Genomic DNA, 72,089 nt, shown 5'->3' on the forward strand with positions numbered 1-72,089 from the left:
ATACCCATGTGTCAACTTGATATCTCTATTTCCATGACTTGTGAGATCAAGTCATTGAGTTGACCTACATGCTAGTCTTATTGCATTAACATTGTCCCTGAATGTTAATACTCGACTAGGAATGATTAAGAGTAGTGTTCCCTATATCATCTCACTATCGGTTCAGCTAACCGATTGATATAGGTAAGAACCTTCTACTCAAGGATGTTATTATACTTAGTTTATTTGGCACCAATACAAGTAAGTATAATAACCAAAAACCAAATGCCTTTATTTATATAGAATATGATACAATAGTCAGTATAAAAAGATACTACCTCAATTGGTCCTGCTCAATACACTCATAGTGTACTAGTGTAATTTATTAGTCAAGATAAACTAATACATAATTACACTATAACCACTCCAATGGTTTGTCCCATTCTATCTTGGTTGTGAGCAACTGTTTATAATTTATAAGGAACTGATAACATGAACTTCTGTGTTTCTCGTCACACCATATTATCTACAATATAAATTAAATGGACAACTACACTTAGTATAAATGTAGACATTTGACCAATGTGATTCTTATTTCAAAATAAATATTTATAAAAAAATAGACTTTTAGTATACACTCTAACAAAATGAACCTAAACTGGTCTGACGTCAACTGTCCCTCTACCGGGACGCGTCCTTACAAGGTCACTCTCCTCTAGTGACTTACCTTAACTTACCAATTTGTCAAACATCCGATCAGCTCGTCGACCTGTCTGAACTTCGCACCAACTATCCGGTCGGCCCGTTAACCTAGCTGGATTTCTTGTCAAATATCCAGTCAGCCCGTCGACTCATTTGGACTTCATACCAGCTATCCGGTTGACCCGTTGACCTAGTTGGATTTCTTGTCAGGTATCTGGTCAGCCCGTTGACCTATCTGGAGTTCTACACACTTAATCAAGTGATTAGATCACAACAAAATCTAACTTAACTTACTTATCATTAATCAAAATCTGAGTTAGACCGTTAGTGCAAACTACACCAACACTTTTAAGAGTCAATCCACACAACCAGAGGTAGAGGAGAAATTGATACTAGAAGTATGGAAATAGAAGGAGCACATCAAATGTTTCAAGTGAAAACAGATGGGTCATTATAAAAGTCAATGCCCAGAAAAAAGACCTAAGGATCCGAGGGAGCAATCAAGGTTAGTAAGTTTACAATATATGAAAATCCTATTTTTTTTCTACACATGTCAATAACTTAGCTAATCACTATTGCTCAAGTTTAGATTCTCCTCAATTAGATATGTATGCTCACTCAAACAAATCAATTAATTAAAATAGTTTAATTAATCAAGTTAATATAAATCCAAATAAGAATAATTCAAAATTATTTAATAATTTTTCAAATTTTAAAAATTCATTTTCAAGTTTTAGAAAATTATAAAAATAAAATAAGCTTTTGAAAGATAAAATTAATTAACTAGAAAAGATTATTAATAATTTTATCAACGTATGAAATCTTGGATTACAAGTCTAAGTTAAATTTAAAATTTAAACTCTACAAACCAAGTTATAATCAATTATATTTCAATTATAAAACTAATTAATAAAAATAATAACAAATCTAAATTAAATCAAAAACTTAAAATTCAAAACAGAGATTTTATGATTTAGGGAGAAGCACAAATTAATTGGTACTTTAAAAACATAATTTACCCATTTGGGTAATTATGACTAGATTAAAAAAAATAAGTTAATTCTTGTCCAATATAGTACCAGTTTGGGTCAAGATAATAGTACATTCGAGAAGCTTGGTGTAGGAAGTCAAGTAAGGTAAGGTGTACACTAATTGGTTTACCTAGCTAAGTAGAACTAACCGAAGCTACCTCGCCACATCCTAAACTAGTTAGACCAAGATTTTTCAATAGAAAGGTTAAGTGTCTAATTTATTAAAAAGGCTTTGTCTAGAAGTGGTCGTTACTCTGATATCCAAGAAGATCTCTATGCTCACCACAGCTTGGAAGCTAATTTTTAAAATAGGCATTTAATTAACTGATGGTTAAACTTGAATCTTACACAAGGTCAAATTATCTTCAAAATAAAATTTTAACTAACTCATCTCACAAAACTATAGGAATACCTTGGTTGAACAATTAGACCGAGTGAGTTGATTAAATTATATTAAAATTAAAATTAAAATTAAATTCAATTAAAATTAAAATTAAAATTAAATTAAAATTCAATTCAAATTAAATTAAATTCAAATTAAATTACATTAAATTACAATAAAATTAAAATTAAAATTAACTTAAAATAAAATAAATTAAATTAAATTAAAATTAAGTCAATTTAAAAATGTAATTTCAATTAATTAATTACACTGAATTAAAAAGTTAATTAAACACGTAATTTAAAACTTAATTAAAATTAATTAAAAATTTAACTAAACATTAAACATAACTAAAACTTAATTAAAACCTTAAATAAAAATTAAATTAAAACTTAAATTAAATCCAAAATTAAATATTTGTTAATATTAATTTAAATTAATTGATTATTTCAAAATTTACTTATCCCAAATAACTTAATTAAATCTAAATTAATTAATTTAATTTAATTCAAGTAATAATTCAAAATTAATAATCAATTAACTTAAAATTTTTTAATTAATAACAAATTAATTAATCCTAAATTTAATAATTAATTTAATAATATGAATTTAATTATTCTAAAATTAACAATTAATTAATCAAATTAATTCTTAATTAAGTCAATCAATTGCATAAAGTTAATAATAATTAATCCAATAATTATTTTACTCCAAAAATTAATTTAATTTTAAGTTAACTATTAATCCAAAAATAATTGTAACTTATTTATTAATCCAAATTTAATTATGTTCACTTAATTAAAATCAAATTATTTCCATCTTAGACAAAACATGTTGCATCTCTTTAAACATATTAGGTTACCATGTTTGAAAATCTAGAATTGTTGAGATGCTAGGAAAAGTAAATTTTTAAGATTAATCCATGATTGATTACAAATTACTTGTATAGCTTTCAAAAGTATACACTTTTGAAAATGATTATTGACCAACACTTAGTGTCTAGATTCTTTGGGTCAACCATAAACTTACAGACCCATAAACACATCGGCATGTAATCCTTATGGTTAATAAGAGTTTCCTAAGGAAGTATCAGGTTAAGGGAGAGATTTATGCATTAGTAAACATTTTGAATTATAGAATCATGTTTGAAAAATACTTTTGAAAACTTCTAAAAATATTTTTTTAAAAAAATTGTTTTTAAAAATATTTTTAGTTGTTCTTTTAGTTTGGATCAACCCCTAAGACACATAGGAAGTTTTTCCTTGTAGTTAATAAGAATTCCTAAGAATGTATCAAGTTGAGGGGATGTCCTGATTGAAAGATCAAATATAATTTTTAAAATTTTTTCAGCATTAGTTTTATAATTATGAAAACCTTGAAAACTCTTTGGAAAATCTTGCAAAACTGTTTGAAAAATATTTAAAAAATTATCTTGCCAAAACTTTGAAATAATTTTTCAAAATCCTTTCATAAACACATGTTTTGAAAAATCTTTGAAAATTCTTGAAAAATCTTTTAGAAATTCTTTATGAAAACTATTTACTTAACAATTGTTTTTAAGTACTTTAAAGATTTTTTAAAAATGTTTTATCTAAAATACTAAGCAAAATTTTGTTTCTTAAAATTTATTCAAGTGCTTAATTTTTTTTTAAAAAAAGATGGGTGAAAACAATGCTTTATCTTAAATATTCTTAAGTGTTTTCAAAAATGTGTCTTGAATATGTTTTTCTAAAGTTATTGTTGGTGCAAAACCTAATGGACCTTAAGTGGTTTGTATTTTTTTTGATGTGTGTCAAAAGGGGAGAGTAACATTAAGTTAGATATTTTCGAGTCCCTTAAATTTTTATATAAAACCCTTAAGACTCAAGTCTAACTTAAGAGAAATATCAAATATTAAAAAGGGAGAAATTATTGGTGCAATTGACCTCTAGGGTTTAATATATCAATGTCGGGTTGGTTGACTAAGGGTTAATCCAAACATAACTTAATGTTTGGAAGAGAAGTCTAGCCAAGACTACATGACTAGTAAGGGTAAGTCCTAACTAGAGGTTAGATAGGTGAGAAGTTTACTGAGTGACTAGTCCTAACTAAAGGTTAGACAGGTGAAAGTCCTGGTGAGTGAAGTCGAGCCCTAGTGAATGAAACTAGGTGATGAAAATCTTGGTGAGTGAAGCCAGACCCAAGTGAGTGAAGCTAGGTGATGGAAGTCCTGGTGAGAGAAGTCAGAAAATGGAAGTCCTAGCGAGTGAAGCAAGGCCCTAGTGAGTGAAGCTAGATGATAGAAGTCCTAGTGAGTAAAGCTAGGCAATGGAAGTCCCAGTGAGTGAAACTCTGCCCTCGTGAGTGAAAGTAGGTGGTGGAATTCCTAGTAAGTCAAACCATACAATGGAAGTCCCAGTGAGTGAAGCTAAACAGCCCTAGGGGGAGGTAACCGTAGGTAATGAGAAGTCTCAAAGGAGTAAACTCTAAACATGTGTGACCGACTGGTTTCCGGTCGACTGTGCGAGGTTGATCGGACCAACAAATTCTTAATACTACTAACACTATTTTACTTTACTATTTTGTATCTATTATGTTAGCTCAGTGTTACAAGTAAGTTTTAGTAGATTAGATTGATTAAACACTAAGCAAAACTAGATAAAGTATAAATAGGTCTTAAGAATTAGATGTTTAGCAGATAAGTGAATGTAAGCATAGGAGGAGAGAGATCCATTGAGGACGAGTCCCGGTGGGGCTATAGGTGATAGTCTAGCTTAGAGTCATTTTAGAAGTCTAAATTAAGACCATAATTATATCCTGGTCTTGGAAAGACATAATCTAATTAATAATCATTTTATTTTAATTATGCTAACTATGTTTTGCAGGTTATTTTTTTGTTATTGGACTAATATGAACTTACAGGATTAAATTATAAAATTTAACTTGGATGAACAGTGTCTGAGGAGCTTCGAAGCTGCGCTAAGGTGGCTCAGAGCTGAATGGAGGTGCCCTTGCGGTGATAAAGTTTACGGATAAACTTTCATGGCGTGGAGGTGCCCTGGAGCTACGTGGAGGTGCCTCGGAGTGCATTGGAGGTGCCTTAGATGGTTTGGAGGTGCCCTTATGTGAATAGAAACCATAAGCATTGGATATGATAAGAGGCTGAAGTTTACGAGATCAAATTTAAGGTTGGAGGCACCCTCAATAGTCTTTAAAAGTCCTGTTCTGCCAGCACAAAGGATCAACTAAATACAACTTGTTTACATGCTTCCTTGATCATTCGACTACTCCAATCGTACACTTATACTCTGCCTCATTCAAGCTTCAACGATGTAAGAACGCGCGACATGACGCCACTACATGCTGAAACTAGCATAGACTTGGGTAACATGTAGTTGTTATTTTCTTTATTGCTCTTGCTTTCTTTCTATACATCATATTCTAAAGTTGGTACTCTTGTTACCAACTTATTTTGTAAAGAAATGATTGATTAGTAGATTACCCATCAGAAAGGTCAAAAGGACCTCGGTCTTGGAATATGAGTCATCGAAAACTCTGAATCAAGTAAAAACTAAATGTGTTTTGTTTTCTTTTACTTTTATTTATTCTGCTGCGTACTTGAATTTTATAAAATCGAAAATGATAAGTTTTTAAAATACACGTGATTCCTCCCTCTCATATGCCAATGGTCTTACAAGAAGTGCTCCGTTGGTGTACTCTTTCACAGTTCTCGTCCCTCGAATATACTAAGTCTGTCGACTCGCTTCCCGTGTCATCATTCTCACTCGCTGCGTCTTCCGCTCGTCTTCTTGTGTTCCTAAGTTTCTGCATACTTAGACACAAGATATTAAATCACAGAGTCTAACTTAATTCGGTTAATCACATCAAAACTCAATTGATGCATTTATTCAATTAGTTGTCATTGACTTGTTGTAATCATGAGACTCACCTTTTAGGATGTTAACATAAAGTAAATAATATAGTTGAAATAAGTTAAGCCATTTCTCTTTAAAAAAAGATTACTTCACTTAGGTATCTATGGTTTATCAGTAACTATCTTCTATGATATAATGGAGCACACCAAATTTTAAGTTCTCATAAACTTTTAACATCTCAACATTTTAGAAGAGATAAAAAGTTAGAACCAAGTAAAGTATTAGTAATGAAAGGTGCGAAAGAGCATAAAACTAAGAGTGTCACTAATCAACTATTTCATTAGACTACATTAATAAATTTTTTAACTTTCATTGGGCTCCAACCAATCCCAATTAGGTCTTGGTCTGCAGCCCAGACTGAGACCTGATGATGCCCAATTTAATGGAAAAATGAGGGCAGCCAAGTTGGTCAGACCAAAAAACTAAGGTCCGGCCCATTGGGCCAAAGCGTAGAATTGTCACAACAATTTTAGTTTTTCTATTTATTTTTGTTTTATATAATTTAAAATTTCGCATTAATATATCCCTATCATAATTTCCTTTTAAAAAATTAAAGAGATAAGAGGATAAGAGACATTATTATTGTATACCCTTGACTCTAAAATTTGCTCCATAAGACACATGGGCCTTAAAGGTTTGCAACTACAGAGACAATGTGCTCTGTTCCCTGTGTCTCTGCTCACATGATCACTATAAAGAAATGGGAGTTGATGGGAATGAGTTGGTCGTCTTTTGCTTTCTTGGCTTCTGTAGATGAATCAATTGATAGATACGAAGGCAGTGAGATCATTAATTGCCTGCAATATGATAGCTAAGTTCCAAAGCAGAGCTAAAGCAAAGCTGCTGATAAAGGAGGAGGCTTTTTGGTAACACTAGACACAAAAGTTGGACAGTGTTTGTTGTTTTGCTCACATCTTTCTTTTGCTTGTCATGGCATTGCATATATTTATATTGCCAGTCCCACCAATCCAAAGTTCTAGTACTGCAAAATTTTAAAAAATCCTTTTTTTTTATTTTACGTGATCTCATAATTTATTAACATTTAAAATATATATATAATGAATAATGAATTTTGAAAATATCAAAAAGCTGGTTTTCTGTTTTCTGAATCTGGGAAGGAAGTGATGAATTTTGAGTTTTTCCATTCAGGAAAGCAGTAGATCGTGGAACACTGAGTCCCAAAGCTTTCCCGAAGCCCAATGCCCATCACTTTCGCAAGCAAACCATGCTGATTGTCTCAAAAATCCTTTCTTTTTTTTTTTTCCTTCTCTTCCACTAGGCAGGAGGATGGATGATCGGAAATCTTATCCATGAATCATGATCTCCTCTGTTCTCTTTCTCCATGTGAGATTGTTTCTCTTGCCATGGCCACTGGTTTCTCTCATTAAATAAACATGCCCACCCCCATTATTGACTGAAAGAATCCAATTTCTTTTTGCACCACCTCCTGCTGCAAACATGCAGATTGTGGTCCCATGGACTGTACGTGACTGATTCGTTCGTAATTTAATGAAAAAAAAGGGTTCAAAAATCACTCACCGGCTGCAAATTTGGCCTCCTTCAGTAAAAAAAAACGTTGGAATACCAGCACTACTTGCATGAAGGCTTATGGATTTCTTGCTCTCTCATCTCTTCCTCGTTAATCTTGGGAATTGAAAGTGAAAGCCTAGTGCAAACCACTCAAATCCTTATCCAGTTATCCTCGAGCATGCACGCATTTGGAGATCAGTGCAGTGTGTTTGAAGGGGAGCATTTGGAGCATATTCTGTCGTTTGAAAGCTCGGAAATAGAGGAGTGGGGCTTTGATTGATGCCTTGTCGGTACAGTACACAAGCTCGGAGAGAGAGAGAGGAAAAAAAAAAAAGGTAAAGGGAGGAGAGAGAGAGGAGTCGATGGCTTTCTTAGGGTTTGAAGTAGATTGGAGGCAAAAGAAGCGACTTTCTTAGCTGGTAACGCTAAAGATCTCGTCTTTTTACCACTGAACTGGAGAGAAATGATTTTTGCTATCTTTCATCATGGCAATGGCCAAATAAGGGACACGAGATGTGTAGAAGAAGGATGAAGCTGTTTGCGGAAGGTGGCAAGGCCAGAGATGAGTAAGTGAATCTTTTTCATCTCTTATCTGATATTTCTTTCTTTTAAAGTTTCCTTTGGTTTCTCTTAGGGTTCACTTCCCAGTTACTGAAAAAAAAAATCGATTTTTTCCTCTTATAATCTGAGAGAAGCTATAAATAGGAAGTCCGAATTCGTTGGGCTTTGGAGTTCTTGTTTGTGTTGAACCACAAGCATAACCTAATAATTTCCCCCTTTGGATTTTGCTTGCAGCTTCATATAGGGTTCCATTTTTCTAGCAAAATTTGTTGTTGCCCTAATAAATCAAGGTTCGGGTGTTATAGCAGCAAGTGTTTCTTGCGAGGAACCCTACCTTGTTTCTATGCTTTGATCTTTTGGAGATTATTGATCCTCCCTGGAAACCCTAGTTACCAGAAGCCTTGGCCACTTGTTTCCCCTTGGGTAGTGCAAATGGCAGATTTTCGAGTTGGAAGGATTGAGCAAGGGCAGACAAGGATCCGAAATGTTCCGATTGCAGTAACTCCTGAAGGTTTCTGGTGTTGCCCCTCCCCTGCAGTTCTTCAGAAAACCCTAAAAAATCATCACAATCACCAAAGCAAGCACAAAGTATCATCTCCGCTGCCGTCAAAGTCGTCATCATTCCAGCGGACGGCGAATTCCCCATCTGATAGGAAACCACACTCCGGCCCCTTAGGTTCAAAAGTTGTTTCTGATGATCAGAGATTGTCGACACCTGATGTTCCCACTGCAACACCAACAAATGTGGCTGAGAAGGCACCCGAGAGGCAGCCAGAGAGGCCACCAAAACCAACAATTGACAATCCGCAACGCAAGATATCAGTGGGCTATGGTCGACCAGAGACGAGTGATTTGAAAGTTATTTTGTTTGGCAAGGAAGGAATCCATGTGACAATGAATGTCCATTGGAATGTTCTTGCAGAGAACAGCAGTTTCTTTGCAAGTAAACTCTCTAGGCAGTCTCCATTACCAGCTGTCGAAATAGCAGACTGTGAAGATGTGGAGATCTTTGTCGAGACTGTTGGATTGATGTACTGCAAAGAACTGAAAGTTAGATTAATCAAGCAAAGTGTTCCGCGCGTACTGCGTATTCTCAAGGTTAGTTTGCTCATCATGTTATTTGAATTTTCAGCACTATCTTGTGGTCTGAGCATTCTTTTTTCCATGAATGTATTACTATCTTATGGAGACTTACTTTCTGTTAGTTTTATTCAAAAACTCGATGTGGACAGATCCTCTAGTCTGACCTGGAAGTATTTTTACTAGTGCCCACTACAATGGTCTAGAAAGTTAGAAACATCTATAAAATGAATGTAACTGTGAGGAAAGAGTTTTGACTTACGACACCAGGAGTTATACTACTGGACAAAAATAAATTTAGACTCCAAGTCATGAGCAATGGATGCGAACTGTTGAAAATAGTTTCCTCTTGGAGTTCATAGAGCACTCAAAACAAATCAAGTTTTTTTATTCCAGTGTTCTGAATTTTCCCAAATCAACATACAGCGCTAATTCTTCTTGTTTTTGAATGCTCCTAAAGATGGCAAACTTGTGAAGGAAAAATTAGTCTATCGAGTTTAGACAGGTGATTTCAGTAGGAAAATCCACTGTCCTTGTTAGCCAGACATAGGGCAGGGAGCAAACAATTGGAGTCAACTGAAGTTCCATGGTCAAGGAGGCGCTTCTTATTCTGAACCTTTCGTGTAGAAACCTATCTAATAATTTCAACCTTTATCTAGCACAACATTCATAGAGGCTCTTAATTTATTCAAATTGGACCCGGCGGATAGCCACAAACAATAAGTTGAACTATTCTTATTTCACATGGCTTGGTTAATTGCCTTGGTGATTTTGGGTGAGTTTGTTGGTAATCTGCAATGAACTTATGAACTTACCATTGAGAGAGTTTAATTTAGATGTATTAAACAATTGGCATTTGATCTTTATTGGTTTAGAGGTTTATTTTCACATAACATTATGCGACTGTTGTTCTTCTAGTAAGGACTTAAACGTCATGCCACAGGTTTCAGATATTTCAGTCTTTAATGCAAGTATTTGGTTTCTCTCCAATAAATTACGGAACTATGGGAATCATGACATCGATATGGATTGTTTCATGTGATTCAAACAACTTGTTGAAGGCATACCATAGCTATAATAGAGATAAAGAACAGACCGAGTACAATAAAATAGCACTTCAAAATATTGTTGAAGAGTATAGTGCAACATTAACATACTTTGTGGTATGACAAAAAAATTTTGGGTCCATGATAGGTTGATCAAATTGCCTCAATTTTTATCACTTAAGAAAGAGAATGATCATGTGGCCTACAATCACATATAAACATTAAAATGGAAAGACATGATAAAAATAGAAACAAATTGAGGAAAACTGAGAAGAAACGTGAAAAATCATTAAGTGTAAAAGCATATGACCTAAGTGTAAAGGCATATGGGCTCAAGGGATTGGATACACTCATCATCCAGTTGAGTGATATTTGGTAATATTATTTGCTCAGACGACAACATTGCTTAGCCCTATGCCCCCAAGTGAATCTCATAGGGACAAGGAGGTCAAAGGAAAGGCTCATCAAAATGAATTTATACCGAAGCCCAAATTTTTAATCTTGATCCAATTAAATTAATTGAGTCTTAAGTTACCCGATCAATCTCACTCAATAATTAACCTTACTTGGTAGACATGGTAAAGAATTAATTAAGACTTAATGTCACCATAACCCAAAACACGGTCATGATTACCAATGTAATACAGCTTTGTGGATATGATTCTAATTCCAATGTTAACATGACCAAAATCCAGTCCTAATTTAGTTGACATGATTAAGAGCTTCATGGGTTGATCAATATTAGTCTAATTTGAACTTTGACCAAATGGCATGTCGATCAAATATGGCATGATATGCCAACAATGCTAACACAGCGCTATGCCAATGTCAATGGCATCTTGAATGACACCACAATAACTTAGAATGATCAATGACGAGAAAGTTCACTAAAATGGTGAAGGTTCATTATTAATGTGCAAAGATGAAGACTTTCAACTTTCATAAGTGCCACCATAACACCATAACAGCAATGGACTATATAAGATGAACTTACATTTGATAGGAAAAATAAACTAATTCAATGAAAAGGAGCATTTGATTCATGACAATTAGTTTAGATATGACTGTGACAAAATAATATAACAATATGGTTAGCTTACATTAAGTGTGGGCAAGAGCTCATTAATAACAAACCAAAAATGTACCCATTCTTATTTTTAAAGAGGAGAATCAAGTGCACCATAAGCACATCATGGAGGAAGAGAGATGAGAACTTGGCTGCAACCACATTTCTCACAAAACTAGAAGAGCATTGTATCAAAAATAAATAAATAAATTTGCCAGAAATAGGAGAAGCTCTATAGGAAGAAAAAGATGCAGGAAAGGGCATAGATATTAGAAGGTCTTCCAGCTGAAATGAATAAGGACAGGCTGCTGAAAAAGAGCAGCGACATAGGAACACCATCCATATAAAACCAAGGAGGAAGAACACGTTGTTGGAGGTTTACCATATGAAAGCATGGAGCATAATGGCTGCTAAAATGAAGAAGCATTGAAAGCCCTCCACATGAAAACAAAGAAGAGGCTAAAGGTCTTGAGAAAAATGATATTAAAAGAAGAGGTTACTAAGGTTCTTGAACAAACACAAAACAAAGAATTTCAAGTTGATACTTTTTAAGGCAAGGAACAAAGGAACTAGAGAAAAAAAAAGTTTAAGCTAATGTCTAAAGTATAATAAATTCGATTTGTTCCTTCTCCTCTCCTTGGATTAAAGAAAAAGACAACTAGGATTAAGATCTTCTCTCTGAGGCTTGAAAAGAAATCTACAAGAGCATAACAATGATAACCAACACCTCCTCAATGAAACTTCAACTAAAAAACTGCAAGAAAAACTACTCAATAGGTTGATAGATGAACCATGAAGAAATGACAACAAATAGATCATTGATTAAAATATACAGGATTTAAAACATGGAGCATAAAGAACTCTCGATAGAATTCCTCTACAAAATCTATATCTATAAAAGAAGAGCACATATAGAGGGTCAAAACTTGTACTAAGAACTAAAAATGAGAAATCAGATCATCTATTTGAGCTCTTATTTACTAGATATAGATCTCATAGAGTTTGCTTGATTATTCTTCATGCTCTATGATTTTGAACCTTGTATGTTTTAGTCAGTGACCTATTTAGAGACCATTTCTTCTCGGTTCAGGTATTAACCCGTTGATCAATTCTTCTTCTAGTTTTTTGGTTGAAGTTCATTGAGGTGATCTTCATTATCATTGTCATGCTCTCCTCATCCGTCTTTTGTGAAGCCTGAGTAAGGATATCTTGGTTCCCATTATCTTCTCCTTTTCTCCAACAACTAACAAGAGGGGCAAGAATAGAAAGAATTTAGTATACTTCAAGCATTAGCTTGAAGTTCTTTTTCATTCTTTTTCTCTTACTTCAAAGCTTTGACTCAAAGTTCTTTGCTTTAAGTTTGCTCAAGAACTAATGCAAATGAGGAAACCTTGGTAGCCTCAATGGTTTGCTTTCAGTATTGTATGAAGAACCTTGGTAACCTCTTTTTAGCATCATTTTATTCAAGAACCTTTTGCCTTTCATTGCAACTTATTTTCATTTGCCCTCTTCTCCTTATTTTCATGTGGTAAGCCTGCAATAACCTCCTACTTTGATTTTATATTGAAGATCTTCTGATTTTGTTGTTCCTTTCTGGCAACTTGTCCTTATTGATTTTAGGTGGAAGTCCTTTTGATATTTGTACTCCTTTCTTGCTTCTTTTTCTTCTTATAGAGCTTCTCCACTTCGTGGTAAAGTTTTGGTACGATATTCTTTGGTTTTGAAGGAAATGTGGTTGTAGATGAATTCTAGTCTCTCCTCCATGTTAATCTTGATCCTCCTCTTTTAAAAACAAAAGAGGGTATATATTTGGTACAACAATAACAAGAACAACAACCAAATTTTATCCCACTCGGTGGGGTCGGCTATATGGATCTTTTTATGTCATTGAACTCTATCTCCTACTATATTATTGTCTTTACTTAAATAAATTTTATCTTATTTTATTGTTGCTAACAAAGTCCTTTTTGATCTTCCTCGTTTAATATGTGTGTTTGTCATAGTTTCATATTGCCGAGCATTTATTGGCCAGGGTATATATTTGGTAGGTTATTAATAATCTCTTGCCCACACTTGGTGTGATTTAACAATATTGTTAACTTATTCTATCATGGTATTGTCTAGTGGAATTGCCATGAATCAATTATTCACGAGTATTAGTATAGTTTTAAATGCCCTTTTATTTGAGTTAGCTTTTTTTTTTCTTGAAAAATTTCTAAAAACCTTTCTTGTTTCTTAGAATATAGAATTTAAAATAAAAAATATTTAAAATAACCTCTTTTTTTAAACACATTTAAACTTATTAGAGGTGAATAATATGATAAATATTTTTTATTTTTTAATTTTATGAAAATAGAAAATTTTCAATTGCCAAACAAAGCCTTATATTTTCTATTGTATGTAAGCAAAGGTTATGATGCTTAATTGTTGTCACAACAAGATTTTGGAAAGTTTGAAGTCCCTTGAGCATTATTAAATTCCTTGAGCATTAATAAAGAAAACTTACCATTTTAATGAATTTTCTTCAAGTCATTCTAAGATTTCATGGAGTCATTCTTAACGTCATTTGGTGTTGGCATGTATCATGTTGGTATGGACATGTTGCCTTGTGTTCACCTTGTTATGTGTCATTTGGTTATAGTCTAAATGACCATATTGATCAAGTCATATAGCTCTTGATCATGCCAAGCAAGCTAGGATTCAGTTTTGGTAATGTTAACATTGGAATTAGGGTCGTATCTATGAAGCTACATTACATTATTGATTTTCTTGATTACATTAGTGTTTTGGTCACATAAACTAACCTTACTAAGTCTTAACCATGTTCACTAACTAAAAGTTGAATCTTGATTGAGCTTGATCATGTCAAATGTAGGGTTTGATTGGATGAATTAAGACTTGATCAATTTTACTGTAAAGTTAGGCCTTAGGTATAAATTATTTTGCCAAATCTTTCCTTTAACCCCCTTGTCCCTTGGAGTCTACTCGAACAAACATTCGATAAAGCTCGTTTATGTTTATTCAATAATAAAAGAATATATAAAATAAACAAGCTTAAACACCAATAAGTTTAGTTCGTTAACATTCCCGTTCCTAAACAAAGTTCATGAACAATTTATGAATAAACTTATTTATTAATTTAATAATAAATTTATTTCTTAATTTTTGTTTAAATACTAAAAATTTATTATTTTTTATAATATAAAATTATCCATAATATGATAAAAATGAGAAAATAATATAAGTTTCATGTATTAGATAAATGTTTAACTAATTTATAAGGACACAACATTAATAGTTGAGCTCAATAAACTCAAGTATATAAACAAGCTTGAACAAGTTCGATAAGTAAACAAATAAGTTAAGCTCGATTCAACTTGGCTTGTTTACACCCTAAGTCCACTTGAGGCATGTGGTTGAGCTTGGTTTTCGTTTGAGCAGATGTTATTGATGAATATCGCTCAACTGATAATAGTGAGTAGATCCACCCCGCCCCCCAACCCCCAAGCCTATATGCTTAACATTTGGAATTTTTTCACACTTTCAATTTTCCTTAGTTTATTTTCGATTTCATCAAGACTTTCCATTTTGATGTTTGTATATAAATGTAGGTCAAGTGATATTCTCTTTCTTAGATTTAAAAAGGTCAAAATTGAAATGGTTTGATCTGCATGTGGTAAACCCAAGCATTTTTTTCATGACGCAATGTAATGTAGTAACATTCGTAATTGTTGCATATGTACCCTATGTAAAATTTTATGTATTTAAACTGCCAACCTTATCACATTATGATTCAAAAATACAAATGTACACAAAATGAATTAATTGTTTTTGTTCTTGATATATTTACAACTGACAAAATCATTGCCATGTTCTTGAAGTTGCTTGATCGCATCTTTTACAAATGCCTCCCTTATGTGCTAGTCACTATTCCAAAGGCTAGTAGCCGCCCGTGATTTACCTCCTCCGTGTTGGACCTGAGACGGGTTGACGGGGGCGCTGGGGGCGAGCGTATTCGCCTTTTGCCACCATTGATCACATCTTTTACATACAAATTGGTGATTATAAAGTTGTCAAATTTTAATTTCAATAGAGTCTACTTATATGAACAATGAACTTGACCAACTTAGAGAAGAGTCAGATTCAGAAGGAGGATAGTCTATGTCTGAGTATGGGATGACGCTCAAGAATGTATGGTAGACAAAGATCCTCAATTGAGGACTATGGTGCTATAGATCTGGTACGTGCCCTTAACATACTTACGTAAACATATGGAAAAGATAGAGAGGGAATAAAGATGCCTCTTAGGTTTTGAGTCTTCACAAGCTCTAACTCGGGACAAACCATATAAAGCAATATAGATAATCAAATTGATCTTTCTTGACCCTTGTGTTGGTTGCTACTCGGAAAGCCTATAGGTTCCACTGTACAAAAATTTTGTACAAAGGTCTGAACCTTTTCCTAGCTACCATGTGTTCTTTTAAATTAAATTTTGGATCTCCTGCGGAACTTAAGATCAAAACTTAATCTATTTCTTTAGGCTTTTACTGGATCCTTATAAAAGAGATCTTTTAAGTTATTAATTCCATTAAATTATATCTTTCACATAAGAAATTTCAAAATTAGACATTGTCTTAAATTTAATGTGGGCAACCACCACCGACTAGACAAAACCTTTAATAGAAAGCTAATATTTAATTTCCTAAAATAACTTTAGGTTAACCAAAGAGAACAATCAAATCACAAGAAAAAGAAAGAAACAAAAGAACACAACTTCGAAAAACCATATTCGAAATACTAGAACGTAAGCCACTTGATTGGTATTATTTCCATAAATAACTAGCGATGCGGAATAAATTACTAGTTATACCTTGTAGAAAACCTCTCGATCTTCTACCGTATTCCTCTTCTAACCTCGGTGTGAGCAACGATCTTCCAAGACGAGAAACCACCAACCACCTTCTTCTCCTCCAAGCAAGGTTCGGCCACAAAGGAAACTTCACCAAGGAGGAAAACAAAATACTAACCAAGCTCCAAGAGACGCTAGCTTTCTCTCCTTCTTCTTCTTCTCCGAGTAGTATCCGGCCACCACAAGAACTCCAAGGAGAGGGAGAGGTTCGCCACCACAAGAGGAAGAGAAGGAGACGATGGCCAGCCACCAAGGAAAAAAGAGGAGAGGAATAATAGATGTTGTGTCTCATGAGGCACCTCACCCTTATATTCCTGCCTAGTAAATTAGGAAATTTAATTACAACAAATTTTCCTTAATTTCCTTAACATTTAATTGAGAAAATAAAATAATATTTCCAATTAAACAACGATGGCCGGCCAATCAAGAGGAAAATTCGACAAGTTTTAATCAACAATTAAAACTTTCCTTATTGTTTCCGTAAATTTTTAAAAATAAAATTTCTTTAAAATCTCTTCACGGTTAATAAAAGAAATATCTATAATTTTAATTTTATTAATATGTGAATAATTTTAAAGAGAAAATAAAAACTCTCCAATCTACAAATAAGGAAAGAGATCTAATCTCTTTCTTTTTTGTAAAACTTTTACAAGAGAGATATTTTAATTTTAATTCTCTTTAAAATATATCTTCCACATAATAATAAAATCTAAAATTAAATTTCTTTTTATTTAATTACGGTCGCCCTACTAGCTCTGGGTCTGCTAGTAGCCACCTTAAACCCAGCTAGACTCCGCCCTAGTCGTTCCCAAGCTGGGCCACCTTGTGGGTATGTATGTGCAAGATAAGACTTATAAACAAGAGGCTACGATAGGGACCGAGAAATTGGTTTGGTCTCCCGATAAAATTACATCCCATGTTCACTTCGAACACAACTTAATTTTATCAACGATAATTCATTCCACTAGAGAACTATCATCAACTACGCACCAATCCCAAATTACATTTTGGGCCCTTTCTTATTTGAGTGTGTTAGTCTCCCGTGTTTAAGATATCGAACGTCCACTAATTAAGGAGTTACGACAACTCATTTAATTAATATCTAAGTCCAAGAGTAGTACCACTCAACCTTATTATCGCCGACTAAGTCCACCCGCAGGTTTAATACTGACAATCTTTACGAGCCCTCTCGAGGACATTATCAACCCAGTATCACTAGGACACGCTTCCTTCTATAATCAACAACACACACTACGAGTGATACCATTTCCCAATTTATCGAGTTTATCGATTCATCGAACTAAATCTCACCCATCGATAAATTAAAGAAATAAATATCAAACATACGTGCTTATTATATTAGATTAAGAGCACACACTTCCATAATAACCGAGGTCTTTGTTCCTTTATAAAGTCAAGATAAAAGAAACGACCTCAAACGGTCCTACTCAATACACTCGAAGTATACTAATTATATAATCAAGATAAACTATTACCCAATTACACTACGACCTCTCTATCGGTTTGTCCTTTCCATTCGATCATGAAGCTCGCTTATAATTTATAAGGCATCGATAACATCATCTTCGATGACACCACATACCATGTTATCTACAATATAAATTAAACGAACAACTACAAACAAACGTAGATAATTGTAACCAATGTGATTCTTTATTCATAACGAATGTTTACAAAGCTTAGGCCAGATACACTCCAACAATCTCCCATTTATACTAAACGACTGTCGCCATATCTCTACCATACATCCGATTCCCATTCCTCCACACGCCGATCGAAAGCTCACGGAAGGGCCTTTGAAAGGATCCGCCAGTTATCCACGATGCAATCTCAGCGACGACAACTTCTCCTCGCTCACGATATCTCGATCGTGGTACATTTATACGCTTACTCGCCTTTACGAGCTCGTGGTTCCTTCGAGTTCAGAATCGATCGCCATTATCACAATAAATCGCATGATCTCGAGCAAACCAGAATCACATCTAAGTCCATTAGAAAGTTCCCGAGCCATACCGCTTCTTTAGCCGCGTCAGAGGCTACTCAGCTTCCATGGTCGAGTCCGAAACGCATTTCTACTCCTCCATGAAACGGCTCCACCTCCTAAAGTAAACACATAACTGATGTAGACTTACTATCGTCCCTATCCGATCTGAAAATCAACTCAGAACCTGGAGCAAATCATCCGTTGTAAACTAGCATATAATCCCTAGTCCTTCTCGTGTACTTTAATATACGCCATCACCCAACGTCTCGTCTCAGGTTACTCCGATATTCACGACTACGCCACCAGAAAATGATATCGTGTCCTCGATACAAGATCGCATACATTAGGCTTCCCACACCAAGCATAAGAATCGCTTTCACGTCCTCTATCTCTTTCACGCTTGAGACATCTCTGACAGAGCTACTCCACGCCTAAAAGGTAAGAAACCTTTCGAGTCTTGCACGCTAAAACGAGCAAGGATCAGATCTATATACGGCTCGATGACACAACATTTTTTCTCATGATCCCTTATAACTGATCCCAAGAACGCGCACATTCTCCCAAGTCCTTCATATCAAATTGTTGGACAACCATACCCTTACGCCCCGATAATACCTCGACATCGTCGCCAATTAACAAAATATCATCTACGATAGTACAAGAAATACCACCACGCTTCCGCTACACCTTTTTATATACACAAGACTCATCCTGACTTCAATAAATCCATACGACCGATTACTTCATTAAACCTGATGTTCCAAGACTCGTTTCATTTAGTCCATAAACGACCGACGAGCTCAGATACTAGACGCTCTTCGCTTTTTAATAAATCCTTCCGTTGTTTATACGGACGTTCTCTTCAAGACTTCCATTAGGAAAGCTTCTCGACATCCATTCGCCAAATCTCATAATCCATACGAAAGAAAGAATGGATAAGAGTATCCTGACAGACTTAAGCACGCCACGCTGAAAAGGTTTCATAATCGATTCCCCTTCCGAGTGCACTTTTCGCAACAAGCCCAGCTCAAGGTTTCTACCTTCCGTCCGTCTCTCTTTCCTTTCAGATCCACTGCATCCAACGGCTTTTACACCATCGTGGTTCTACAAGCTCCTGCACCTTATTGTAGCATACGACTCTATTTTAATTCATCGCCAAGACGATCTATATCTCGAGTGCTTCATTATACGACTCAGGATCGTTCATACTCCTGGATCAAGTCCAAGACTCTCCCAAAAACACGAATCTTTCAGTTACATTACAACCCTCCCACTACGACGAGGCAATCGCCTACGGTCAGCAGATCACGCGACACGCCATACCTCGCGGTACTTCATTTCAGATCATTGCATCAAGTGTATACGCCTCTCTAAGTTCTTCTAAAACAACTTTACTATCGGGTCATGATCCATTATATACTTCTTCTAAAACCGGCATCGCTAACAACGACCTTCCGGTCTTGTGACTATAAAATAAACCACCTTCGCTCCTTCGGGATATCCTACAAACACGCCGAACTTCAGACGAGATCTAACTTATCAAGATCTGGTTTCAGACATGTGCCGGACTACCCCATATCCGAATACGCCTTAGACCGGGTTTTCGCCATTCCACACTAATGAGTAAGAAACCGATTTAAGGTACTAAGTTCGTAACGAGCATCGCTTCCAGCATATCCCCAAACGACCTGTACTCAATAACTCATCATCGATCTAACCATCTCCATAAGAGTCCTATTCCTTCGCTCGCACACCATTCCGTCAGTGTTCCAGTGCATAATCGATCAATCCCACCGATAAGTAATTCCTAAACCTCCTAAGAGGTATTCGCCACCACGATCCGATCAGAGTGTCTCGATACTTTTACCTGTCGCTTCTCCACATCACCTCATATCTTCAACTTATCAAACTTGACTGCGCATTAGGTAAACGTATCCATATCTCAATAATCGCTCAAAGAGACAAATATTCAAACCTCCTCGCCGGGATGCACATAGACCACACAAACCGTGATTAACCAACCTAACACTTTCGCTCTATACCCCTCGCCTCGAACTACCTCGTCATTTTACATTCTAAGAGATTCACAAGTCGAAAATTTTCCAACTCTAACGAACTTAAAGTCCATCTGCTATAAGCCTCAATCCTATTTGTTAATACGACCAAGCCTTGTACGCCAAAGATACGCCGTTCATTTCTTCTTTTCTTATTGTAATTGTAAGACTAATTATAAATTTCCATGTTTTGCTTTGAAGAAGAAGATTTAAAATATACAAATCGCCAACTAACGTACCGAACGTATAATCACTTTATTTCTTTTAATAACTACATCATTACCGAAAGAAACCGAATATCCATTAGAAACAGAAATTAAATTCTTTCTAAAACTGGGTACATAAAGACAATTTCTTAAACTAAATTTCTATTTCTACTAAAAGATAAGTAGACGCCTCCCATCGCAATACCGCCACCTTAAGAAGATCGCCTACGAGATGTGAATCTCCCTTCAGATAATGCCTGGCTTTCGAACCCCGCAAGAATCACAGACACGATCACCCGGCTGATTCACACACCAGTGCCGGTAGATAACACCGCTAAACACGTTTCAACAACTGAGTACGAGATATACCTTTTGTTCTTACGAGATTTTCCAACGTCTCCGCCTCGTCATAGATTTAAGCACTTCGCCTTTCTGCTTCTTCATTCCAAATTTTAAATCCCAGACCGAGATTTATTCACTTTCACGAACCATTGCTTTTCTTCTTACCTTCGCTTGTAAGGTAACCATTTTCAAGATAGTGAATTCGAGCATCGCGACTAAATAACCTTCTCGCCGAAGTTCCGTCAAGAGTCTCTAACGAATAAATCCTTTTATTCATATTATAGTTCATGACAAACTGGTAGTGTTTGGAGGATCATATCGATCCGGGTTTCCCATCAATTTCTCCTCCAAGGATCCATTGCCCGTGAAGCCATCATGTTTAGGATACGATCCTCATGAGTACCCTCGCACGCTGGTCGCCATTATCTTTCTCATACTTCGCCTGTAAGCCCCATCCCGACTTAAAGAGTTCTTCGAGATCGTCATAATATCATGTCGTGTAAATCTTTACGCCGACGTCAGCAATACATTCGACATCAAGCCAAATGTAACACCGCCATCTCATCTCTTTTACCCATTTCCTATGATATTCAATCTCCTCTCGTAGATTCACCAAGGCATCAGCAACGCCAACAAGATAAATTTATAGCTTTTCAAGTAGAAGAACAATATCCGTGTTTCTTTCCAATCTATGAATTCGTCCAAGAAGTCTATTTTCATCAAGTATGGATGCAAGGTCGAAAGTCATCCTAAGAATCACAAATAACTTTCGGTCGAACTCTAAATTTATAATAATATCGATTCCTCAAACAATACTATTTTAAATTAACCAACACCTTAAACCACCGTGAATTTTGATGCCACGTTAATGTGGACGATACAAATTCAACATTCGTAAAGGAGGGTTTTAACCCATTAATTTTATTATCTCAACCTAACTTTTCGACAAATAAAATTAATAGGTATTATTCGTCACACATAATAAAGAAATGACCATTGGGAGGATACTATTGGACGTGCCTAATGTACACCATTACTCGACACTAAGTCCATTAATAAGATTACGCCCCTTCCGGAAGATCACACGCCTTAATTAACTTTCTATAGTCATCCATAAACGGAAGTCTGCTCTAGTGGTCCGCAAACAAGCTCATCCGCTATGGAGGAAGGCACTCAGAAGCCAACGCAAGTTTTTCAGATCACTTACAAACCAAGAATGGAGACCACGGGATTTACTTAAAATCCCTCTCCCACTTAGGTTATTTATAAACGAGGAATTTTAACTACGCTAGCCTACTAAACTTGAAATTAACACGCACACATAGACAATATAAAAGCAATAAATAGAAAATCTAATTTTCAACTATTACGGCTTTTATTTTTAATCGTCCTCCGTGTATGTCATCCCCGCCATATTCGCCACCGCCATCGGGTCTAACTGCGATCCATCTGCCCGAGTTCCGCCTGGGTCCTTAGGTTCCACGCTCAAGATTCGATCCATGACATAAATAATTTTACATTTCGATCCTATATTCCATAAAAGGAACGTATACGTATCTAGATCAAAAATAAAATCCTAATAAAACTAAATACAGCTCCGTCAGTATTTTAATACAATCACGCACACATATAAATTGCCTCGACATGCTCAAGGGTCCAATCACACATAATTAAATAAAAGCCATAATAGTTGGACATCCACCAAGTTAGACATCCTACTATTAACCCGCCTAAATTACGTATTTATATGCATAATTAAACTAAATACCAAATACACAGAGGCAAAACCCTAGCTCGATACCAATCGTTGATACTCGGAAAGCCTATAGGTTCCACCGCAAAAAATTTCGTACAAGGTCCGAACCTTTCCTAGCTACCACGTGTTCTTTTAAATTAAATTGGATCTCCGCAACTTAACACGCTCGATCCAAAACATCTAGGTTTTTAATTCGACTCCTGCGGAACTTAACACGCTCGACCTAAGTCTCCTTGTTATTAATTCCATTAACATCAATTTCCATAAAGGTTCCAGATCGACGCCAAGGCACACGGCCTCTCGATACGGAGCAACCACCACCACTGTATAAAACCTTTACGGAAAGCTAATATTTAATTTCCTAAAATAACTTTAGGTTAACCGAAAAGAACAATCAAATCACAAGGAAAAAAAACAAAAGAACACAACATCGAAAACATATTCAAATACTAGAATCGCACGCCTCAGATTTCGTATTATTTCCAAAAATAACTAGTACGACGCGAAAGAAAAATTACTAGTTATACCTTTTAGAAAGACCTCTTGAACTTCTACTTTATTCCCTGACGTCGTATGGGCAACGATCTTCCGAGACGAGAAACCACCAAAGCACCTTCTTCTCCTTTCTTCAAGCTTCGGCCAAGCACTACGCCCAAGAGACGAAGATCTTTTCCACCAATCAAGCTCCAAGGGACGAAGCTTTCTCTCCTTCTTCTCCAAGCCAAAATCCGGCCACCACTGATCTCTCCAAGAAGGAGAGAGGTCGCCACAAGACGGAGAGAAGAGAAAGGGAAGAGGCTGACCACACCAAGGAAGAAAAGAGGAGAAAATAATAGAGTTTACAATCAAAGTTCACCCCTCTTTATAATCCTCGGTCTTCGCAAATAAGGAAATTTAATTAAAACTTCCTTAATTTTCTTATAAAAAAAAACTTATTTTAATTAAAATAATTTTTCTTCTCACTTAAACACGGCCGCCTTATTTCCCAATCAAGGAGAGTTTTAATTAAACAAGAATTAAAACTTCCTAATTTGCTTCCGTAAATTTATAAAAATTTCTCCAATAATTTTATCCCTTCGATGGTTTATAAAAGGAAATTTAATAAATTAAAATCTTTCTTTAAACACGTGGATAAAAGAAAGTTATCTCTAAAAATTAAAATCTCTTTCAATCTACAAATAAGGAAAGATATCAAATCTTTCAATCGTAGAAACTTATAAAAGAGAATATTTAATTTTAAACTCTCTTTTAAATCATGATTAAAAAGAAAGTTTTCTTAAAATTTAAAATCCTCCTTTAATCAACAAATAAGGAAAGATTTCAAATTTTAAACTCTCTTTAATCATGTAGATGATTTACAAATAAGGAAAGTTTTACCAAAAATTAAAACCATCCTTTTAAACTACAAATAAGGAAAGAGATTAATCTCTTCTCTTAATCTTTCGTAGAAAGTTATAAAAAATTTTAATTTTAAACTCTCTTTAAAATCACGATATCCACATAAGAAATAATTTTAATAAAATCTTTTTAATATTCTAGTGTCGACCACCCAAGCTGGGACCCAAGTTTGGCCTACCACCTCATACGGCTCATCCACTGACTCGCTCGCTTAGCTGGGTTCCAAGCTAGCTCGCCCCACTGGACGGGTAAGAAGGTGGTACGGGGTATAAATCTCATATACTGTAGGCTACGATAGACCGAGAGGAGGAATGGTTTTGGTCTCCCGAAATTACATCCCGTGTTCGCCTGAACACACAACTTAATTTCATCAATAATTCATTCCACTAAAGAACTATTATCAACTATCGCACCAATCCCAAATTACATTTGGCTCCTTCTTATCATAAAGTGTTAGTCTCCCTACAAATGTCCACCAATTAAGTAAGTTATCGACAACTCACTTAATTAATATCTAGCCCAAGAGTAGACCACTCAACTTCATCGCGCTTGACTAAGTCCACCGCAGGGTTTAACACGACAATCCTATGAGCTCCTCTCGGGGACATTCTCAACCTAGATCACTAGATCGCCTTCTATAATCAACAACACACTATAAGTGATATCATTTCCCAACTTATCGCTTATCGATTCATCGAACTAAATCTCACCCATCGATAAATTAAAGAAATAAATATCAAATATACGTGCTTATTATATTAGGATTAAGAGACACACTTCCATAATAACGAGGTCTTTGCTTTATAAAGTCAAGATAAAAGAAACGACCTCAACGGTCCTACTAATACACTCTATGCACAGTGTAATTATATAGCTAAGATAAACTAATACCTAATTACACTCACTACCTTCCAATGGTTCGTCCTTTCCATTTACGGTCGTGAGCCATCGCTTATAATTTATAAGGATCGATAACATGATCCTCCACACACCACACACCACGTTATCTACAATATAAATTAATCGAACAACTACTTTTATCATAAATGTAGATATTCGACCAACGTGATTCTTATTTCTAGATAAATGTTTATACCAAAAGCTAGGCTTTTATACACCCTAACAATCTCCCACTTATACTAAAAGATCGCCATATCTGCCGCCATACATCCGATTCCCAACCCTTCAACACGTCCATCAAAAGCTCTCACTTTAAGGACCTTAGTGAAAAGATCTATAGGTCATCATCCGATGCATTCTAGAAGAACAACTTCTCCTCGCTTATACGATTTCGTGGTACTCAGGCTATCGTTTACTTGCTTTATGACTTATGGTTTCTTCAGCCATCGGACCAATATTATTACAATAAATCAGAATAATCTTCGACAAACCGTAAATCATATCTAAGTCTATCTCGAGGTTATCGAGTCATTCACTTTTTACGGCCACCCCTCGCCATATACTAAACTTCATGGTGGAGTCCAAAAACACCTACGCTTATCACTCTTCCATAGTTATGACTTTACCTCCTAAAGTAAACACAAACCCCGAGGTCGACTTATTATCGTCCCTATCCGATCGAAATCCATGCAACCCACAAGGACCAAAATAATCGCCTTAAACTAGCATATAACTTAGCATCTAGGTACTTAATATACGCCATCGCACCACCGCCCTCGTCTGTAGTTACTTGATATTCCGCCAACTATGCCTCGCAAAATGATTTTATCTCGGTGATAGATTCATTAAGCCCGACACCAAGCATAAAGAATGCCTTTATTTCCTTTATCTCCTTTAATGTCTACAGAGACATATCTTTAGATAAAGTTACTCCATCCCTAAAAGGTAAGAAAACTTTCGAGGAGTTGCACGCTTAAAACGAGCAAGGATTTTTCCGATGTATGAAGCTTGGGATAAGTAAATATTCTTTTCTTGCGATCCCTTATTACTGATCTCAAGAATATATACATTCTCCCAAGTTCTTTATATCTAATTGTTTGACAACCATACTCTTACAACATTTTGATATTGTTTCCAACTACCAAAAATGTTATCTACGATAGTACAAGAAATACCACCACGCCCATCACACCTTTTGATACACAAGACTTATCCGTTACTAAATAAATCCATAGGTCCGAATTACTTGATAAACCGGATGTTCCAAGACCTAAGGTTCGCTTTCACCATGACCGATTGAGCTTACACAAGACGCCTCAAATTTCTTCAGAACGAACCCTTCGGTTGCTTTATATGGATGCTTTCTTCAAGACTTCCATTAAGGAACGCTGTCTTGACATCCACTTGCAATAGATAAAAGAATCCTGATAGACTTAAGACGACTACCAAAAAAAGTTTCCTTCATCAGCTCGCCAAGTTTCAACCTTCCCGTCTATCCTCTTTTCCTATTATAGACCTTTACACCCAAAGGCTTTTACACCACTGGTGGTTCTATAAGCTTCAGATTTTATTGTAATACATATATTCTAATTTTATTATTCATTACTTCGCAAGACGTCGATATTTATCTCGAGTGCTTCGTCATTCGTCCGAGATCGTTTACCTTCGTGATCGAGTCCAAAACTCTCCCAAAACACGAACCTATTTACCCTCCCACGCGACAAGACACTTTACGAATCGTATCATTCAGTGATACGTGGCAGCTTTTCTTGTGTATCTCATCTCAGCATACTGGTACTAGGTTGTATACGCCTTATTATTTCCTTAAGAACAAATTTACTTACGAGCACGTGGTTCATTATATAGTCCTTTTCTAAAAATCACTCATTGCGCCAACAACGACCTTCCGATTTTAAGACTATAAACCTACTTTTGTTTATCTAGGATAACAAACAAGTGCCTATCCAACTTATCATCGTCTCTTTTAACATACGTATTGAATTCGAATCCGAATATGCCAAAATAGTTTTCACCTATTCAAAGAATTCTATATACGTAGTTCTAACTCGAAGGTACTATGCTCACTTTCATTTTCGTAGTTTATCCTTAAAACAAATTGGTAATTTTCTCAATAACTCATCATCTATCTAATTATTCCATAAGAGTCCTTTACCTTCTTTCTACTACACCATTCTGTTGGGGTGTACCAGATGCAGCTAGTTGGGATTGAAATCCAACTTCGATAAGTGACTCCTAAAATCTCTCAAGAGGTACTTGCCACTACGATCTTCCATAGTGACTTTTACTTTAACATTTCTCCGCATCAACCTCGTACTCTTTGAACTAATCAAAGTACTTAGTCTTATGCAGACATTAAGTAAATTTATTTGTATCTTGAATAGTTGTCTATTAAATGGACAAAATATTCAATACTACCTCTTCTCGGATAGTCATAGGATCACACAAATCGGAATGAACCGCTTTCAACATATCTTCGACTCCATACCCCTCGGACTTAAAAGCTTCTTGGTTATTTTCCTTCCAAAAAGACTCAGAGGTCGGAAAGATTTCCACTACCAACGAACCCAAAAGTTCATCACCTATCAATGAATCCTACTCAAGTATAACCTAGCTTTAGATGCTAAAGATATAATCGGTTCATTTCGAAGGTTGCTTTCTCTTAAAATTAAAGATGTGTTACTAATTTCCATTTGTTGCATTGTGGGAGTTATTGGATTATAAATTGTCAACCATCATACCGAATAGATAACTTTCCTATTTTTCTCGATAACAACTTTGTTATCAAAATGTACATAATATCTATAATAGTTTAGAAACCGAAATCGTTCTTTCTAAACTGCACGTAAAGACAATTACTTAAAATCCATATTTTATTCTTATCAAAGGATAAACATCTCCCACCGCAACAGCTACCACTATTACAAGAGCCCATGTAGACGGTGATTTACCTTCATTTAGTTGTCGGGTTTCTGGAACCTCGATGAACGAATCGCAGTATACGATTAATGGCATCTTCAGATCACACCTGTGTTCGGTAGATAACACCACTAGTACGTGCTTCAACTAATGAATTAAATACACCTAAATTGTTCTTAGTTATACATACCACCTTAATGTCCAAGTCCTATTTCCAATCATTACAATTGGGACTACTAAGTCTTTTCTTATGACTACTAGGGATCGACAAACATCCTAAGAATCACAAAACATTTGGTCAAGATCAACTCCTTAAAATCTCCATGAATTTTGTATACAAAATCGAAGAGGAGATTTTATTCATTAATTTTATTATCTCGTCAACTTTACTTTACGACGAATAAAATTAATAGTTGATCCGTCTTTGATCAAATATTTGGTCAAAACTCTTTGAATTTAAAATAACATCGATTCCTCAAACAATATTATTTAAATTTACCAACACCTCAAACACCGTGAATTTTGCATGCCACGTAGTGTGGACGATACAAATTCAATATTTGTAAAGGAGGGTTTTACCCATTAACTATCTTGTCAACGTATCTTTACGACAAATAAAATTATCTCAAACACCGTTAATTTTGTATGCCACGTTAGTGTGGACGATACAAAATCAATCATTTGTAAGAGGGGTTTAACCCTTTAATTTTATTATCTTGTCAACCTAGCTTTTTGACAAATAAAATTAATAGTTGGTTTCATTTGGTCACACAAATAATAGCAGTGACTCCGATGGGGAGGGTACTATTAGATGTGTCTAAGTGTATACCATTACTTGACACTAAGTCCATTAATAAGATTACGCCTCTTCCGTTGGGGAAGATCACACGCCCTTAATTAACTTCCTATAGTCATCCAAAACGGAAGTCCTTTAGTGATCCACAAACAAGCTCATCCGCATGGAGGAAGGCACTCAGAGCCAACTTGTTTGCATCACTTACAAACCAATAATGGAGACCATGGGATTTACTTAAAATCCCTCTCCCACTTAGTTATTTATAAACGAGGAATTTTAACTACGCTAGCCTACTAAATATGTATAGACAGGACAATATAAAAGCAATAAATAGAAAATCTAATTTTCAACTATTATGGCTTTTATCTCTAGTGTCCTCCGTGTGTTGTCATCCCAAGTGCCGCCATATTTGGCCACCGCTACTGGATCTAGCTGTCGCATCCATCTTGCTCCTAGTTCCGCTGTGCCACGCTTGCAAGATTAGATCCGCGACATAAATAGAATTTTACATTTTGATCCTATATTCCATAAAAGGAATGTATATGTATCTAGATCAAAATAAAATCCTAATAAAACTAAATACACCTCCTGATGTATTTTATAATACAATCACGCACACACAATAAAATGCCTCGACACGCAAGCGTCCAATCACACATAATAACTATAAGCCATAATAGTTGGATCCTGCGTCCATAAAGTTAGACATCCTACTATTAACCCGCCTAAATTATGTATACGTGCATAATTAAACTAATACCAAATACACAGAGGCAAAACCCTAGCTCGATACCAATTGTTGGTTGCTACTCGGAAAGCCTAGAGGTTCCACTGTACAAAAATTTTGTACAAAGGTCCGAACCTTTTCCTAGCTACCACGTGTTCTTTTAAATTAAATTTTGGATCGCTTCTGAACTTAACACGTTTGATCCAAAACTTAATCTATTCGTTCTTTTAGGTTTGACTTGGGTCTCCTGCGGAATTAACACGTTCAACCCAAATCACCTTAAGTTATTAATTCCATTAAATATTAATTTCCATAATCAAGATTGACGTGGCGAGGCACACGGCCTTCTTGGATATGGGCAACCACCACCGACTGGATAAAACCTTTTATGGAAAGCTAATATTTAATTTCCTAAAATAACTTTAGGTTAACGAAAAGAACAATCAAATCACAAGGAAAAAGAAACAAAAGAACACAACATCGAAAAACATATTCAAATACTAGAATCGTGTATTTGGTATTATTTCCAAAATAACTAGTATGATCGCGGAAAGAAAAATTACTAGTTATACCTTTAGAAAGACCTCTTGAACCTACCGTATTCCTCTTCTAACCCGGACGTTGTGTGTTCTGAGATGAGAAACCACCAAGCACCTTCTTCTCCTTTCTTCAAGCTTCGCCAAGCACTATGCTTCCAAGAGATGAAGATCTTTTCCACCAATCAAGCTCAAGGGATGTAAGCTTTCTCTCCTCTTCTCCAGCTAAAATCCGCCACCACTGATCTTCATGAGGAAGAGAGGTCCACACAAGATGGAGAGAAGAGAAAGGAAGGAGGTCACCACCAAGGAAGAAAAGAGAGGAAAATAATAGAGGTTAGCCTTCTCTACCCCCTCTTTTATAATCCTTGGTCTTGGCAAATAAGGAAATTTAATTAAAAAACTTCCTTAATTCTTTTGTCATGAAAAGGAAAAATTTATTTTAATTAAAATAATTTTTCTTCTCACTTAAACATGGCCGGCCACTTATTTCCTCAAATCAAGGAGAGTTTTAATTAAACAAGAATTAAAACTTCCTAATTTGTTTCCAGAAATTTATAAAAATTTCTCCAATAATTTTATCCCTTCACGATTGGTTATAAAAGGAAATTTAATAAATTAAAATCTTTCTTTAAACATGTGGATAAAAGAAAGTTATCTCTAAAAATTAAAATCTCTTTCAATCTACAAATAAGGAAAGATATCAAATCTTTTCTTAATCTTTTGTAGAAACTTATAAAAGAGAATATTTAATTTTAAACTCTCTTTTAAATCATGAATATGTTTAAAAAGGAAAGTTTTCTTAAAATTTAAAATCCTCCTTTAATCAACAAATAAGGAAAGATTTCAAATTTTAAACTCTCTTTAATCATGTAGATGATTTACAAATAAGGAAAGTTTACCAAAAATTAAAACCATCCTTTTAAACTACAAATAAGGAAAGAGATTAATCTCTTCTCTTAATCTTTTGTAGAAAGTTATAAAAGGAAATTTTAATTTTTAACTCTCTTTAAAATCATGATATCCACATGAAATAATTTTAATAAAAATCTTTTTAATATTCTAGTGGTCGACCACCCAAGCTTGGGACCCAAGCTTTGGTACCACTAACTTGGCTCATCCATTGGACTTGGCAGCTTGGGTTCCAAGCTAGCCTACCCGTTAGATAGAAGGTGGGTATGGTGGGTATAAATCTCATATACTAGAGGCTACGATAGGACCGAGAGGAGGAATTGGTTTGGTCTCCAAATTAAGCATCCCGTGTTCGCCTTGAACACACAACTTAATTTCATCAATAATAATCATTCCACTAAAGAACTATTATTGAACTACGCACCAATCCCAAATTACATTGGGCTCCTTCTATTATGAGTGTGTTAGTCTCCACGTGTTTAAGATAACAATGTCCACTAATTAAGTAAGTTCTTGACAACTCACTTAATTAATATCTAGCTCCAAGTAGTACCACTCAACTTCATCGACATGTCGGACTAAAGGGTTTAACATGACAATCCTATGAGCTCCTCTTGGGGACATTCTCAACCTAGATCACTAGGACAGCTTCCTTCTATAATCAACAACACACACTATAAGTGATATCATTTCCCAACTTATCGGGCTTATTGATTCATCGAACTAAATCTCACCCATTGATAAATTAAAGAAATAAATATCAAATATATGTGCTCGTTATTATATTAGGATTAAGAGCACACACTTCCATAATAACTGAGGTCTTTGTTTCTTTATAAAGTCAGTATAAAAGAAACGACCTCTAATGGTCCTACTCAATACACTCTAAGTGTACTAGTGTAATTATATAGTTAAGATAAACTAATACCTAATTACACTACGACCTTCCAATGGTTTGTTCCTTTCCATTTATGGTCGTGAGCTACTGTTTATAATTTATAAGGTACTGATAACATGATCCTCTGTGTGTGACACTACACACCATGTTATCTACAATATAAATTAATTGAACAACTACTTTTATCATAAATGTAGATATTTGACCAATGTGATTCTTATTTCTAGATAAATGTTTATACCAAAAGCTAGGCTTTTAGTATACACTCTAACATAATCAACAACACACACTATGAGTGATACCATTTCCCAATTTATCGGGTTTATTGATTCATCGAACTAAATCTCACCCATTGATAAATTAAAGAAATAAATATCAAACATATGTGATTGTTATTATATTAGGATTAAGAGCACACACTTCCATAATAACTGAGGTCTTTGTTCCTTTATAAAGTCAGTATAAAAGGAACGACCTCAAATGGTCCTACTCAATACACTCTGAGTGTACTAGTGTAATTATATAGTCAAGATAAACTATTACCTAATTACACTACGACCTTCTATTGGTTTGTTCCTTTCCATTCTGGTTGTGAGCTTCTGTTTATAATTTATAAGGTACTGATAACATCATCTTCTGTATGTGACACCACATACTATGTTATCTACAATATAAATTAAATGAACAACTACAAACAAATGTAGATAATTAGACCAAATGTGATTCTTTATTCATAATGAATGTTTACAAAGCTTAGGCTTTCAGTATACACTCCAACACCTTGTATCTTATGTGATCAAGAAATTTCTCGAAGAGCAATAGCAATACCCTAGAATAAATTAATATATATGGTGATCTCTGTGTCAGATTATGATAACTAGAAGTGATTACCAATCACATTATAGGCTTGAGAAATATCATCCATGGATGGATCTCTAGCTTGTTTGAAGTTTTATAGCATAAAAAGTATAGGAAGATGCTCATGAGACTGAGATTGATGGATCGTTAAAGAAGTGTATACAATTGGGCATCAATCTGCTTTCATGAGGCTCTACTAGATTTAGGAATCTCCGTAGCATGGGTAGTGAGGTGTTCAACTAAGCTTCACTCATGAACCAATAAAGCATAATATTTCCAGTTAAAATTTTCTCTGTTAATGCATGGACCTTAGATTGAACATGTGATGGCGTGATCAAAGAACTTATTGTATTTTTTTTTTATTTTTACATTAAGACAACGTTTACTTCCTTATCATTTAGATTTTTTAAGTTACTAATAAGAAAGCCTAATAGTTGCACCAATAAGGTTTATACAACATTTAGATACCTCCTCCTTCAGATCTTGATTTTTAACTGCAATGTTGCTGTGACAATGGGAAACCTAAAGAAAGATTGGGATTGGTGGTGTGAGTTAGTGTAAGTCCATCACCAGCACTCTAAGATATACCAAGGTCATGAACAAAGCCTTGCATGATTGAGGCCGCATTTGAGGAGGTGAAGAAGATCGATGTTAGGGATGAACATAAGGGCAAGGTGAAATGGCAGTGTATGTATGAAAGTTGTGAGTCAATAAGGGCAATGACACTAGTAAACTAGGAGCAAGTGACTATGGTAAACTCTCACATTGACCAACATTGGTGGATAGGATCATCGATGGTGATAAATTTTCGATGGCTATTGGCGACAAAAAGTTGCTTAGGTGAATGCGAGTATTTAAAAGGTGCCTTGATAATCAAATTGGAAAGTCATGAAGCAAGAAGCATTGGAGTTGGGATGTGGGTCCTATAGATAATTTTAAAAATTATTTTTTAAAAAAAATATAAAATATTAATACAAATATCAAAAGAACCAAGATTTAAAATTTCGACCCGTGCCGAGGTTTCGGTCTCAGACCGGAACGATACGGTTTCAGTATTGTATCGTGTCATGTCGATACAGTTTCGATATTTTTTTATTTATATATAGTAATTATTAGATAAATATATTTATTGTGTATAATTTAAAAATAAGTTGTATATTGATTTTATATAAGTTCTCCATTATTAAACAACTTAATATTGTTATAAAAAATAATTAAATATAATTTTCTTTTAAAAAAATAATTGATGTATAAATAGCTCTGACTTAAAATTGATACATATCATAATATGTTACCATACTATATATTTAAAATACTAAAAAAAAATTAGAATATCAATTAAACATTAAAATAGTAAAAAAAAAAAAAATAATTAAAAATATATATATAAGAATATAAATTTGATTTATTAGAATTTTTATATAAAATTTTAATTTTTTTTAGAATTTTTAAATAGAAAAAATAATTTCAGAATATTATTTAATAAAATTTATTTTTTCAATTTTAAATATATTTTTTATATTTTATTGGGATAATTTAATTAGGATTTATAAAAGCCTCTTAAAATGTCAACAATTAAGTGGGAGTGGGAATTGTTTGATTTATTTAAATGGTAATATTAATTTTGCACAATCAGTCGCCTGCCCAATGCTTGTGACAACCCGCGATGCCGCGACGCCTCCGACTCCCCGCGGATGCCTCCGATAATGCTGGAGGCGTCGGCGGCACCTCCGGTGGCACCAAGGTGTCCGGCGATGCTTTCGGCGACGCTGGAAGCGTCCCGTGATGCTTTCGGCACCGCCAGAAACGTCGCATCACGATGCCTTCGGCACCCACGACGCTTCCGACGGCACTGGAAGCGTTTGGCGACACTGCCCATGCTATCGTGCGACAACGAGCGCACGAATGCGACGAAATCTTCACTATTTCAGTGTCGGTTTCGATGCGCGGGCAGAACGGTAAGTTTCACCAGTTCCGCCCGGCACAGAACAAAATTTTGAACGTTGAAAAGAACAATGAAAATTAATTAAAGTGATTAATATAAATAGTGGTGTTATTATTTCTAATACTTATCAACTAAATTATTTAATTAATGTTACAACTATTTTTATCATTTTCCTTAACTGGTAACACAATTTACAAAATTGTATGACTCCGTGCTAAAGAAAATACAAGTACTTGTATTTCACATTGGCCATCCTCCAAGTCTTGTTGAATTTGTAATGATGGGAGAGCTGATTTTCCACCTTGCTTGTCGTTCGGATTCCTTAATGCTACGGAAATGGCTTTGACATTCTTCAAAGAGAGATGACATTTTGATCATGGATGTAGCAAAGTGGCAATTCCCAATCTGGAACCATGCTTCAATTCACATAAAATGCTCGTTAGAGCTGACCGTATAATTATGGTGTGATCCTCATTCCATATATTTTGTTGTGTAAGTCAAAACTCATCTTTCTTAATTGGCATTCCAAATCGAGCAAAAACCCTTTTGTCAACCCCACATTGCTATTAGCATCATATAGATTATTCTTTTAATCATCAATAGAACCTAGAACACTTTGCGTCTTCTACATAACTAGAGTTGGATGTTTGCAGGTTGCCGAATCACTTGGCTTCCGTGAATGCATCAAGTCATGCTTGGATTATCTGGAAGCAGTCCCCTGGGTTGCAGAGGAAGAAGATAATGTTGTATCATCGGTCCGACATCTCCAAAATTATGGCTCCAGTCCTGTACTTAAGCGTGTCGCTTCTGATTTATCAAATCCACCAAATGACACACTTGCTCATATCATGGACCTTGTCCTCAAAAGCAACGAGGACAGAGGTCGGCGGGAGATGAAAACTCTGGTGCTAAAACTTCTGAAGGAAAATAATAGCTGTGCTAGTGGATCTGTGAACACATGGATCCAATTATTTTACCGATCATGTACAACTTGTGTGGAATCACTACTAAATCTGTTCCGGCAAGCATCCGAGCCTGGTTTCTCAGATTGTTCTTCCGACTGCAAAGATCCCATGCGGCAGATAGCTCTTGAGGCAGATAATCTCATTTGGTTAGTTGAGATTCTGGTTGATAGGCATGCAGCCGATGAGTTTGCAACAATGTGGGCTAGCCAGACTGAGCTTGCAGGATTACACTCCAAGCTACCAATCATGTCACGCCACCTTGTCAGTTGTATCACTTCTAGGATTTTCGTTGGTATAGGAAGAGGAGAAATTCTTCCGACAAGGGAAACTAGGCAGCTACTGTTACAAACTTGGTTGCAACCTCTTATTGACGACTACAGCTGGTTACAACATGGTTGCAGATCGTTTGATCGCAAGGTCGTCGAGGAAGGAATTGGCCAGACAATTTTGACACTACCATTAGAAGACCAGCGGAGCATTCTACTTTCTTGGTTGGGAAGCTTCTTGAAGGTCGGCGATAACTGCCCTAATCTTCAGAGAGCATTCGAGGTTTGGTGGAGGAGAACTTTTGTCAGGCCTTATGCTGAACAGCAGGCGACAAATCTGCCCCCGGAAAGAAGTTAAACTTTCAAAATGGAGAGAAGAAGGCAGGTTTGTTTTAGATTTGGATGCTTGGAAGAAATTTAAATATTATTGTAACATATGTTTTCAGATGGTGGAGTAGTTTCTCGGTTATGAGGAGAAATTCAAATGTTATTTCAGAAGGTGGCATCGATCTATTGCGAATTTGGACACTAGGTTCGAATTATCAAACTGAACTAATCCCACATTGGCGATCGGCAGGGGCCTTGTGTATGGAGACTGCTTTTTCTATATTTACTGACATGATATTTTCATTGCACAATTCTTGACAACTCAGTCTTGTAACTCAATCCTGCTGGGTAGGTTGATCAATCGAGTTTGTGGGGGTTTGATGATTCTTTGTTTGTGAAGGCGTTTCTCAGAGTTTTGAGTATCAAAATGCATCCTGGATCAGATTTTATCAACTTTTGTTAGTTTATCTCTTGTTTGTAAGATCATGATGTTTTGTTAATAAGAAACTTTAAATATATTTCACTCAATCTGATGTTATAGGAGACATTTTGAAGACAGAATGCATTGTTAATTAGGTGAATTCATACAACTTGCAATTACAGAGTTCATTATTTTTTGCAAAAGAATAAATTATATTTTATGGATAATTCAAAAGTAACAAAATTATGATATAAAAAAGGGCGAATTGAAATTTTCATTTCCTTGCATGATATATGAATAATAGAGATGCCAAACGGATTAACCCCTTAATATGTGAATTTACATATTAAATATTTATATGTATTTTTTAAAAAGGGATAAATTTATTCTATTTAAATTATATTAAGATCATCTTGCTTATAATCCCATGAACTTAGAATAAAAAATAATTAACTTTTAATGCTTGAAACTTGAATTTGTTAGTTGATCTCACCCATCTATCAAAAACTCCTTTGTTTCATTCTTGCCTCTTTATTCTCGATCTCCCACCTCTCAATCCTACAGTCTAATTCTCAACTTCACAATCAACTTCACATCGTCCATCAATAAGAACCCTAACCTCTTTAATTGGCATTGTTCCTCAAGAATGTTAGTCTCATAGGGTTTGTGATATTTGATTAATATGTTTAAGTGAGTGGTTTGCATCTGACCAATTAATTAAATACGAATGGATTAGTTGGATAAAAATTTTGACTTTTAAAGGATACTCAAAATGGTTGTGATTTGGGTAAAATATATTGTAATATATAATAAACATATGATTAGCTCAAAGTGAGTTATTTTGACAACTTTCATTAATAAAACTTGATTCTTTATTAGAATCTCAATTTAGAAAATAAAAATCCTTCAAAATTTGGGCAAAGCTACTATTAAAAAAAAAAAAATCCCTGCTACAGTCTTAACTCCATACTCTTACTTGGGATGCTCATTCATTTATATCATTTAAGTATATTCATAAATTTTTGTTCTTCTAGAATGTTTATCTCCTGTGGTCTTAGAGAGATAGACTCACTTAAGTATATGAGGAAAGAATTCCTTTACTAGGGTTGTACAGTAGTAGTCTGGTACACGAAATTTCTATCAATACAGGATTCCTAGGAAGAGTCTATTGTATGCAGTCTTACCATATTTTATAAGATACTGTCTTCGAGACTCAAATATGTGACCTTTAGGTCACACGATAATAACTTTATCGTTGCGCCAAAACTCACAAGACGTAAATGGCTAGTGTTTCAAATACAATGCAATAGTCTGAAACCATGGATGTTGCTCAAGGGAAGGGCGGGAAGGAGAGTTCTACGGGCATATTGTATGCAATGGATGTTCACTTGACCAAGGTGGAGGTCTAAGTTGGGAGTTGCAAGAGAAGTCATGAGAATCATAAAGACATCTCAAGGTCAATCGTGTGCTCATCTCTAAGAAGTTAATGTGCAACAAAATATAAAATAAATAAAATAAAAACACACAACACCTTAATTTTATATAGTTTAGAACCCCCGAATTCTACTCCATGGTTTACCATCCTAGAGATATCATCAGTAATTTTCTCCTTCTCAAACACCTTTCAGAGGTAAAGAAACCTTGTATAGTCCTATTCTTATACAAGCAACACAAACAAAAATAAAGATACAACAGAGAATATAAACAATAAAAATGAAATGTTTTGCAATAATGAATCTTTGCTTTGATCGTTGTTGGTTGCTTTGGATTTACTTTTGAAGATATGAAGTACAACAACACTTCCCCTTCAAAATCTCCAAGAATCGACAAGCAAAATCCTCCATGAAGCCCTCTCTTATAAGCTTCAAGTCATGACTATTTTTCGATTATTAGTCGACTAAATGAGCCCATCAATTGATTGCTCCTTTTGAATTTGACTATTTTACTTGTAGAATGACTCTTTCCAATTCAACTTTGACCACAATAGTCAACTACTAATTATCATCAATTGACTGATGAAAAAATAGTCGAATGTCGCAACTGAATTTCAAATATATTGTTCGCTCAAACAGTGTCATCAATAGATTGATGATAATTAGTCGAGTTGATCAGTCGAATTATAAATACTTTGTTCATTGCAATAGTACTATCAATCAATTGATACACTCTCTTAAACCCCCTCAAACCTCGAACTCATAGTTTCAAGCTCATTAATTGACTGGTACACCTATATCAATCGGTTGCAGTTGATTGATGTGTCCATGTAGTTGACTGACAAACTATTCACAACGTTAAAAATACTATTCACATCGAATTTCCTTATGCTAAGAGACACCATGTTTCTAGAACTTCCTCCTATGATTAGAGCAGGTCAACCTAGATATACTAGAACCTATTCTTATCTAGCATCCGGTTAACTTCAACCTACTAGGATTTCACTCGCCTGATATCAGATCAACCTTAACCTACTATAACTTCACCTGCCTAATATCCGATCAACTTTGACCTGCTAAACTTCTCATTTCATGCCTAATATTCCGTCAACCTTGATCTACTAAGACTTCTCCATTTTCAAATATCTGGTCCTCCTTATTCTATTTAGGCTTCTCGTCTTATATCTAACATCTAATCAACCTTGACCCATTAGAAATTCATTATTCTCAAATATCTTGTTCTTCTTGATCTGTTTGAACTTTTCTCATTGTGTCTAACATCCGATCCCTCATGATCTATTAAAATTTCACTTCTCATGCCTAACATTTAGTCATCTATGACTTGTTAAGACTTCCACCATTGCTGAGTGTCTGGTCAACTTTGACTCACATAGATTTCATGTCTCATGTCAAGTGTCTGATCCTCCATGACCCACTTGGACTTCGTTTTTGTCAATTCTATGTTGGACTTCCAACAACCAAGCATCTAGTCAATCTCAACTCACTTGGATTTTATCTTTGTCAAGCATATGATTCTCCATAATCCACTTGGACTTCACCTTTACTAACTTTCTGTTGGACTTTCAATCATAAGTGTCTGGTCAACTATGACCTACTTGGACTTCTCCACTTATTAACTCTTTGTTGAACTTTTGATTACTAAGTGTTAGATCAATCATGATTCTCTTAGACCCATTACTCAACTAATCCAAATCAATCTAGATCAACCAGACCGAAGGTCCATTGTACCAATAATCTCCTTCTCCAACAAACTCTACTTGTACTTGACATCTCACTCATTAACAAACATATTAATCAAATATCAAAACTCAACTCGAATCAGCTCGAGCTTAGTCAATCTTAATAAGAGGTCAATGCATCAACACTTCTATCAATACTCAAGTTGAAGGGGGAGATCAAGAAACAATTATACTCCAAGTATGTTGAAAATGTGACCCAAGACAATCTAAGAAGACTAAGTCAACAAGGCAAGATATGAAAATATGTTTGAGATTTTTTTTTGAGTTGATGCTACAAATATTAGATCTTGGAGAAAAGGAAGTATTCTTTGCCTTCATGAAAGGTCTAAAGCCTTAAGCTAGATAAGAGTTGTAACATAGGGGTGTACAAGACTTGACTTGAACCATGATAGCAGTTGAGTTCTTGATAGAGTTCAAGAAACTAGAAAAGAATGACTCCTTCAAGGGCAACAACAAAGGCAAAGGTCGAGACAAAGATATTGACAAGAAAGATAGAACAGACGACAAGCCACCATCAAGAAGGTGAAAGTCTTATAAGAATGGAGACATAAATGATAGTTGAGGACCTTTAGGGTGCTTTCTAGGTAATAATTCTTACATGATCAAGGACTATCCAAAGAATTTAAAGTTGACCAACATCTTTAAAGAAGATGAGGACCCAAATAGGGAATCAATCCCTCAAGCTTGGTTCAATCATGCTCAACTTCATTCGACCCAAAAAAAACTCAACAAGAAAAAAGGAATGATGTCTGTAAACATTGTTGTGGTAGGTCACAAGCTCAAGGCACTAGTTGACATAGCCTTAGACATATTTTCATCCTAGAAGACAACAAGAAGCTTGACCTTAAGGTAAAGAAAGGTAATGTATGGATCAATATTGTAAACTCAAAGGAGGTGCTAACCTTGGGGGTTACACAGGGAGTGGACACTCACATAGCAATGGCAAATAAGGAAACCATTATGGTAATCCCATTAGACGAACCAATGACAAAGCAAAAAAGATTATGAATTTGTAGTTAGCTTGCATTTTCTTGACCTGATTAATTCTCTAATTGTCTCATTTACCAATTGTATATAGATCTTGGATCCTCAATGCCAATATGAAAAGGACTTTTGTCATAATCCAATAACTCATAACTTCAAGGAATGTGTTAAAGAGGGAAAGACTAGATGATTTTAGATTGAGTAGGACTTACTGCTCACAAAGGGAAATTGCTAAATGTATCACTTCATGGGAAGCTATGCAAAAAAGATGTTGCATGAGTGTCATGTCTCAAGGTGAGCAAGCCACCTAGGAGTGCATTGCATCTTAGCACTAATCATGGTTCATCACTGGAGAGGTTCTTCTAGATCTTCAAAAGGCTATCTTCATCAAGGATCATTGTTCACCGGAGCCAGCGCACCACTTCGCATATTTTAGACAGGATCAATCACTATTGACCACACATGAGAAACGACATTGATTGATAGCAAAAGGTGAAATCATTATCTCTCCTCCAGGGTGACTCCCCCTGTCTAGAAGATAGATAAATTATAGGGGGCTTCTCCCAGCAACAGTAGCTCATGAAATGAAGAGTTGAGGCAACCAACAAGACATTCTACATCCGCTGTGAATCAACCCCAAGCCTATTAACAATAGCACATTTGCATGAACCAACTGTGTCAGCCCATAGAGACAACATTGATGCATACATAAAGGTTTTCCTTGTGTACCAACAAGACAAGACGGAACAAAAGCCCCCAACCAATCTCTTATAGTCATTGCCTACACCAAACACCCATGGGAAAGCATCTGGATGGACTTTAAAATATGATTGTTGAAAGCTGATAGAATATTTGACTGCATCATGATTGCAGTGGATAAATTCTTGAAGTATGAGACTTTCATTCTAGGCACACAGGAGTGTCCAATTGAGGAGGCAACTCCTTGAGAATGTGGTGAAACTGGGGGTGCTATAGTCCATTGTTAGTGATCGAGTTGGAGTAACGCCCTCCCTGCTACCCTAAGGGACGGGGCTACGATACTCTACGTATAAATTTTTCTTTTTAAAACAGCGGAAGACTTAAAATAATTTTCATAGTTTTAATAAAAACTTTTCTTTTAAATTTCTTTTGAACTATACTATCACATGGCATCAAAATCATAACATCAAATCCAGTGGAACCATAATGTCAAGCCACACATGTTTAGGTATCACAAGTCATAAAATATCAATGCATAGTTCTTTAAAGAAACTTTAAGCAGGTTCTTAATTAGTTGCCTAGCCACCGCCACACACATCTTCGTTGCCCCTCCTGCTGCTCCTCTAACTCATCCAGCTTTTTTCTTTATCTGTGGTACAAGGAAAGTAAGCTATGAGCACTCATGGCTCAGTAAGTTCCTTTCCTACTCACTAAAACCAACAATCAGCACATAATCAAGAATGCATCAACAAGTCATAATCTCAACTAATCATGGCATAACATAACATTCTATTCAAGCATATCATGCATCATAATATAATCACAACTAGTCATAGCATATCAAGCATCACCATGACCGAAACATATACATAGTGCATTGCATAAAACATAGCTAGACATGGCAAAACAAACAAGTATCATGGTATATCAAAGCATGGCCGAAACATGCATATCAAAGCATCATACTATGGCCGAAACATGTACATCAAGGCATCATCATATCTATGGCCGAAATCTATATATCAAGCATCAACAAATCCATGGCCGAAACATGTCTATAAGGTATAGTATGAACATAACATAATCATACCTTATCATGGCATATCATAATCAAGAGCATAACATGAAACATAGCATAATCATAAGGTGTATGCAATATGATTTTGGAAAACATGTATCCGAAAAACATGTGTATGTCTCATGATCTTTAAAACCATTTTCTTTTACATATATACATACTTGAAAGTAATCTCAACATAAGGGGGATCCCGGCTATGTACCACTTATATATTGCGCGCAACCTTGTAGGTCCAAGGTAGCAAGTCTTGAACCCTACGAGGCAAACATACTAGGCCCTTAGTCCTAGGGGCACTTAGGAGCCCATCCCTAACGAGGTCCTTAGTCCCCGGAGCGCTTATGGAGCCCACCCTTGGTACAAGCCACTCACAAATAAAGTAAAGTACATGTCATACATATCATGTATCATAAAAGCATGCATCACTTAGGCACACATCATATCATAAAAGTATGCATCACTTAGGCATACATCATGTCATAAAAGTATGCATCACTTAGGCATACATCACTTCATAAAAGTATGCATCACTTAGGCATACATTACAGCATCAAATCATGCATTTTTAACCACATATCATAACATAAAGCATGCATTCTTTTAAACACTTAGCATATCATCAAGGCATGCATATATTAACCACATATCACATTTTAAAGCATGCACATTTTTAAGCACTTAACATATCATCAAGCATGCATATATTAACCACATATCACATTTTAAAGCATGCACATTTTTAAGCACTTAACATATCATCAAGGCATGCATTTTTAACCACATATCATATCATAAAACATGCATGTCTCTAAGCACGTATCATATCATAAAAGCATGCATATTTCTTAAGCACATATCATATCATGAAAGCATGCATATCTCATATCATAAGTCATAAATCACAAGCATACATATTAAGCATAAAGGTGTATCTTGTGAATATCCTATCATAGGAAACATGGTATCATATTTATCTTGGTTGTAAGCTTCCTAAACCCTTGTGGCCGAAACCCTTTAGAGCTCAATTTAGGTTAAACACAACATCCAAGCATGTGGCACCTAAATTATCATCATAACATTTTTCATAAGAAGCATTATAACCATGATTAACTTAATTTCTAAGTTCCTCAAGTCCCTAATTTCATATGGCCGAAACCTTAAGGTGTGAAACAAGGTTCCATATGACATAAAAGCATGGACAACTTTAAGTCATATTTATAACATTTTTTACCAAGGAACAAGGTAAACACATTTGACACATTTGAATTAGTTCCTAAGTTCTTTAAGCCCTTAACATATGTCATGGCTGAAATTTAACAAGTTCTCATTAGGGCTACAAACAAGCATACAAGCATGTGAACTTGGACTAACATTATGTATAAATTCATACAAGGCATCATACAATAGTTATGGCCGAAACATACCCTAGCATCATTTTAGGTCATAAAACAACATATAGCAATTGAACCTTGGCTTTCTACTTATCATATTTCATGTAGAGTGACTTGAGCATATTTAATTTAAGTCCTAGGGTTTCTAGGGCATCTATTCCTTCATGACCGAAACATTCAAGGGTTCATTTAGGCCATGGAAAAATCATACAAGCATGTGAAACAATCAACACATTATCCTATTTTCATAAGAAGTTCTTTTAACACATTTGGTTTCATTTCTAAGGCCCCTAGGTCTTTTTAACCCTACTTGGCCGAAACTCACAGAATATAAACTTGTTTCAAATAGCCTAAAAGCATGAGAATTTATACAAGTTTCATAGCATGTATAAGGACAAGCATAATGAGTATACGTATGAATTGTGTCTTAGGCTTTCTAGGTTTCTTTTTCTCTTTTTCTTTTATTTTCTTCTCATGGCAGAAACCTACCATTCTTTAGCTAGGTTCTTAAGTGGCCTAAAGTATGAAAAACCTAAGTAAATTTCATGGCAAAAGTTACTAAAAAAACATATATATACAAATTGGTTCATGAATAAGCTAGGACCCCTTGTGGTCATACATATTATATGTCATGCAACTAATTTTTCTACACCCTAATTAAGCATGAGGGCATTAAACAACTTTCATATCTAAATAGTACAGAGGTCTTGAGCATATTAAAATTTTGTTTAAGCTTTTCTAAGCTATCCATCTCATCATGGCCGAAAAACCCTAAGAAGGAGTTCATAAAATTCTAGCAATATTCAAGCATACAAATCCTTTAAGATCTTTGTATTCTATCACATGAGCATGGTTATTTAAATTTAAAGGTCTTCCTAAACCTAAACCATTTCTTGGCCGAAACATATAAGAGGTTTTCTTTTAGATTCAAATATCTTTTAAGCAAGAAAACTAATACAAGATCCTTAATATTTCATAGGGAGAATCTTGTACTAATTTGGTAAAACAATAATTTCCCTAGCCTCCTTAAAATAGTTTTGGCCGAAATTCTAGGGTTAAGTACCCCACTGATCAAGTATCATATAGGTATAAAAACATGAAGAAAAACCCTTCTACATAGCATAGAAAATCTATCATGAAATGAAGACTAGTTTTAAACATCACTAGATTTTGAAAGCTCTTCTTGGCCGAATTTTCTTAAACTTGTTTCTAGGTTTTAAAAATCTTCATAAAATCCGAAAAGAACATAAAAGCCTTGTACCACAGGTGAGGGGAAGCTTACATCCTTTTCGCTTGTGGATCTAAGGTATGGTGAAGAAGAAGTAGTCTCTTCTTCTAGTTCCTTTCCCTTGATTCCCTTGCTAAGTCCTCCTTGTATCTTAGGTTTTCTTAGGGAAAAATTTGGCTTTGGGGCTGAAGATGGAGGAGAGGGGACTGTGGTGTTCTCGGTGAGGGAGAGGATGAATGAGAGAAAATGAGAGAAAAATAGTTTTCTCTTTTCTTGCTCCCTTTTATGTTAAGGGGGAAGAGGTAGCAAACTTAGTTTTTGCTTTCCTTCTCCCTTAGCCCTTTTTCCTATTTTATTTTTATTTTTATTTGTTTATTTATCCTCATCATTCATGGTGAAATAAGGGGAAATGAATCCCCTTAATCCCTCTTTAAACATTTCGGCAAAATCAAAGAGGAAGAGGGAGAGGAAGGGAGGAAGGCAAGTTGCCTTTCTCTTGCTCTTTTCTTATTTTCTTTTGGTTAGCTTTTACTCTTACCTTTATCATAAGTTTCCCTCCTTTGCTATCAATATCTTCTCTCTATCCCAATTGGTTTCTACTAATTAATTCTATGAATTATCATATAAGAGGTTCAAGGTTCAATCCTTGACCTCTCCCTATTTTTATTTCTTTTTATTTCCTTTTTGGTTCAACTCACTTCCTATTATTTTCTAAGGCAAAATCCCACATTCATATATTTATCCTACAAGCTTAGTGGGTATTACACCATTGTTAGTGATCGAGTTGGATGGTTCATAGACAAATTTTTAACCAAATTGTTCGAGCTAATGGGGGTAAACTTAAACTTTTCTATTTTATTTCCTTTTTGGTTCAACTCACTTCCTATTATTTTCTAAGGCAAAATCCCACATTCATATATTTATCCTACAAGCTTAGTGGGTATTACACCATTGTTAGTGATCGAGTTGGATGGTTCATAGACAAATTTTTAACCAAATTGTTCGAGCTAATGGGGGTAAACTTAAACTTTTCTATCAGTGTGCATTTTTAAACCAATGGGTAGATAGAGTGGAGCAATGAATTGCTATAAATTTGTCTCAAATATTATGTGAGTGCCTCATAGTGAGACTAGCCATGTCGGCTAGACATAACTCAGTTCTTGAAGGATCATTGAGGTTGAGAGAGGGAGGGTGAATCTCGTCACTTTAAATTTGTTCTTTACTTTTGTTAAAAACAGAGTACGTAGCGGATTAAAAAGATAAGCAAAAAAGACAAGGTCATTTTTTACTTGGTTCAAAATCTTTGACGACTCATACTCTAAGGTTCGCGATTGTCGATCACTTTCATTGGACAATCTATTAAATGACAGAGAAATAATATAGATGTGAATATAAAGTGCAAGTAATTAAATACACTGACAATAGATGAGTGTAAAAATAAGTTGCAAGCTGTGGGACACTTCACGACGTCGTAGTAGTCTAAGCTTGCACTAGCACAGAAGAAACGTAGTAGTAAATTAGAAGATCAAAAGTTATTTCTAGCTTGTAGCTCGAGGGCTTCTTTTATAGATTTTGCTCTATTGACTGAAAAAATATTCCTTCGACTAACCGATCCGTCAACTAAACCTTCTATCTATCAACAAAACCACAGCTCCTTCCTTATTTGCTGAGATCCGATCTATTTGATCCTATAAATCTCGTCATTCCATTGACTAATCAACTATGTTTCTTCAACTAAACAACTTTTTACCTTTTCTGTTATGATTTGAATCTCCATTAAATCTGGAAATAAGCTGGTCTATCAACAAAACTGAATGTTCCCTTTTGCATCCTGATCAAATCTCACCGCTCTGATCTTTCTTTGATCTATTGATTAAATAGCCTTGTTTCATCGACAGAACACCAATTTCTGAAAAACAGTATTAGTAACATAAATAATAATTAACCTATAAAACAAAATTAGAACATAAATCTACAAAGCAAGATTAGTGTTAATATTGTGTGCATGAATGAGACAGTAATGATTGTTGGAACCCCAAGGTGTTTTGATGTGATCAAACAAGTTAAGTTAGGTCATATTTTGTGTAACCCTTGTGTCTAAATGTGCAGGAGCTTAGGACCACAGGAAGTCGAGCGGAAGATGCAACTAGCGAGAAGGACGACACGGAGAGAGAGCCGACGGACTCGGTGCGTCTGAGGGACGAGGTGACCGCTGAAGAGTACACCGATGGACGAGAAGAACGTAGGCGACGCTCGAGGGACGAGAAACCGGGAAGGAAGGCTGCTCGAGGAGAAGGTCAGAAGTTGGGTTCGGGTGAGCCATATTCCGGATGGCTGAGATCATCCAAGCTAGCGAAGTTGGAGCGGAAGACCCGGACCGAGGTGAGCAGCACCGAAGCAGAAGGCCCGGACCAGAAAGTCAATTGGGTTGACTTAGTGGTTCGGGCGACCGAATCCATTCGGGGCGCCCGGAGTCGGCTTTTTGAGCAGGATCACGTCAATCGCGATCTGAACATTAGGGGATAAAGTTTTATCCCCCCAGGACACCCGAAACCCCTTCGGGGCGCCCCGACCAAGGCTATAAATATAGCCTTGGTCCAGAAGCTTTTCATCGAACACAATCAACTCACTTGTAATCTATTTCTCTGTGCTTTGCTTTTCTTCTGTGCTGTTAACGTTGTAAGAGACTACTCCGCCCAAAGGAGATCTTCATATAGTACGCCCAATTTTCCTTGGATTAGTAATTTTCTGATTGCAAACCAAGTAACTTCTCTGTGTTCATTTTCTTTATTAGTCTTTGTCTTTTTAATTACAAGTGTTCTGTACTTAGCTGAAAATCCGAGAAAGGCCAAATTTATTTTTTCAGGGTAATTCACCCCCTCCCCTCTTGCTGGCCTCCAAAGGGACCAACAATGACTATCTTGATCTCAACTTAGAAACCTCCGTCAGGTTCTTCAGTTAGATCAGTACGTAAGGTTTATCCCTATTATGATACGACCTCACTTCACTATCTTCAGTAGTTTACCTCAACTTATCTGTCAAACATTGGGTCCTCTAGACCTATTAGACTTTCTCTGCTCAGTGTCTGTCACCTAATCCACTAAGACTTTTTCTGCAATACTAAATTAACACAATAGCAAATAGTGTTGATAAAACAATATGTAGATTTACCAAAATCCATTGGTCTGGTCAACCTCTCAATCACACATGCTTGGAGTTCACTCCTCCATGACTTTTCACTACCTAGGGACCTCCCCCTAGGTACCTGAGGTTATTTTCCTTAAGGTTTCATTCCATGGCTTCACTCATTAAGACTTCATCACCTAGCTTCACTCACTAGGACTTTTACCACCTACCTTCACTCATTAGGGCTTTTACTTGGAGTTCACTCCTCCAAAACCTAGGGTTACCCCCTAGGATTTTCCTCTTGCCAAACATCAAGTCATCTTAACCTGCTTGGACTTGTTAGTCACTCGATAGACTACTCACCACTTGCCAGTCATCTGGTCAACCTTAACCTAACTAAAATTTTCAATTAACTATGTCAACCTTGATCAAGCTCCATTAAATATATTGTCAAACAAACATCAAAACCCTTGAGATCAATTATACCAACTGTTCTCATACAATCTATAGCTTAGCAAGGCCACATACCAACAACTGCTCACCTCTAGGGCTATTGTTGCTAGTTATATTGGTCCAACTTCAGCTGCCTACAAGTTTGTCAAGTCCCGAAAGAAATATATATATCTAGTCATAACTTTCTTTTGCTAAGTGATCTTGTCTGAAAATCGTGGAGACGGCTAATTGAGGATGTGGCTTCTGTGTTGACTGGATGTAGACTCCGCTCCACTTTATAACACAAGAAACATCAGTGCCAAGCCAGGGAAGGGGTCCCCTACGTTGGCCCTCCGACACTCAAGTTAGTCACCGGAATAGTAGAAGAAAGTGGAGCAATAGTGAGCGCAAGCGTGAATAGTGAATAACGCGTACCTTCGTCGATCCATGGACCTCCCTTTATATAGTACCCTAGCAGGCGAGGTGCACGCTCCTCGAGGTATGAGCACATTTTTCGATTTATCCTATGAAATGACCTGTCAGGAAAGTGTCTTTGACATCATACCTTAACATGACATGTAAATTTCTAACAAAATAGTAGAAGCTTTCGTCATACGATTCACCTGTTAACCATGCCTCATTGTTGACGGTATTATCTCCCAAAGGGATATCAAAGGATATGAGAGGGTCCCACTGTTTAGCCGAGTGGGGGAGTCGCTCGGCCAGGGATCCCCGCTCGGTCGACCTCTGATGCTTCCCTACAATGACTCAGCTCGGTGGATTGTTTTCGCTCGATCGAACTGACACTCCGTTCGTTGTCACATTCCTCTGCTCCGTGATGAGCACTCGATGAACTTGGATGTACGAGTGTTTTTCTTGGACTATCCCTTTGCCGATTAGCCACTACAGTAGAGCTCTGCTCGACCCCCTTTTGGTGGACCTGTTAGTTCTCTGGCGTTGACTTCCTTAACTTTGACCTCCACATTGACTTGATTGTTTTCGCCCGACTGGACTGATGCTCCGGTCGTCACCACGTTCATCTGCTCTGTGATGAGCGCTCGATGAACTTGGATGTACAGGTGTTCTGTTTGGACCAGTCTTTTGCCGATCGACCACTATAGTAGAGCTCCACTCGACCTCCTTTTAGTGGGCCTGTTGGTTCTCTGGCGTTGACCTCCTTGACCTTGACCTCTACGTTGACTGTTGTCTCCATCCTTTGGTTGTCTCCATCCTTTGACCCACACTTGGTGAGCCCCCTTTATCACCGCATCCCAGGTATTTAGATCTTATAACCACACTAATCTTGCGATATACTATTCGGCCCCACATTCCATCCATCAAATAAATTCAAGAAGCACGTGGCTCCTAACGTGATGTCGCAACTTCACTAGTAGTTTAATTGTCGTAAGTGTGCCATGTGTGAGAATTGAAGCTTGATTACTTGGAAAATGTATCCGGCCTCTTGCCACTACACCAAGCCCTAAATATATAGTCATAACTTGCTTGCACAAGAAGTGGGTAGATCAGAAGATTTTGAGAACAAATGTCTAGTGCCAAGTGGGGGAACTAAGAGTGCGTTTGGTTTGTACGTTTTCCTTTTTTATTTTTTGAAAAGCGTATGTTTCTGAAAAATGATGTTTAGTTTGCATTTTCCATGTCCGTTTTCTAAAAATATAGATAGCATTTTTTGGAAAAATAGAAAATGACGAAAAATCATTTTTTATTTTCTAGAAAACGCGCGTTTTCCAGAAAATGAAAATGGAACATGCGTAAACCAAACACACCCTAAGTAATTGTGAAGCTATATTTGGTGTTATGCAAGCTTAAGAGCCACAAGGATTTATGATGTGGTATAAGGAACTTTTGTTTAGTTGGCATCAGACTATCTAGCTTACACCAATTAATCCTAGGATGATTAACATTCATCTATTAATTCATCAAAATTAGGATTAAATCCTTAGATATTTAAAAAATTGAGAAGACTCTCTACTGCTATCGCTGTACCATTATCGGGGGCATATAAGGAACCCTTTCAAATCATAAAAAGAGTAGATAAGGTTACCCATAAATTGGAGCTTCCATCCAGGCTCAAGGTCTACTCAGTATTCCATTTAAGCATATTGAAGTCATATCACTAAGATCCCAAGGATCCTATCCGAGGAGATCAACATAGAGGACCACTTAGTGTGAAAGGATTTTATGAGAAATAATTAGACAAACATTTATATCGAAGCTTGAACATTTGATACAAGTGTGGGGAATAGCCTAACTGTGAGATTAATTGAGGTATTATGATAGTTTTAGGATCATATTGATCACTTCCACGAGGAAGGCACGACGAGGGAGGCATCACTATATTAGGTAGGAAAAAATGTTACAGCTCCCAAATGCACCCAAGCACAAAAGGCTCAAGTCACCCGAGCACTCGTACTAAAATACACGAACTATACTACATATGTATTTTCAAAGAGCCCTCTGTACTACAAATAGGAATGTTCATCCTCATTTGTACTCATTCAAATATAAATTTTTATCCTGTTTTGCATCTTTATATCTTGATCTTAGAGTGATCGACTGACGTAGGCATAAAAAAGAGTTCTTTAATCCCACGGTGGCCAGCTAAAGTCTGTGCCCATGATACACGCACTCATTTAGGCTCCCACAGCTGCTCCAGTGGCTTCGACTTAACGTGACGGATATGGTTGGCAAGATCTGACAGAGATGCGACTGTGCATGGCATCTACTTTGAGCAAAAAGCATGCAAATTAAAGGATTGTCGATCTTTTTGTCACTGGCAAACGAAAGATTAACAAGAAAAAGATAAGATGATCATGGATATCATGCACGATCATACGTCAGTCTAAATCTAATAGAAACTGTCAACTGCTTTTTGCCGCGGCAGTCCACCGGGTCAACGACGTCCACGTAGAATCTAGTCGAATCCAAACGCCACCGTTTCCTTCGTCGTTAAGCCAACGCCTCATCGGGACCTCGTCACGTCATCTCCATACTTTTTCCCATGCGGTCCATCCATCCGCCGTCCACTTCTCGAGCCGACGTGCCTGATCGACTCCCGCACACAGAATGGATTGGCCCTCCTCTCAGCCGACGTCGCGTGTATAAATAAGGTGGCTCGCCTCCTCCTTACTTCCCTTTCCTCCCACTTCTTCTTCGCCCGTCTAATTGCGCACCATGCTGCTCCTCGACCCCTCTTGGTTCGACTCCCTCGGCCCGGTTTGCTCTCCTTCCGAATCGACCGGACCGCGGTCCCCGGACGAGCAGCGCATGCTCCGCCGCAAGATCTCCAACCGCGAGTCCGCCCGCCGCTGCCGCGTGCGCAAGCGCCGCCGCTTCGAGGAGCTCCGGACGGAGTCGGACCAACTCATGTCTCTGAACCGCGACCTCGCGAACCGAGCCGGGTCCATGTCCCACCGCTGCCTGCTATTCCGACACGAGAACCGCCGGCTCCGGCTGGAGTCCGCCTCCCTCGGCCGGAGGCTCTCCGAGCTCCGCCAGCTCATCCTCCTCCGACGCGTGTTGACGGCGGCGCGCGGTGGTTTGATTCACGAACAAGCCCTGGCGTCACTGATGACGTGAAATTATTAATGGATTAGATTCGCTTGGTATAATTACGAGATTTGGTTAACTCTCTGTTCATTAATACATTCAAATAATTAATCAGCGAAAAACTCCCGACTAAAATTTCATAAACTCGAAGATTATCTGAACGGATAAATTCTCAAGTCGGTAAAATGCTCACACAGCAGACAAACACAACGCACAAGCACATGCACATAAACATTCCTTCTGTGGCGAGCAACTAATTGTTGTTGCTTGTCACATTCTTGCACGTCAAGCCTACGACGGATAAAGCGTTCATGAGCAGGAGCAGGACAGCTCCAATGAAGGCAGCAACCAGAGCCACCCCTCCACGAATACAAAAGGCCTCGAATCTGTCGCAGATGGGATTCCATCGCGCATACTTGTTCCCATTCTTCCCCAACTCCGCCATGGATGCTGCAGCTGCTGCCCCAGTCACCACCAAAGCAAACACCACCTGCTCAAGCACTGCAACAGTTCAGCGAAAAAAACTCTCCGTCGTCATCCTACGACGGGAGGAGGCCACTTACCATGTCCAACAGATGCACTAAAACTTGACGTCCTCTGTTCTTCAAGCATGGCCGGAGCAGCATCGCCAGTAGGTTATACAGGCTCGCTATGGCATTGGCAAGCACGAAGTATCTGTGACGAAGCCAAATGTCAAAATGCTAAATCGTAATGGATCTCAAATATCGACGCTAGAGAAGGAAGCTTACACAAAGGCAGGTGTTTGCTGAAATGCCGCAGTGAAGGACTGGAGAATGGGGTTGGTCCCTACCACGGCCACTGTGACTGTTTTTGTCTCCTTGTTGAATGCCATGAGCCCTGCAGCCGTGGAGGTGGCCACAAGAGCTGCCAACCTTAGTGAAACGAGTAACAGGGTTACCGTTTGATGCCACGGCCTGCTCTCTGTCTCAGTTTGCTTCCCGTTCTCGTCTGCCATTGCTGGAGAGGAAGAATCTGTGCTTGTTACTACTAAGAAGAGATTAAGTGAAGGATGAGATGCGAATTAAGCGGACAGAAACGGGGCGTTAAATAGATGAAGTTGCTTGGGTGAAGTAAACAAAGTTAAGTGTTGTTAACACGCTTGATTAAAACAGAGCAGCAGAGCAGTTTAGGGTTTCTTATGGGTTTAAGTAGCTTCCTTGCCTCTACATTTTCTTACCAAACCTCCTTGTGCGTGTAAACTTGCAAACCAACTGTGATGATTGTTCTTGATTAATTAACAGTCAAGCTATCTGTTTTTCTGTGTATTCTGTTGCATGCATAAACATTCAGCAACTGTTCTGCAATCTCACCAAAGTTTTCAATCAAAAACATGGCATCTTGCAGATGTCTGTTGATGTAAAAGGAAGGGAAACTCTTCCAATTCACCGAAGTCTCAGTTTGCATTGACAAGTAGCTGCCGAGCATTTATTCATGATAGATCTCAGAACTAAGACAAACAAAATTAATCCAATATAAATAAATTTCCGTTTTTTATTTAACACAGTAGATGTTTGAAGGTACCATAATTTTTAAATTATTAACTCATGTGTCCACTTTCCGTTTTATTCTTGTCTTTCAATTAATTCGACTGAAAAAATAATTAGTCCATTGATTTTTTTCCTATTAAATTAATTTATTTTATCTTAAAAATTTATCAATTGATTTCGATTAAAATAAAATGATGGACCTAAACACTTCATAATAATATAAAATCAATTTCTATATTTTCATCTAATCTTTTACATTGTAAAAAATACTATCAAACATCAATTTAACTTAATATATTTAAGGTGGTGATTTTTTAACATTCATGTTTAAAAAATCTTTGTTTTCAATATATTATGTCAAATTAATATTTGACAACATTTTAATAATCAGGAGAAGTAAACGAACATATAAGAACTGGTTTCATATATGAGGTCTCTAGATCCATGAGTCGATTTTGGCAGAAATTAGCTGATGGACCTAGAGACCTCGAAATGACATGAAATCAGTTCCTATATGTTCATCTAGTTCTCCTTATTATAAAAATACTATCAAATATCAATTTGACACAATATATTGAGATTAGTGATTTTTTTTTAAAATTAGGGTCGAATAAACTTAAATAAAAAAAATATAGGTTAATTTAGCCAAAATCGGTTGATGGACCTAGAGAGCTCAAAATGAAGTGAAACCATATCTATGAGTTCTTCTAGTTCTTATGATTATATTCATGCCCTCAAATATCAATTTGATCGAATATATTGAGATCAATAATTTTTTAAACATAAATTAATTTTTTGACGCATTCATGTTTAAAAAATCATTGCTCCCAATATATTCCGTTAAATTGATGTTTGATGGTATTTTTACAATTAGGAGAACTAAAAGAACACATAGAAACTGGTTTCATGTCATTTCGAGGTCTCTAGGTCCATCAACCGATTTCAGCCGAAATTGACTGATGGACATAGAGATCTCAAAATGACATGAAACTAGTTCATATATGTTCATTTAGTTATTCTGATTGTAAAAATATTATCAAACATCAATTTAATTAAACATATTGAGAGGATTGATTTTTTAAACCCGAATTAATTTTTTAGATACATTTATATTTAAAAAATCATTGCTCTCAATATATTCGATCAAAGTGATGTTTGATAGTATTTTTACAATCAAGAGAACTAGAAGAATATATAAGAACTAATTTCATGTTCGAGATATCTAGGTCTATCAACCAATTTTGATTGAAATCGGTTGATAAAATTTTCAAACACATGAAAAAAAATCATTCCGACTAGAAAAAAATTAGTCGAATGATTTTATTTCCAATCTAATTAATTTTATAATGAGAGTAAAATAGAAAATAAGTACGTGATTTAGTAACCTTAAAATCATGATACGTAATTTAGATATTATTTTAGAAATTTATCTATCGAATCCGGTAAAAACTGAATAAATTTCATATCCACTGTTGAAAAATAATTCAATCAATTTAATAAAATTAAGTTGAAACTATGTGGATATTGTAGTGGTAAATATTGTTAAAATGCATGAAACAATTGCAATATATAAAATAAAATACTTATAATTGAGTCTTATATAATGTTATTTTTATTTATCGTTTAATCGACGATTATAATGAATTACCCCCTCAGAATCACGAACCAAATTTCTGTTTTTTTTTCACGTATTCTTAATTCCTTTAACGGTAAATTAGAGAAAAATCTCTAATCATAATGTTAACTTTGCATGCAATTCCAATGTCCAAAAAACTTTATTTCCACATCCTGCATACAAAGTATTACTTGTTTCAACTCCCTCATGCAAATATTGATACCTAAATTGCCCCTCAGATTTTTTAGGTACAAAAATTCCAAAATTGAGTACAAAAAATCCAAAAATGAGTATAATTCTTCTTAAAGTCAGTACTTTATATTAAAAATCGAGTATATTTTCTATTAAAATTGTCCCTCCTATTTTTTAGGTATAAAAAGTCTAAAAATAAATATAATTCATGTTAAATTCAGCACTTTACACTATAATCTAGTACTCTATACTATGATCGAATATATTTTTTATCGAAATTAACTCTCATATTTTTTAGTACAAATAGTCTAAAAATGAGTATAATTCCTATTAAATTCAGCACATTAAACTAAAATCGAGTATATTTTGAGGTGAAAAAAGAATCGTACTCAATTTGATAGAAAATATACTAAATTCTAAGTTAATATACTCAATTTAAGAGGATTTATACTGATTTTGAGACTTTTTGTACCTAAAAATATCATGGGCAATTAGGTAAAGATGTTTGACTGGGGAGTGAAAACAAAGATTTTCATGGATGTGAATGGGGACTGCATGCAAAAATTTGTTTACCAATAAGGACTGCATACAAAATTACCCTTCTTTTAACTTGGACCCCTACCTATAATGTAAAATAGACCGTTTTATTAATTACAAGTGGGGAGTTATGGCAATTACAAGCAGTTGAGATCTTTTGCAGATAGAGGATGATCCTTTTATTTATATTAGTGAAGAACTGAAGATTAATGATCTTATTTATAAAATAAATAGGGATCATCAATTTTTACCAATATATATAAGTAGACAATCTCCTAGTTCATAAAATACGGATCAAAGGATCCGACCTTATACTGACTGCATAAAAGAACAAAACCTTTGTTATTATGAAAATGTGTGCTCTTAATCCTGATATAATAACAAGCACATATATTTAGTATTTATTTCTTTAATTTATCAAATGGTGCGATTCAGTTCGATAAATCAATAGGCCCGATAAGTTGAGAAATAATATTATTTATAGTGTGTGTTGTTGATTATAGAAGGAAACTGTGTCCTAGGAATCTAGGTTGATGATGTCCCCAAAAAGAGCTCATAAGAATTGTCATGTAAACCCTGCAGGTGGACTTAGTTCGACATAATAATAAAGTTGAGTGGTTCTACTCTTGGAGCTAGATATTAATTAAAGTGAGTTGTCAGTAATTCATTTAATTAGTGGTCATTCAATATCTTAACACACAGGGAGACTAACACACTCATGATAAGAATGAGTCCATATAGTAATATGGGATTGGTGCGGTAGTTCAATAATAACTCTTTAGTGGAATGAGTTATTATTGATGAACTCGAGTTGGGTGTTCGAGGCGAACACGAGAAGCTCAAGTTCATCGGGAGACCAAAATCAATTCCTCCTCTCGGTCTCTATCGTAGCCTCTTAATTATAAAGTGTTATACCCATTCATACCCACCTTCTTACTCATCCTAGGTGGCCAGCCAAGCCAAGCTTGGAGCCCAAGCAAGGGCCAGCCACATCAAGGCTTGGATGGATCAAGTGGTGGTCGACCCTAGCTTGAACCCAAGCTTAGGTTGCCAGCCACAATAAATTAAAAGGAGTTTTATTTTTTAAAATCTTTTCTTATGTGGAAGTCATGGTTTTAAAAGAAAGTTTAAAAATTATAAGTCTTTCCTTTTATAACTTTCTACAAAAGATTAAGAGAAAGGTTTGATATCTTTCCTTATTTGTAGTTAAAAGGAAGATTTTAATTTTTGATAAAACTTTCCTTTTATTTTAAAAGAGAGTTTTAAAATTAAATTTTTCCTTTTATAGCTTTCTACAAAAATTAAGAGAAAGATATCTTTCCTTATTTGTAGTTAAAAGAAAGATTTTAATTTTAGAGAAAACTTTGTAAATCATCTACATGTTTTAATAGAGAGATTTTAATTTATAAAAGTTTCCTTTTATAACCAACCATGAAGGGAATTTTAAAGAGAAATTTTTATTTTAAAAATTTCCGAAAATAAATTAGGAAGTTTTATTTTTTGTTTAAAACTTTCCTTGTATGGAGTATGTTGAGGTAGCCGGCCAAATAGAAACAAGAAAGAAAATTTTAATAAATTTTCCTTTCATTGGCAAAGAGGATAAGGAAGTTTTTATTAAAACTTTCCTTATTTGCCAAGACCAAGGAATATAAAAGAGAGGGTAGAGGTGTCTCACATCATAACCTATCATCTATTATTCCTCTCTTCCTTGTGGTGGTCGGCCCTCATCTTCTTCCTCTCCTCCTTTTCTTCTTCATTGGTGGTCGGCAGCATCAACTCCCAAGGAGCTTGTTGGTGGCCGGATTTTGCTTGCAAAAGTAGAGAAAGAAAGCTTTGTTTCTAGCATCCCTTGGAGTTTGGTGGTGGTGGTCAAACCTCATCTTCTCTTGGAGTTCTTGTGGTGGCCGAAACTTGCTTGGAGAAAAAGAAGCTTGGGTGGATTCTCGTCTCGGTAGATCGTCGCCCACACGATGTCCGAGATAAGAAGAGGAATACGACAAAAGATCGTGAGGTCTATAAGCTATAAAAGGTATAACTAGTTATTAGTTTTCGCATCATAACTAGTTCATCCTTTTATTTAGATTTTGAAATACCAAACAACAGAGGCTAATGAATCTAGGTAATCGAATTTATGTTTTCGATTTTGTGTTTCTTTTGTTTTTCGAACTTGTGATTCGATTGTTCTTTTTGGTTAAACATAGGTAGAGCTGTCAGACGGGCCAACCCGTGGCGGGGCGGGTCAGCCCGTAACGGGCTAACCATTTGGCGGGGCGGGGCGGGCCAACCCGCCAACTTGGCGGTGTAGGACCGTTAGATTCGATAGAGGGGGGGGTTATTATCGATTCGAAAAAACAAGAGTTTAAACGCAGCGGAAAAGTAAAATAGACACAGTGGTTTTACTTCGTTCGGAGCCTGTGACGACTCCTACTCGAAGGCCCGTGGTCCTTGACCACTTTCGTTGGGCAATCACTAGCAATTCGGAATAATAATTACAAAAGAACCGTACAGGGAATGCTAATGAAACTGAAAAACAAATATCGACAAAAAGGGAAAAGAACGGAGCGTAGTGTCGGAGCTTTGTTGGCGTCGCACTGAGCGTCGAGCAGCAAGACCAGCAGTAGAAGAGTTCTCAGCTTAATTGATTGATCTGAAGCTCCTGTCTGGGGCTTCTTTTATATGCTGTTCCGGGTGCCTGGATCCCTTCCGGGCGCCTGGAATGTGACGTAGCTGCTCCACCCGAGATGCTCCACGTGGCGACAACTTGGCTGGATAGAATTCGCCTTCCGGGCGCCCGGATCCCTTCCGGGCGCCCGGACCTCCGGGCGCCCGGATCCCCTCCGGGCGCCCGGATCCCCTCCGAGCGCCCGGACTACCTTGTTCCAGAAAACTCTCTTTTCCTGCAAAACAAAGTTAGTCCGAGGCAAATGTATATCCTGTAAAATAGATTGTCAGCACAGTTAAAGTTCAACAGATAAATAAAAAGAGTATGACTTAGATTCCGTCTCTCCGAGACCGGAATCTAGTCACGATCTCGACTTAGACATCCGAAATGGATCTAAGCCGGATCGACGCCTAATGTCCCCTTCCCGGGAACGCGTCCTCATAGTCACTCCCTTCCAGTGACTTACCTTTCTTACCTGCCAGACGTCCGGTCAGCCCGTCGACCCGTCTGGACTTCTCGCCAAGCGTCCGGTCAGCCCGTCGACCCGCTTGGACTTCTCGCCAGCTATCTGGTCAGCCCGTCGACCTAGCTAGACTTCTCGCCAAGCGTCCGGTCAGCCCGTCGACCCGCTTGGACTTCTCACCAGCTATCCGGTCAGCCCGTCGACCTAGCTGGACTTTTCCTGCACACTCGATCAAAGTGTCAGACAACAACAAAACTAACTTAACCTATTTGTCATTCATCAAAACCTGGGTTAAATCGTTAGTGCTAACCGCACCAACAATCTCCCCCTTTTTGATGGAATGACAACCTGGTTAAGTTAGTGAAAACATATGCACGAAACAACATGCATTTATGTGGTTTTTAAGTTAGTATGTATTTTCAAATTGGTTTATCTAACTTAACCACCTAACCCTCCTCCCCCTTTGGCATTCATCAAAAAAATGAACAAAGGTAAATAACCATAGTGAAGAGTTACTGTAATAGGTAATCAAATTTTGAAAGATAGCTAAGTTTGGTTCAAAATTTGAAAGATAAAAGTACAATTTTGAACACCAAGTTAAAAAATAGTCAAGTTGACTTGGGGTAGACAAGTTGAGTTTTGAAAAGTATAAATTTAAAGTTAATCAAGTTTAACTTTTCAAGCGTGTAAAAATTTTCAAATCAGGTTTTTCAAATTTACTTTTCATGTTTAAGTAACATTTGCTTTTCAAAAAGGTAAACTTTCAACTTCGATTTTTCAAAACAAAGAAAAAATTAAACAAGTAAGAATAATTTTTCAAGAAATAAAATTTTTGCCAAAATAAATTTTTAAGGCTAATTTGATAAAAGCTAAGTTTGGAAAGTTGAATTTTCAAGCATATGTTACAAAACTGAATAAGTTTAAATTTGCAATATTCAACTTTTAAAATCAGGTTTAAAAATTAGGTGGGATTAAACTTAGTTAAATTTAACTTTTTGAAAACTGGTGTTTTAAAAATAAGTTAGTTTTAAAATAGATGTAAAAAAGCATTTTTCAAGCACACAAAATTTTAATTAATTTCTCCCCCTGAACTTGATACTTAAAATTTTGAAAATATTTGCTAAAAATATTCAAAGTAATTTTTTTTTTTTTTAAATGAGGTAGAATTTTCTAGAGAGATTTTAAAGAGAAGATTAAAAAATAACGCTTAAGGAGATAATTCAAAAAATAAACCTCCCCCTGAATTTGATACTCCTTTAATTTATTAATCCTCCTTATTTATTACTCCCCCTTAATATAAAATTTTACAACCGTAACATATTTTCGTACCTAAGTGTTTTAGGCGATTGTATAATTATCTTTATAAAATTATTCATTTAAATTTGACTAAACGTAACTAACGTTAGATTCAGTTGAAATGAGCTAACCTTTAGTGTAATGTTAAGTAAGATAAGTTGTTATTAATTCAATAATTAATCAATATTAATAATTTATTGATTAAATTTTGCTTGATTCAATAATTTAATATAATCTAAATTTTGTATTAATTGATGAAGGTGTTAGTTATAATTTAACTTTTCATTTACTTCCTTTTAAGTTGGATTAACTTAGTTTAAAGTTGGTAGTAATTTGAAGTTAAACTGGTTATTAAACAAGGTTAAGTAAGGTTCAATTTAAGTCAACCTTTAATTATGTTTTTTAAAAAATAATTAATATTTTAAAGGTTGATAAAAAAAATGACTTAGAGTAATTTTAATATTTTTACTAAGGTTAAACCTAGGCTCTAATCAAATCAAGCTTAGTTCTCAAATAAAGTTAAACTTAAATCGTTAAGTTCTACTTATTAATTACATAATTAAGTTTAAAATTAAAGTTAACGGAATTTAAGTTTTTAAGTTAGGTGTCTAAGTTTTAAATGAATTTAAAAGAATTATAATTATTAATATTTTTAAGGGATTTCTAACAGGATTTTAAAATGATTTTTATAATTATTTAATGACAATTAATAAACGTTCAATTCAGTTTTGATTTTAGATTAATATCAGTGATTAATTTAGGTTTAAGTTTTAAGTTTAAGTTAAATTTTTAAGTTTTAATTTTCAGTTAGGTTAAATTAAGTTGAAAAGTAATCTTTAAATTAAGTTTTAATGAGTTTTGATTTAAGATCTAATTTTCAGTTAAGTTAAATTAAAAAATAGTTTTAAGGTTAAAATGATGTTTAAGATTAAAAATGAGTTTAAAGTCAAAATAATAATTTTTAAAGTGAAAATAATCTATAGAAATTACTATTTTTAAGTTAACAAAATTTCATTATAGTGAAAAATTAAGAAGAATTTTTCAAAATGATACAAAATTTTTAGATAGTTTTAAAATGATTTTTAAACTAGTTTTTAAAATAATTTTTAAAATGTTTTAAAATAATTTTTAAAATAATTTTTTAAAGTTTTTAAAATGATTTTTAAAAGAGTTTTCAAAATAATTTTTAAAACATTTTAAAATAATTTTTAAAAGTTTTTAAAATGATTTTTAAAAGAGTTTTTAAAATAATTTTTAAAATGTTTTAAAATAATTTTTAAAAGAATTTTTTTAAGTTTTTAAAATGATTTTTAAAAGAGTTTTTTAAAATAATTTTTAAAATGTTTTAAAAGAATTTTTAAAACTTTTTAAAATGATTTTTAAAAGAGTTTTTAAAATAATTTTTAAAATAATTTTTAAAATAATTTTTAAAAGAATTTTTTAAAGTTTTTAAAATGATTTTTAAAAGAGTTTTTAAAATAATTTTTAAAAGAATTTTTTAAAGTTTTTAAAATGATTTTTAAAAGAGTTTTAAAAATAATTTTTAAAATGTTTTAAAATAATTTTTAAAAGAATTTTTTAAAGTTTTAAAATGGTTTTTAAAAGAGTTTTTTTTTTTTAAAAAAAATAATTTTTAAAAGAATATTTTAAAGTTTTTTTAAAATGATTTTTAAAAGAGTTTTTAAAATAATTTTTAAAAGAATATTTTAAAGTTTTTTTTTAAATGATTTTTAAAAGAGTTTTTAAAATAATTTTTAAAAGAATATTTTAAATTTTTTTTTTAAAATTATTTTTAAAAGAGTTTTTTAAAATAATTTTTAAAATGTTTCAAAATAATTTTTAAAATGAATTTTTTAAAGTTTTTAAAATGATTTTTAAAAGAGTTTTTTTTTTTAAAGAATTTTTAAAATAGTTTTTAAAGAAGTTTTTAAAATAATTTTTTAAAGAATTTTTAAAATAGTTTTTAAAGAAGTTTTTAAAATAATTTTTAAAGAGTTTTTAAAATAGTTTTTAAAGAAGTTTTTAAAATAATTTTTTAAAGAATTTTTAAAATAGTTTTTAAAGAAGTTTTTAAAAGAATTTTTAAAGAATTTTTAAAATAGTTTTTAAAGAAGTTTTTAAAATAATTTTTTAAAGAATTTTTAAAATAGTTTTTAAAGAGTTTTTAAAATAAAATAGTTTTTAAAGAAGTTTTTAAAATAATTTTTAAAGAGTTTTTAAAATAGTTTTTAAAGAAGTTTAAAATAATTTTTTAAAGAATTTTTTAAAATAATTTTTTAAAGAATTTTTAAAATAGTTTTTAAATTTAATATAATTTTTAAAGTAAATTTAATTAAAATAAATTTTAAAGTTCATTTAATTTTTTTTAATAATTTTTTTTTTTAAAAAAATTAGTTTTAATTCGAAATTTAATTTTAATTAATTTTAATTTAATTTGAAATTCAAAATTTAATTTTGATTAATTTTAATTTAATTTGAAATTTGAAATTTAAATTCAATTTGAAATCTGAAATTTAATTTTAATTTAATTTGAAAATTAATTAATTTAATCCTTATTCATCTCACCCGATCTAGATTATCAGTCAGGGAATCTTATAATTTTGTGAGATGAATTAGATTTAATTACAGAGTTTGGTTTAACTTGTGTTAGATTCAGGTTTAGCTTTGGTCTCAACAAATAGGTATTCTTCGGATAAACTTCTAAGCTTGGTGAGTCACATGGACATCATTAGAAGTAACCAACCTTTCGAGGTTTTCCGAATAGTCCTATCCATGGAGCTTAGTACTAAACCTTGGTCTAACTAGTTAGGATCCATTTAAAGGTAGCTTCGGTCGGTTCTACTTGGCCAAATGCACCAGATTGAAGCCATATCTTTCTAGACATGCGATGCCCAAGCTTCCCCAACGTACTATCATCAAAAAACTTCACCAGTACCATGATTCAAGTTAAATTGGGTCCCTTTTTAACTAATCCTAATTACCTTGCCGGGTTAGTTTATTTGGGTTACCTTGTTGGGTAAGTTAGTTTTGGAGGTGCCAGCTATTCCGGAGCCTCCCCTCAATTATTGGCCTTTAATTTAAGATTTTTGTATAATTAGAGTTGGTTTTAGTTAAGTTTTAATGTTTAATTTGTAATTTAAATTTAAGTTTTTAATTTTGAATTAATTAAATTGGTCAAATTATCTTTCTTTAAAAGCTTATTTTAAAGTTTAAGATTTTATTTATTTTTAAATTTGAATTAACTAAACTGTTTGAATTATATTTTATTAACGGTTTATCTTTTAGCTTTTTATTAATTGTTAATTTTGAAATTTCTAGATTATTTTTGTTTAATTTGTTATCTTTAACATTTAATTTTAAGTTTGTTAAATTCCGTTTTGATTTTATCAAAGTGTTTGATTTTATCCTTATATTTTCTTTGCCTTTTAAAATGATATGGTTAATTGAATTAGTTAGATTAGTTTTATCTTTAAAGTTTAAATTTTTATTAATTAAATTATCTTGGTTTTGGATAGCATCTTCTAGACTGATTTTATCTTGATTATTAAATATTTTATCAAGGTATTTACTGATTTTATCCCTTTTCTCATTTTTAGCATTTAAATTCAAATTTATTTTAATGTTTGACTTATTTATGTCTAAATGCTCACCTAATTTTAAATTTTCTGAATTAATTAAATTATTTGAATTGATTTGGTCATTGATCTGTTTGACCAAGTCAAGGTTGATGCCAAATTGATCAAAGTCTTGATTGACTTGATCAGAGTCTAGATTATTTTGTGATTTTGAATTTAAATCATTTAAATCTAGATTATCATGCACCATACTTGGACTAATTTCATACTTATCATCATGCTGATTATTTAAACTACTATTAACAGGGGTATTTTGGTAAATATTACTAACCTTGAGCGCAACCCCTAATTCAGTAGGCTTTTCCGTTGGATCTTACTCGAGTCCATATTTGACTTTAACTTGATCTTCTAGCTCCATTGGCGTCTCGTGAAGCTTGATCAATTGGGTCCATAGCTCATATGCATTCTTGTACTTTTCTAATCTGCATAAAATATTGTTAGGTAAAACATTACAAATAATGTTACTTACCTTTTTATTCAGTTCCGAGTTCTGAGAAGGTCTTTTCAATATTAGCATATAATCGATATCTACGCTTCCTAAGAAGCATTCCATTCTTCGCCTCCAGTAGTTGAAATCTTCATCGTACGGTGGTGGTTCATTGGGGTTCCATCCTTCTTGAAAAGACATTGTTCTTGCACATAATGAAACAAAGACAAAATCCCAAGACTTGGTCTTGGATTAGCAGTGCTGGAAAAAATAATATTTCACTATTTTTTTTTAAAAAAAAATAATAAAATATTATTAAAATATTAATAAAAAATATTATCTCAAATTTTTGAAAATGTAATATTTTGTCGATACTAAATAATAGTAAAAAGATGACGATGTATTTTTCAAAAACAGTTTTGGAGGGAAAAAACGAAAGGCGTAAGGTTTTATTTTAAAAACGAACGATATATAATTTTTCTTTAAAAAGACCCCCTCTTTGTCTGATTGGTGGTTGCACCAAATCAGAGCGGTACCTGCTCTGATACCACTTGTAGGACCGTTAGATTCGATAGAGGGGGGGGGGGGGTGAATATCGATTCAAAAAAATAAGAGTTTAAACGCAGCGGAAAAGTAAAATAGACACAGTAGTTTTACTTCGTTCGGAGCCTGTGACGACTCCTACTCGAAGGCCCGTGGTCCTTGACCACTTTCGTTGGGCAATCACTAGCAATTCGGAATAATAATTACAAAAGAACCGTACAGGGAATGCTAATGAAACTGAAAAATAAATACCGACAAAAAGGGAAAAGAACGGAGCGTAGTGTCGGAGCTTTGTTGGCGTCGCACTGAGCGTCGAGCAGCAAGACCAGCAGTAGAAGAGTTCTCAGCTTAATTGATTGATCTGAAGCTCCTGTCTGGGGCTTCTTTTATATGCTGTTCCGGGCGCCTGGATCCCTTCCGGGTGCCTGGAATGTGACGTAGCTGCTCCACCCGAGATGCTCCACGTGGCGACGACTTGGCTGGATAGAATTCGCCTTCCGGGCGCCCGGACCTCCGGGCGCCCGGACTACCTTGTTCCAGAAAACTCCCTTTTCCTGCAAAACAAAGTTAGTCCGAGGCAAATGTATATCCTGTAAAACAGATTGTCAGCACAGTTAAAGTTCAACAGATAAATAAAAAGAGTATGACTTAGATTCCGTCTCTCCGAGACCGGAATCTAGTCACGATCTCGACTTAGACATCCGAAATGGATCTAAGCCGGATCGACGCCTAATGTCCCCTTCCCGGGAACGCGTCCTCACAGTCACTCCCTTCCAGTGACTTACCTTTCTTACCTGCCAGACGTCCGGTCAGCCCGTCGACCCGTCTGGACTTCTCGCCAAGCGTCCGGTCAGCCCGTCGACCCGTCTGGACTTCTCGCCAAGCGTCCGGTCAGCCCGTCGACCCGCTTGGACTTCTCGCCAGCTATCCGGTCAGCCCGTCGACCTAGCTGGACTTCTCGCCAAGCGTCCGGTCAGCCCGTCGACCCGCTTGGACTTCTCGCCAGCTATCCGGTCAGCCCGTCGACCTAGCTGGACTTTTCCTGCACACTCGATCAAAGTCTCAGACAACAACAAAACTAACTTAACCTATTTGTCATTCATCAAAACCTGGGTTAAATCGTTAGTGCTAACCGCACCAACAGGCGGGTTGGGAAATTTCCAACCCAACTCATTCTAAGGCGGGTTGCGGGTTTGGCGGGCCAACTCGCAGGCTCATCAAAAAATTTTAAAAAAATTAAAAAATATTTCATATCTTCAACATTTTACTTCGAAAAACTTTTCTACAATTAAATGTATACATAAACATGTATTTTAAATATAAATGAACACAAACGAGTATTTATGTTGGATAAAAAGTACTATATTTATTTCAAAATTATAACAAAAAAAGATAATAAATTAGCCTAAAACTTAGTTTACATGTATTTTTCAACCCGCGGGCCAACCCAAGCCCGAGCGGGCCGACCCGCGCGGGTCGCTGGCCTAGGCGGGTCAGCACACGGCGGACTTGGGTTGATAAAATTCCAACCCAGCCCGCTTAAATTATTTGGCAAGGCGGGCCAACCCGACAGGCCCAACCCAAATTGACGTCTCTAAACATAGGGTTACTATAAGGAAATTAAATATTAAATTTCGTTGAAAGACTTTGTCTAGGAAGTGGTGGTTGCTCCCATATCCAAGAAGTCCTAGTGCCTCGCCATGTTTAACCTAGAAGCCGATCTCTGAAATTAATATTTAATTGAATTTGTAACATGGGTGGATTTGGATCAATAATGTTAAGTATCGTTTGTGATCCAAGTCTAAATCACTAAGAACAGATAAGTTAAATTTGGAATCAATAATGTTAAGTTTTGTTTGTGATTCCATATTAATTTCTAAAGAACACAATAGGTTGGTAGGAAAGGTTCAGGACTTGTACAAAATTTTTGTACAAGGGAACCGGTACAATATTCCGAGTAGCAACCAACAAAAGCGCCTATAGCAGTAAGAGGATGTAGAACCCCATAGTGAAGGGTGCAGAGCCTGTAACAGTAAAAGGATGCAGAGCCTCATGGTGAAGGGTGCAGAGTCTGTAGCAGTAAGAGGATGCAGAGCCTTATGGCGAAGGGTGCAGAGCCTAAAACACGCCTGATCGGGGAGTTGGGCCCTTGGTCCCTGATTGGAGAGTAAGACCCCTAGCCTATAATCAAAGAGCGAGACCCCAGATCCGGATCAGGAAGTCGTACTGCGAGTCAATGATCGAGGAGTTGTGTCCCTAGTGTATGAGCGGGGAGCTGTGTCCCTAATGTAGGAGCGGGGAGCTGGGCCCCTAGTGTCCGATCAAAAATTGAAGGCCCTAATTTTTTATCAAGGAACTTGAATCTCACTCTCTTATCTGGGAGCTATAGCAGCTCCTATAACTGTAAAAAGGAAGCGAAGCATGTAACGCACCTGATCGGGGAGCCATGGCAACCGACTAAGGGTTTGTCTCGGTCCCTTGACTCCTGAATACCCGTGGAGTCAAGGAAAAAATATATTGGAAAAACTAACCTGTTAGTCAGCTGAAGCTCCAACTCAATCCCTCGACTCCCGAATACCCGTGGAGTGAGGGTAGAAGATAATATGTTCGTCAGATCCTTCGGGACTGTGATAATAATAGAGAACCTCCCAACGTCGTCCATCTTCACATTCCAGAACAGGTGGAGAAGATGCCCACAGACGGCACCAAATTGATCCCGTCCGGAATCTGAGTCAGACGAAGGTCAGCTGCGCTGGCGTTGGCATTGACGGAGGGCAACTGAGGCCCTCTACTGGCACGGTACGAGGAGCCAAGGTCGTCTCAGGCTGCTGACAGGGGTTGATGACGAGGATGACAAAGCGATAGCTCTCTACGCACACTCAGACAAGCCCACGGAGCATTAGAGATCAAGAACCAGGGAAAAAGTCCCCAGAGCAGGCCCTTCGACACTCAAGTCAGGTACTTTTCCCCCAGAAAAATAGTAAAAGCACTGGAAAAGTAGAAGATGAGTACAAAAGGATGAGTCCGCGTACCTGCGTAAGGGAGAGGTCCTCCCTTTTTATATGACCTGATGTAGTTCTAGAACCTGACAGGCGTCAGGGAATGTCGGGTGTCAGGATTTGTTTGGCGGTGAATGACATGTGGCATTCTCCTATAGGCCAGAGGAAGGATCAATGGACAATGAATCATAGACTATTAGCATATTCCCTCACACATGGTAATTATTCCCTGACAGGTGGTTACGATTCCTTGGCTTGATTGTTGTGTAGTGCATGACCGACCAGGTCAGTTTACCCTGACTGGGTATCCCACTCTGTAAGTCCTGACCTATGTATACAACCCTGTCAATCTTGACCTGTGTATCAGCTCTGTAAATCCTAACCTGTGTGTGTGCCTTGTAAATCCTGACCTGTGTGTGCCGCCCTGCGTATCAGCCCTGTAAATCCTGACCTGTGTATCAGCTCTGTGACTCTTGACCTGTGTATCCAATCCTGCAACTCCTGACCTGTGTATCCAGCCCTGCGTATCAGCCCTGTAAATCCTACCCTATGTGTACAACCCTGCGTATCAGCCCTGTAAATCCTGACCTGTGTATCAGCTCTATAAATCCTGACCTCTATGTGTGCCTTGTAAATCCTGACCTGTGTATCAGCTCTATAAACCCTGACCTGTGTGTGTGCCTTGTAAATCCTGACCTGTGTATCAGCTCTATAAATCTTGACATGTGTGTGCGCCTTATAAATCCTGACCTGTGTGTGCAGCCCTATCCCTTTAATCTCTGATCGCCCCACCTTTCTATTGTCACGTCCCCTTGACCTTTAATCGTCATGTCACCTTGACTTCTGACCGCCACGTCCTCCTGACTTCTGACCGTTATGTCATCATGATTTCTGACCGCCATGTCACCTTGACTTCTGATCGCTATATCACTTCCGGGGTCCCACCACTATGCACCGTATCAGTGCATATTCTTGCAGTGCAACCAAAAAAGAGTTCTTCTAGAGTCATTTCCTCTATATTTTTTTCAAATATTCACAAAATTAGACATGTATATGTATAATATTTTTTTTTCCCCAAATATTCACAAAATTAGACATGTATATGTATAATTGTAAGGATGGTTTCTTTCCAAATTAAATGGAATAAAATATTACTATTCAATTCAATATTTGATATTTCGTTGATTAGATCCTATCATGCATAGTTTTATTATTCAAATAAGGTTTATATATATATATATATATATATATATATATATATATATATATATATATGGAATAAAATATTACGATTCAATTCAATATCTGATATTTCGTTGATTAGATCCTATCATGCATAGTTTTTTTATTCAAATAAGGTTTATATATATATATATATGGAATAAAATATTACGATTCAATTCAATATCTGATATTTCGTTGATTAGATCCTATCATGCATAGTTTTATTATTCAAATAAGGTTTATGTGTATATATACATATATATATAAACTTCTTAAGGAAAATGAACCACTATCCTATTAAGATCATCTGTGTCTATAAAATACCGATTCTTTAAGATGACAAATAAAGAATTGACTTGAAAGGAAAAGAAAATGTCGATGGAGAGGATTTGCATTGTCGTTTGTGGTGTGTTGCTGTTGATGTCAACGGCATCGGTTGGATGGGAGCAAAAGCACGATTACAAGCTCGCTCTGAGCAAGAGCTTGTTGTTCTTCGAAGGGCAGCGATCAGGCAAGCTTCCTTCTTCGCAGCGCATGACCTGGAGAAAGAACTCGGCTCTACGCGATGGCCAAAAGGGTGGTGTAAGACAATATTTAGCTATCTATATACACATCCATCCATGCCTGCCTATTCTTGTATTATATTTCTTAATTAATTTGTTTAGGTTGATCTGACGGGGGGATACTACGACGCGGGGGACAACGTGAAGTTCACCTTTCCGATGGCGTTCACGGCGACGATGTTGGCGTGGAGCATCATCGAGTTCGGCGACGGGATGACCGAGGGAGGCGAGTGGATTAATGCTGCGGAAACTCTGAGATGGAACACAGATTTCTTGCTCAAGGCCACGGCCAACTTGCCCAACACCGTCTACGCCATGGTGGGCAACCCCAACAGCGACCACAACTGCTGGGAACGCCCCGAGGACATGGACACCCCGCGCCCCGTGTACGCCGTCAACACCACTCACCCGGGCTCCGAGGTCGCCGGCGAGATCGCCGCCGCGCTGGCTGCTGCCTCAATCGCCTTCAAGACCTACGACGCTGCCTACTCCTCGCGCTTGTTGTCTAAAGCGAAGGAGGTGCGTATTTGAAACCCTGAAATTAATAATACAAGTGATTATATAATTTAGCTCTATATGGACGGTATTGTGATAGTATTTTATCGCTATAAAAATGTATATAATTTCAAATATTTTACGATTATATATATATATATATATATATATATATATATATATATATATATATATATATATATATATATATATTTTTGATATCCTACGCGCTCGCACAATGCGTAACTGTGCATGTAGGATATCACTGATTTTAGTTTTTTTTTTTAATTTTTTGAATTAAAAAAATAATTAAAATAGTTTTTAAAAATTTTATTTCTAGGGTTCAGGTTTTGGGTTATAGTATGAAAACTATTTTTATTTTTTAGATTTTACCTCTAGGGTTCAGGTTTTGTGTTATAGTATCAAAATTATTTCGGGTTCAGGGTTATAGTATCAAAGTTTTTTTCTTTTTAGATTTTACCTCTAGGGTTCAGGCTTTGGGTTATAGTATCAAAGCTATTTTTTTTTATATTTTACCTCTAGGTTCAGGCTTCTCAATTAGGTTATAGTGTTTGATTTAAAAAAAAAAAAATTTAATTAATTTAAGTATTTATTGAGTATTGTAATATGCTGAGGGGATATATTAATGTATTAAAAATTTATATAAGGAAATGTTAATTTTTTTAATTAAAAATTTTTAAAAATTTTTTTAAAAAAATATTAATTGATCTCCTGCGCGATGACGCGCACAGACGCACGCACTGTGCACGTCGCGCAGGAGATCAAAACTCTATATATATATATATATATATATATATATAATTTTGATATCCTGCGCGCCTGTACAGTGCGCGCGTAGAGGATATCACTGATTTTAGTTTTTTTTTAATTTTTGAATTAAAAAATAATTAAAATATTTTTTAAAAATTTTATTTATAGGGTTCAGGCTTTGAATTATAGTATCAAAGTTATTTTTTTTAGATTTTACCTCTAGGGTGCAGGCTTTGGATTATAGTATCAAAGCTATTTAGGTTTCAGGCTTTGGGTATAGTATCAAAGTTATTTTTTTTTTATAGATTTTACCTCTAGAGTTCAGGCTTTGGGTTATAGTATCAAAGTTATTTAGAATTTAGGCTTTGGGTTATAGTATTAAAGTTATTTTTTTTTTAGATTTTACCTCTAGGGTTCAGAATTTGAATTATAATATTAAAATTATTTTTTTTAGATTTTATTTTAGAATTCAGACTTTGAAATATATATATAAAAGTTCACCCGCGCATACAGAACTAATGTCAATGCTTATTTAAATTCAACACGCACAATACGCTTGCATTCAATTATAACTGCTTAATTAGAAGGGGACTTGGTTTACGAAAATAATTATGGAGAATAGGAATAAAAATAAATAATTATTATTATTAATGTTTGGATTACATAAATAAAAATATAAATAAGTGAATGAATGTTGACAATGATTTATTTTTATGTCTATCCCTAATTAGTAATTATTTTATTTTCATTAATCGAATATCCTCTATATATCAAAAATAACCTTACGAGCAGCTCCTTTCTTTCTCCCTCCCTCTCGTGTGTTCTACCGCCGACAAAAAGGAAAAGCGGGTTTTTGCCCTTTTCGCCTTCGCCGCCACCCAACGCCACCGGTCAGCGTCCGACACCAACCAGCGGCCCTCCCGCCAACCACCAACCGCCTCGACGTAGACTAAAGTTGCTGTCTCAAATAGGTGCATGCCAAGACCAAGCAGCTGCCGATGGAGACTGCGCCGGC

At 35.5% G+C, this 72,089-nt stretch overlaps 3 protein-coding genes and 1 pseudogene across 3 annotated transcripts; 3 read left to right on the forward strand and 1 right to left on the reverse strand.

Moving 5' to 3' along the window:
* The first annotated feature begins 7,538 nt into the window (after positions 1-7,538).
* On the forward strand, positions 7,539-36,556 carry LOC122005611 (BTB/POZ domain-containing protein At3g50780-like). Its single transcript, XM_042560717.1, has 3 exons — positions 7,539-8,104; positions 8,334-9,197; positions 35,124-36,556. The coding sequence occupies exons 2-3, from the start codon at positions 8,532-8,534 to the stop codon at positions 36,057-36,059; spliced, it is 1,602 nt and encodes a 533-aa protein (XP_042416651.1). The 5' UTR covers positions 7,539-8,104; positions 8,334-8,531; the 3' UTR covers positions 36,060-36,556.
* A 15,213-nt stretch (positions 36,557-51,769) lies between these two features.
* LOC122004275 (basic leucine zipper 4-like) lies at positions 51,770-52,174 on the forward strand. Its single transcript, XM_042559188.1, has one exon. The coding sequence runs from the start codon at positions 51,770-51,772 to the stop codon at positions 52,172-52,174; it is 405 nt and encodes a 134-aa protein (XP_042415122.1).
* Positions 52,175-52,214: 40 nt separating this feature from the next.
* LOC122003665 (CASP-like protein 1B1) lies at positions 52,215-53,198 on the reverse strand. The gene is made up of 3 exons (XM_042558744.1): positions 52,894-53,198; positions 52,708-52,819; positions 52,215-52,634 (listed from the first exon to the last, which is right to left on the reverse strand). Exons 1-3 carry the CDS (start codon positions 53,118-53,120, stop codon positions 52,398-52,400), a joined length of 576 nt encoding a protein of 191 aa, XP_042414678.1. The 5' UTR covers positions 53,121-53,198; the 3' UTR covers positions 52,215-52,397.
* An 11,059-nt stretch (positions 53,199-64,257) lies between these two features.
* LOC122004276 overlaps positions 64,258-72,089 on the forward strand; it is a 9,403-nt pseudogene continuing 1,571 nt past the window's right edge.

Source organism: Zingiber officinale, chromosome 7B, assembly GCF_018446385.1.
Source record: "Zingiber officinale cultivar Zhangliang chromosome 7B, Zo_v1.1, whole genome shotgun sequence".
Taxonomy (NCBI): Eukaryota; Viridiplantae; Streptophyta; class Magnoliopsida; order Zingiberales; family Zingiberaceae; genus Zingiber; species Zingiber officinale.

What these genes read in the sequence shown, in the direction of transcription:
- LOC122004275 (XM_042559188.1), top strand. Translation starts at nt 51,770, where the DNA reads ATGCTGCTCCTCGACCCCTCTTGGTTCGACTCCCTCGGCCCGGTTTGC.
- LOC122005611 (XM_042560717.1), top strand. Translation starts at nt 8,532, where the DNA reads ATGGCAGATTTTCGAGTTGGAAGGATTGAGCAAGGGCAGACAAGGATC. An exon ending in GCGTACTGCGTATTCTCAAG is followed by an intron (nt 9,198 to 35,123) that starts GTTAGTTTGCTC and finishes GGATGTTTGCAG; the next exon opens with GTTGCCGAATCACTTGGCTT.
- LOC122003665 (XM_042558744.1), bottom strand. Translation starts at nt 53,120, where the DNA reads ATGGCAGACGAGAACGGGAAGCAAACTGAGACAGAGAGCAGGCCGTGG. An exon ending in CAGCAAACACCTGCCTTTGT is followed by an intron (nt 52,820 to 52,893) that starts GTAAGCTTCCTT and finishes GCTTCGTCACAG; the next exon opens with ATACTTCGTGCTTGCCAATG. An exon ending in TAGTGCATCTGTTGGACATG is followed by an intron (nt 52,635 to 52,707) that starts GTAAGTGGCCTC and finishes GTGCTTGAGCAG; the next exon opens with GTGGTGTTTGCTTTGGTGGT.